Raw genomic sequence first — 66,357 nt, forward strand, 5'->3', positions numbered from 1 at the left:
CACGTGGACCAAGTACCGCAAATACTGCTACAGGACCACCAACAGTGTCTATGGAAGCTCCTCTTTCACTCAGGTACGTCTGTCCAGCACCGTTTGCATTTGCATTAGAGTCTGTTACAGCTGATGAGGGAGATAAATGTTCAAGGATGCTAGACAAATGCCATGTCTTGAACAGTTCTTGGAGAACAACAACAATAGCAAATAATAATACTAAAAAATGAGCTAATTCTTTGGGGGGGATGTGGGGTTTCCACTCACAGAGGGGGAAGTCCCTAGTGGTCTCTGTCCTGGAGAAAGAGCGTGAGGAGCCAAAAGGGAACCAGGTGGCCATCTCAGCTGCCAATGCGAAACCCTCTGCCACTCCCCCTCGAGCAGGGTGCCAGGACACCACGGTGCCCCCTGTCGAGCGGAGCAAACTGACCGCTTGGGCCTCCCCACCCGCCACCTCCGCATCCCAGACCTCCTTGTCCTCTTCCTCCGGCCCCCCCACCGGCCTCTCATCGGCTTTGTCTCCCTCAGCCTCCACGCTCACCACCACCCCCACCCCCCCGCCTCCTGCCCAGCAGTCCCACAGCTGTGCTGCCCCCGCCACAGCCTGCCCTACTAGCAGCCACATCAAAGAGGCATGGAGGTCAGACACCGCTCCGGCAAAGGAGGCTGCACCAGTTGCCAAGGAGACTGCGAAGGCCACGGACAAGCTGCCACAGATTGGCAGTGGAGAAGGTAAAGCACGGCCTTATACAGGTTAGAAATCATGGCCATCACCCTGCACTCAGCCAGTAATATTCCGCAGCCCCCTCCTTCATAGCTCTGTATTGAGTTGGCAATGCTTAAAAAGGTCAGTCCTTCCTCTCCCTAACCCATCAATAGCAAGTGATGACCCATTAAAACCCTTGTGTCCTTTACTACTTGGCCAAATTGTCAGAAGAACCATTTGGCAGATATATGGCTACCCCAAGCCTCTGTGGCAATCATTTAGACCTTAGTCCCATCATTGCCTAATAGCAACCGGACACATAAAGACTCAAAGCAATAATGACACCAAGGGTATTCTGAGCAACCATCCCACCCTATGGACCAAACCCGCAGGGCTGTGTTTCGTACTATGCCTATGGTACAGATCAGCCATCAACAAGATCAGAGGAAATTTGTAAGCAAGACTGTTAGTGTGTATCCCTGGGTAATGTGGTCTGTAAACATATTAGCTGTGGAAATGAAACAGTTTGAGGAGGAAGTAGCGGAGATGGAGATTGCAAGTCCGCGTCACTCCGCTGATACAGTTGACCCCCTCCCCCGAGGGGTCTCCAGTGAGTGACTTTTCACTCCGGATACGAGGCTCTGCGCCCAGTCTCCCAGATAACACAAATACACAGCAGAGAGGCAAATGTTTTGGGATAATGGTTCTGCCTATCAAAGTGCTGAAGATGGCTCTGACTTGATATATTTGGTTTGATTACATTTGCTTAGCAGTGAAACGACAAAACAAATAAAAAAAAAATGAAATAAAATAAAAAAGCTGTTTGTTGGAGACTGAAGGCATTTGTGTGTTGTTTAGGTGGTGCGGCTCAGCTGCAGGAGCAAACAGAGAGGCCCAAGACCATCGCCTACGAGGACTTCCTGTCGGACATGTGCCACTCGGTCCGTCTGGAGAGTCTGCTTAATCAGCGCTTCGCTTCGCAGACCGCCACCATCCTCAAAGGTACCGCAGGCTCGCGCGCTCTCTCTCTCTCTCTCTCTCTCTCTAGTTACAATACCACACAGAGTCTGATGGTATTGCTAATTTAAGTTGAGCAAAAAAAAAAAATGCATATCAAGTCTCAAAATGATCCAAAACTATATATGGACATTTGGTTCCAAAATGTTGTCACTTGGTTTTTCAAGGTGTGCTTTGCAGTGCATTGCACCACTTTTTACATATATATGAAAACATGAAGTGGCTCAAGTCAACAAGCCACATGTACGGGAGGAAGTGAATTATTGCATGTAGACATGGTTGATTATTGCTATTCAAGATTTTTGAGGTTTGATTCATGCATCACAGACCAAAAGTACAGGTGAGGTCTTTGGACCTTGCCCAGATTTACAACCAGTGGGTTCAGGAAATGTGTTTGAATGACAGCTCTAGGGCTGCAAGCACTCATCCACTGTCATCCACCACCAGGGGTGCATCAGTTCGGCAGCCGTGGCCTACTGGTTAGCGCTTCGGACTTGTAACCAGAGGGTTGCCGGTTCAAACCCCGACCAGTAGGCACGGCTGAAGTGCCCTTGAGCAAGGTACCTAACCCCTCACTGCTCCCCGGGCGCCGCTGTTGTTGCAGGCAGCTCACTGTGCCGGGATTAGTGTGTCCTTCACCTCACTGTGTGCTCAGTGTTTTTCAGTAATTCACGGATTGGGATAAATGCAGAGACCAAATTTCCCTCACGGGATCAAGAGTATATATACTTATACTTATCAGTCCAGCTCACCTTTAGAAAACAGGTGATGATTGCCTGAGTGAGTGTGTGTGTGTGTGTGTGTGTGTTGTCTGTTCTGTAGGGAGTCAGCCAAACTACACCACCAGCTACAGGGAGAATTTCCACAACCTCCAGCAGGACAAGAAGCCCAAAGTCAAGCTCCCTAAACCTGAAACAAAACAACGGTAAAAACAACGGTCCCTTCCTGGCTTTTTGGAAGTCAAATAATAGCTCATTCAGCTACTGACATGTCCATTAGCTTTACCAAACCATAGACTGTACCAAACAGTACCAATTAGAGCACTAACCACTTTAACCTAGTGGATGAAACATGATTAACTTATTGGGATGTGATGTGCTCAATTTAATCTTCTACAATTTCCCCATGCAGCCTTACGATGCTGTTACTCAAGTGTGGTGCCTTCCTTCTCTCTTCCAGGCATCAGTACTTGGTGTCGGAGTATGCAGACAAGTTTGGCCTCCTACAGCGGGCATTTCCTCCAAGAATGTCCCTGAACATCGCTCCGGTCAAAGTGCCACGCCCACAGGTAGCCATCCAACGCACGGCCCCTCTGCCACAGAGGTTCCTGTGTTCTGAATACATGGCTAGTTTCCGCCACCCGGTAAGGTCAAAACAACATACCAATATACACATATAGAACCCTGTATAGACAAAAAATATACATTATGCACATTTCCTCAGGTGATAGGCAGTGCTAAATAAAAATCATTATACAAATGAAAAGATTTTGGTTAACTGTTGCTGCACCTGCAGTAGACTTTTGTGGGTGACAATTAAATGCAAAAAACAAATATCAGTACTGGATGTTAGGAAAACCATGATGAATTACAGCCTCCAAATGTGTGTAGCAAGGGCACCTGCAGGAATAAATGTTATGGTACGGGGAAAAGCTAATTAAATGTTTGTATTAAAAACTCCAGCAAAACTGGAGTGAAACACCCTCCTTGGTGTGAGATGATGTAAGGTGTCTGAAGTGGCAGTTGTGTGCTAGTCCAGCACAACTGACCTTTAACTGGACATCCATGTTTGGCCTCTATTTATCTTGGCCGTGAGCCACCAGGAGTCAGAAGAAATGTGCAAACTGCAAAACCAAACAAACGAACAAAAAAATAATCTAAAAAAAGGTCCGAGTTTTTAGGCTGCTATTAAAACTTGATAAATGTGCAGTTTAAGTACCTTGTCCAAATAAAGGGATTGCTGGATGCCTGTGGTCATGATCGATGTCTTTCCTCCTCAGAGCACCATGGCCAGGCCAAAGACATGCTGAATCTTGAGAATCTTCTACTAGATGCTGATGGATTTCTCTCACAACCATCGCCACCACCATAATCTTCACAACAAACAATACAATTATCATTATGTCAAGATTGTTAAAGTTTCAGTGATGTTATTTTGCATAAATAAAATAAAAGTTAGGCCTTTTGATCGGATATGCCTTTCAACTTCAACTGGTATCTTGTTTGTGTTAGAGTGAGAAAAATTAACTTTAACCAAGGCAGTGATAAACAATATTTTGTGAAAACACAGCCAGCAGTTTGATCCACTGATGAGGGCGTGACCAATACAGCAGGGCAAGCGATGGGTCAATTTCCGATCCTGATAACCACAACGCAGTTGTTCAAACGTAAACTCTCCAATCAACTCAACCAGCCAATGTTTAGTTGCTAATTAAGATTCTTGGTGCGCTGCCAGGGAGGGAAATTGCCTCTGGGAAGTTTCACATTAGGGGCCAATGTCCTGGAATAACAATAGGCCGGTATGTGTCAGTGGTATCTGGAGAAAACTATGGCAGCGGACGTTCGGGCCAGAAATGGCATCACAGTCTGAGCACTCGGAGTGGGAATGGTCTTGGAGGTCTAGCAATGCTGGTTTTGGACGGTCGACCCAGCACGGAGCAGGTTCTTCACTCCTGGTGGCCAATGAGACCTTTCCAGCTGCGCTCTTCCCAGCCCCGACGCATGAAATCATTCACCTGAGTGTGACATAACTGCAGCAGCCAAAATAAACAATGACTTCTCAACGTTAAAGGTGCTCTAAACGATGCAACGAGGCGAAAACATTTTTTGGCACTTACAGCAAACATCACCTCACCGTCCGCTAGCTGCCTGTGTCCTGAAGACAGTGTAAAAAAAAACAAAAAAAAAACACGATCTCTGTGGACAGCCCAGGCTCCAAAAACGGCAACAAAAACAACCTGGGCAAACCTAGCCCATAAAAACATAAACTGTTCCAGCAAATCACAGACGAGATGCACGTTTAGGAGAGTTTCAATTGCACGGGAGGGAGGGGGAGGAAGTAGCGAGCTAGCTCTGTTTTGTTTGAATGTCAACAGAAGTGACGTTACCCAGCATCGCTTAGAGCACCTTCAAGAGCATTAATATTGTAGAGGTCACCTCCACAGCACAGGGTACATTCACCTCACTAGTAATTTCCTCTGGTGCTGATCTTTAGAGGTTGCTTAAAGGTGTAGCCTCCACAAGAAAAGTACACATAATTACTACACACACACACACACACATTATCTACACAGCTCTCATTACAAATCAGGAAATACAATCAGGGCACTGAAAAATGTAACAAAATAATGACATGACAAAAACAGGACCAGTTGAATGTTGATAATGTCAATACCATCCATACAGTTCATTGTGGACTGTATTGTTTTATACCTAGAATTAGGTCATGGTCAATCAAAATTTGTATAGTTACACCACTGTGGAGGGCTTAAGAGTCAGAGATCTCCTATACCGTTGAAAAGTATTATTTCTTGTGGTTGTAATTATCTGACATGAAAGTACTGTATTCACCCTTAAGTCATTGCCTGGCTCTTGTGACAACTATGCTCCGATGATGATTTCACTAGATATTGAATGGTATTGAATCTTCAACAGACTTGAACAAGTGACCAAACAAAAAAAAGACGATACAAATCACCTGCGCTTTTCAACTTTTATTTGTCTTTTTTTCTTCATTTTTTGAAATGAATTTTCATACTTTTTTTGTCAGGATTTCAACTCAAATCAAAATGCGATTCCATGGGAATTTTCCCAAAGCCTTTCCTTATCAATCCGCCCACATCAAGAGGCCAACCAACGAAACACGTTCAAACAAACATCCAATCACCTGACGCCCTTCCCTTCCTCTCCCGCCCCCAACCGCCTGGCCAACAAACCAAACAGAGGACACGGCTACTTGAGACGGACATGACAACTTTCTCCTGAAAAAAAAGGACAAGAAAAGAAAAAAAAGGAAAAAAAAAAAAAAAAAAGAAACACTGCAGAACATGAAACCCTGATTGAGCAAATACTGCTATACCACAAAGACTAACATGATCTGTCTTTTTTTTGTAATGTTTTGTTTTTCATAACTCATAAAAGCGCGAGGAAAAGAATTGAGAGTGGGTGAAATAACATTGATCTACTCCAGAGTATTATGTAGATAGAGTGGCTCCAAAACAAACCAAAAACAAAAAAGAAAAAAAAAGAAAAAGCTCCGTTGGCCACTGTTCCCCTTTGTTTTTTTTTTTAACATATACTGAACGGATACTTTAAGGAAAAAAAAAAAAAAAAAAAAAAAGGCTTACAGACGAGGTTCCCACCCAGAGCCTCCCGATCCAAGGCTTCCCCCCATAGCATCATCATCTGCCCCCCCATCCCCATTTCTCAAAACAAGTATGTGTCTGTTTACATGTGTGTTTATCTGTGAGTGTGTGTGTGTATGGCCACGGTCACCGTGGTCACAAGAGTCTCTGTTTATGTCTGTGTGTGTGTGTGTGTGTGTGAGGGTGGGAGGGAGGCCCTCTAATATTTCACTCCCGGGACAAACTCCTTCGCCTCGGGGTTCAAGCTGCTCTTGCGCTGTGTGGATACAAAGGGAAAATCGAGAGAGAGAGAGAGAGAGAGAGAGAGAGAGAGAGAGAGAGAGAGAGAGAGAGAGAGAGAGAGAAAAATAGAAAAATGTTAGTCTAAGATCCAAGCATTCCTGCAGTATTTTGTAACCACTGGGATTAGTCAAGTAAATGAAGCCTGAGCCCAATATAGGTTCCATTATGAGAGTCCTGTGACATCTGTGGTGATGAGGACACAGTAGAGCACAGCTGCACTCTGGGGAATGCTGAAGGCATTTTGACATGGGGACCCCATACCAGAGCACGCTGCTTTGATATTCTCCACCACCACAAAATTGGCTGACCAATTTTAGGTGAAATTTAGGTGAAATGACCAGATGTATGGGACTTAAGGCCAACGCCCACTGGCGGGGGCTGATGCCCGTCAAGTGACGCCAAAGTTTAAAACTCCATTACTTTTGACGGAGCAAAGCCCACTGGCAGCAGCTGACGCCCGTTGATGCCACCGTTCATAAAATTCTCTTGAGCGTCAAATCCATAGACGGGAATGTCGTCGCCAGTGGACGTTGGCCTCTAGACCAGGCTCATCTGGATTTTACAAAACTAGTGTGGTGTTGGCTCTGCCCATCAATATAAAATCAGACAGCATATTACTTCACTATCCCTCCTTCAGAGAAATAATAATAGTATTTTATATAATAATTATATATAACAAACATATAAGATATATACTGTATTTTCCAGACTATAAGTCGCACCGGAGTATATGTCGCATCAGTCAAAAATTGTGTCATGAAGAGGAGAAAAACAAATATATATATATGTTGCAACTGAGTCGCAGGACCAGCCAAACTATGAAAAAAAAGTGCGACTTACAGTCCGGAAAATACAGTAATATAAAATAATAATGATCATAATCTTCCACATTTCAAAGTTTTCTATATATTCTGTGAGAGTGAGGCTCCTGGAGACAGCAGAGGTTTCCCATTGGGTTTGTTAAACGCTGCGTCCTCCTCCTCTCGTCCACACAGTGCCATGGAACCCTCAGAGGACTGGCGCTCACCACGATGTCCTCCTGGTTGCCGTCGTTGACCGACAGACCGTTGAGCTGCTGCTGGATCTGGCCCACCGACGGGAGGTCCCTCGCCGGGATGAACCAGTCCTGGTCCTCCTCGTCCAGCATCTCCTGGAAACAGCGCTCCAGGAACTCCTGCTCCAGCAGCTCCTCCTCCACCTGACCAGGGAGAGGGAGGTAGACGCGGGGACCGAGAGTGAGGGAGGTGGGACCAAGTGAGGACGAGGAGGAGGAAGTAACGGACATTGTAAGCAGTGTTCAAAGGAACCCCCCAATAATAATTAAGTTAATAATATCAAATATCACCAATGAAAATAATGAGTTTTCATATTAACAAAAAGCTAAACATACAAAGCAAACTCTGAAACAGAATTCATTAAATAACTGTAAGGTCTAGAAGCAGAAATCTGTGCCTGTAGTATGAATGTGTACATGCACACCAATATGAAGGAATGTTTCAGAGCATGAAGGTGTGTTTGTGTTTATCGTTTCCTCACCTGCCGATTGTACTCTTCCTCGTTCTCCATCCACATGTACTCGGCAAAGGGGTTGGACTCACCCTCTGAATGCCCATTGGCCACCGGCTCTTTGCCCTCCTTCCCTGGAGCCCCACCCCCCGGCGTCTTGGCGACCTCTGGCCCACTCATCTCAGCTGGCTCTGCGAGAGACCAATGGAGAAAATGGACTCAGCGAAAAAACATAACAAGGCCAGCACATATCCACAGATATACTTCCCTATCCACACACACGCACACACACACCTGCCAGTCAAATTCTTCATGTTAGTTGGGTAGGTTGTTATTTTAGCCAATCAAATAAATGACCAGAGGGCCGCAATCATTTCTTGCAGTGACATGTCCCCATCACCATGCAACATGTCTTTCTGAAAATACCTGACAGGCTTACAAAACCAAGCTTGCAACCCATACAGACCCAGCCAGAAGTCTCAAACAGGACTACGCCTAACTCTGCTTGAAAGAAAAACAGACTCTGTGTCTGTTAGATGTGTGTACACAAGTGATTAAGACTAGCGAGGTTCAAATTCCTCCTAAACACCACAGGGGAACCATGACCTCCATTCAGGGTGGAAACAAAAACTTCTCGCTCCGTGAACAAGCTGCACCGTCCTCCACAGATACTACAAGAACATCCACATGTGTGCTCGCACACACACACACACACGCACACACACACAGAGTCTCTTTCTCCCTCTCACACACACAAAGTGTCAATGGAATCAGTGTGACAGCAGACCTCAGAGAGCAAATCAGGGCTGCCAGCACAGGCACACCCTGAGAGGAGGCCACACATTGGTCCGTGGTGAGGCTGTGCTGACTGGCGCACTGAACTCCCCGAGTCTCGAGGCATTCCTGCTCACCTCTATGGAAGATTTCCACTCTCCACCGTTGCACAGAGTTGCTCTCCCTTCCTTCCTATGCCAACGTCTAAAGTCTCACAGACACAAACGCACGGCTCTCTTAAATGTTCAGTTGTGCGTCTAATGGCTGTTACATGTTGTCATTTGAGGCAGAGCCCTTCATACTTCTATGTGCCAAGAGGGCAAATGCTTGCGCTCTTAACTTGGCGGGCCAGAGACTGGTCGGCAGAAAATTAGGCCAGTGTTGTAGTTAGTGTATTGCAAAAAGCAGTAAACAGAGGTCAGTCCAATGCAACTTTGGTCATTTTAAGCAGCATTTCAAGCAATCAAACTACTGAAAAGTCTGGATATCAACAGATCTCAACATAGCTGAAAGCAATGGGGGAAAGCTTAAAGTTATACCATAGTTTTTGTAGGACAATTTTGGCCCTCATCTTCACTACTATGGCGTTTTCGAGCTGCTGAAGCAGAACTATTTTAAAATGTCATCGTCCCCGTAGTCATTTGAAATCTTAATGTGGACAGCAAATCCACAAACATCTGAAAACGATGACAAAGACAGTCATGTTCCCTTTCTGATCGGACCAGCCAGATGTTTCTTTAACTTTCCACGACTCACTTTGACTTCTGCTACTAGCCTGTCAGTGGTGAATGCAACACTACAGACCGAAATACAAGCATTACTAGCCTTCCCGTCTTTGGTAGCATCTGTAGTGCAATTAAAAGTCTGCATTTGACCATGGTGACAATTGCGCGAATGGTCTTGTGATTTGTGCAAATTTAGGTGGCCCCATTACTGTCTAGGTGTCCCATGCAAACAAGATTCACAAGCCCCATTAGAACTCTTCCTGCTCATATGGAGGCCAGTGTAAAGTGCTCCGGATTGGTACTGTACTGTGACCTATCTGTTGTCTGCTTGGCAGTGTCCCTGTCTGGTTCTTGTCGTCTCCGTTGCTTGAAGGCGCTGGCAGGGAGCACATTTCTTTTGGCAAATGCTGGATATCACTAATCCTCTGCAGCCCAACCCCTCCCTCCCTTCCTTCCTCACTTGTTCACTCCCTCCATCGGAACAGGTAATCCAGACAAAGAGGAGCAGACATTGCATACTAACTATGGACATGCATCAAACCAGATACACCGCAGTCAGATTGCTCAATGCGAGTCACTGTGTGAGTGTGAGTGTGTGAGGCTTCCAATTTCAGTTCACCAGAGACTAGGTCTGGCTTAAGTGTGACATTTAGGCCACGTCCACATGTACCAAAACAATCAGAGTGTAATTGTAGGTAATGTCATGTATGAAAACTAGTATTGCTAAGCAATAAGAGTTCCATTATCAGCATCATAGTTGGCCCCACAAAGCTTCCGTTTTAACATTCCATATGTTATCTTAATGCAGAGGAAGTAGATTGGGAACCAAATAGAATGTTCAAGCATTGTTTTTGTTTTTATTGTTGAAAGGGTCTATATAGTTAAGCTGATAATGAAAACAATTGTGCATTTTATCACTAAAGCATGAAAGTTTCACCATATAATCTTCACCCCCTAAGGTTTAATTTCAGACGTGGAACCACTTCAGATCTGACCTCTGGGGCTAGATATTTGCTGTATAATATACACATCTTTGAGGAGTAAAATATTTTTACAAATCATTCCAGAATTCTACTGTGAAGATCTAGAACTTACATTAACTGCCATTCAAACTGGTTCCTTGAGTTCATTATGACAGTATCAAATGGAACCTTTAACTGGCAACATTCTAATCACATACAAATATGATTTATTTTTTCACCTTTAGGCCTATAGATAGATAGATGCATAGTGGAATGGTAGATAGTAAATAATATGATAAAGAGCAATTTAATAAGGACCCCTTTAAAAAAAACACAAGTATTTGTCTCAACAATGTTTTCCTTTTTTAATGTCATGTATCTATTGGCTGTGTCCAGGCTAACAGTCTCCTGAGCAAGAGCAAAGATCAGTGCACTTGAAGGCAGCCTTCTTGCACCTGCAACGCATAGTACACCCTTTTGCAGCCACAATGAATCGGTTCATAACAGCCATGGGAGGCCTCTGGAAGAGTGGTCTAGAATGGCTGCCATCCTATTGCAGTTGACTGATTCACGACTATTGTTCAAATAACTTAGAAATCAGTGTTATTGTCCCATAAACTAGTGGCACAGTTGATACAAAGCAGTTAGGGATTATGGGTAAATGCTACTTTCCTGTTTATAATGTTTCTTTTTCCTCATTACTGTTTATTGTGGCTTTTTTGGATTTGTATGAGGTAGAACTACTGATAAGCAAAATTACTGTGTAAGAGTTTCAGAGAATTGTCAGGATTACCTACCCTGGAAATCCAGAGTTCTCACAAGAGCATAATTTGAATTCTCTCTGCAAGAGACTCCGGCAATGAGTAATGATGCACGTTACTTTTACCCCTTGCATCTTGTGTAACCAATCACATCGGTGTATCTGATATAGGCGGGCCAGAGGCGAGCTAAACAAATGACGGCAGCGCTGCAACGAAGTAAACCAGTAAACATTGGTCATAGTGTTATCCAATTGCGTCGAAGTCCGGAATTAGTCAGTAAACATTGGTTGTAGTGTTCCAAGTAGTAATCCAATTGCGTGCAGTGAGATTTTCAAATGCATGCTTGGTGCCGCCCCTCGAGTTGGGCCAGTTTCTAGATTATCAGGGTCTGGATTTTCCAGTCTAAGGATTACCATTAAGGAGAAGACCATTATTAAAATATATAGAATATTTTAGAGAGTAGACATATCTCCTTTCCGGGTTCAATGCAAAATTGATTACTTTCTCAATTAGTTTTGACCTGCCCACTTGGAGGTGTCACAAAGTTGGGCACTCAATGCTTACTTGCATTATGTGTCTGTGTACTTCCTCCTGGGATTGATTTTATCTTCACCTTATATGGTTGTGGTTCTTGGACTTTATATGTTTACTATGCATATAATGGATATGAAAGCTGTAGCAACTGGATTGATAGTTGTAAAAAGAAAGTTTATATTCATGATGTCAACACTGCACAACTAAGTTTATATACATCTGTTCCTGACTTCTGATGATGTTGTGTCGACCAGACATAAACGCTAGGTCAAATTCAAGACTCTTTTCCTCAGTGGTTCCTTGTTAGTGGAATGAGTTGCCCAGGGCTCTCTGTTCCTGAGATAGTTTTGGGTCTTTCAAGAGGGGTCTAAAGGCATATCTGTTCAACATTAGTTTATTAAGTCTTTCTTATGCATTATGGTTTGGCCCGCTTAATATGTTGCTCAAGTGCAGCCTTTGTGGGTGGGATGTTCTCTAAAGCTCTAGATTTCTTTGCAAACAGGTTTTCTGGCCTCATTCACCTCCATGATGTCACTTGTCCTATACATTAGCACTATAAAGCGCTCCAGCAGTTCACTCTGAGCATTCTTCAATTGCATGAGCTCATTGAAAGCTTCTGTGGAAGATTTCCATGTCTCCCATACAGTTTGATGTCATTGGTATCAAGGACCAGCAGATCTTGGCTCTCTTCAAGAAATGGGTTACCCATCTCCTCAATCACTGTTATGAGGGACCTAACATGCTTCCTGTGCTGCTCAATGCTGGTGGTGCTGATGGTTTTCAGGTTGTGGCGACCTTCCATTTTCAAATTCAATAATTATTCTGGCAATTTCACGGCCGGGCCAAGCCACCATCCAGCGTCGCAGTGCCCTGGGATTCTCTGTTAGTCTAACTGGTCCACCAGATCCTTTGATGAGTGCATTGTTCTGTTCATGACACTGGTCTATTACAATGGCTGAGGACTTGTTGCATGTCTTATGCACAACGAACCTCCCAGCATGGAATTCTTTCAGGATTGCTGGGTGTTTCTTTGAAATGTTTGTAGCCATGGTGGTCTGTGTTGAGCTTGGTGTTTGACGTTTGCTCCATCGAAGATCATAGACATCAATGCAAAAAGTGATGGTGGGAGAGAATAATTCTGACTACTGGGATGGAATGAGTCGTCAAAGTGAAACATAGAATCAAAAATCTCTTTGTGCACCACTTGTGCTGCTCTCACCAAATGCATAGCATCACTGTCATGATCATAGTCACTTCATGAGAGCATCTCTGATATCCTCTTGAATGTTAGAAGTGTTTCTCTCACCTGTGCATGAGCCCTTAAGTCTGGTTATACTGTACATCTTGCCTAGATCTATATGTCTGTTATAACTTTATAAATTAGGCGAATTTCCAATATTAATGAAGGAACAGTGCTTAATACATTAATAAAATGTGCAATAGCACTGCCTCATGTGCTATTACTACTATGTCTTACTATAGGTCTTTTTATATGTATTATTATTTGCCATTCTAACTTACAAATAGTTTTTTTATATAGTTAATGATCAGAAAAATAACTTCATTTAATTTGCCAAACTATAGGTCTAAAGGTGACAAAATAAATCACATTTGTATGTGATTAGAATGTTGCCAGTTAAAGGTTCCATTTGAAACTGTCATAATGAACTCAAGCAACCAGTTTGAATGGCAGTTAATGTAAGTTCTAGATCTTCACAGTAGAATTCTGGAATGACTTGTACAAATATTTTACTCCTAAAAGATGTGCATATTATACAGCAAATATCTAGCCCCAGAGGTCAGATCTGAAGTGGCTCCAAGTCTGAAAATAAACTTCAAGGTGTGTAGAGACACTGAACAAAATTTCATGCTTTAGTCATAAAATGCACAATACTTCTCATTATATGAGCTTAACCGCTCCACTAATAATGAGTGTCAAGTTGAGGGAAGCTGAGGTGTGGCGATGACATCATCGATACGCAAGTATGCGGCTTCGGCGTCCAAACAAACAAGCAAGGGCGGCGTTTTCGAAATTTTTTTACCCTGGGACCAGGTTTCAAAAAAGTGCGTCTTCAGGCTGTGCGTTTACAGTATTCGTTTGGACGATCGGACAAAATGATGCAAAACATTTGTGTTTGAACCAAAAAGCGTCTCCGTGAGGATGGCCCCTTAAGAGAGGGTGTGTTTACATCTGCATGTCTGTGTGTGTGTGTGTGTGTGTGTGTGTGTGTGTGTCTGCAAGACGTGATGGGCAAGAGATCACTGGAGCCATTGAATGAACACATCCATCAGCACTGACTGTGTTGCTGATGCACGTTTCCTCATTTGCCTTACACACACATCAATCCTTCCTTTATGCACACATCTCTGTGACAGCCTATTGGTGGATCTAACACATAGGCTAAACCCCCCCCCCCCCCCCACCCACCCAGTAGTCCTCATACAAAAAAGAATCTCAGCTCACTCTCTTCACAGACTCACCCAATCTTTCCTCATTGTCTCCTGCCAGACACACACACAGAAAGGTGACCGCTGCCTCTCTTCCACTGCTCTCACCCCTCCCCTCCACACCCCTCCCCTCCCTCTCTTATGACATAGGAGAGTGAGCTGGAACTCTTGTTGCATAAGCAGAGGAGGAGGAGGGAGGGGGGTTGGATTATAAAAAGCAGCGCGCTTGGCTACGTTCACACAGGGCGACGGGCCCGAGCCACTTTACACAACACCCTCATCCAGAGTCCCTCCCCTACCCACCCCGCCCCGGGACGAGGCCTGAGCCGCACGTCATCACAGCTGTGGCGACGGCACTACATCTGGGTCAAGCTGATCCCGTTTACCCTCTCATTCCCACCCCTGCAACACTGTTTTCACAAGGAGCAGGGCAGACATTGATTAAGGAAATGCAAAACAAAGAGAAAACAGAACCCCTTAAATAAAAATGGGCCTGTTAAATTGACCGTGGGCCAAGATATTTTCCACATTAAAAAAGTAAACACCATTAAGATGTACATGTACACACAGAGATTGTGCTTCTCTGTTTCCAGGGCCCCCTCATTTTACAGTGAGAGTTTTCCACATATGAAGCCAATAGCTCACACGGCAACTCCTTGACCCAACCTTGGCCAAAGGGCCATTCCAAGCCCACCTCAGGACACAGACGGACGGACACACACACAGACACACATACCTACCTGAGCAGATCTGGGATCAGTGCGAATATTGCTCTGAGGCTTTGAGTATGTGCTAAAAAAAGGCTGCCAAGCCATTTGCTGGACTGCGCCCCTATTAACCCAATGAGTGTAAGCGTGCGTGTAACGACACAGTAACCATCGTTCTTGTCTGGTGAGACACATAGACCCCTGCACCAGCAGCCTCTCTGACATTCTGCTGACAGAGGATCAATTATTAACACAAGATGAGGCGCGCGCACACACACACACAAAAAGAGGACACTCTGCTCCAGAACAGTCACTTTCCAGTTTCCAGGAGGCTCTACTACTTAGGTGAGAATTTACCAGATCACTCCCATAAATGTTCTTTCCATCCCAAGAAAGAGCAAGATACCCCATACCATAGGCCTACAATTCAACGTCTTAGAGAAATATAACCGTAAGTTCAATATGCAGGCCTAGGCCTAACAAGCCCGACAGAAGCCACACAACAACCTTTTATAAGTAATAGCTAGATGTTTAGCTCAAGTCTTCTGGGCAAGACTGTAAGCTTATGCTTCACTGCTCAAGATCAACAATTTGCACTAAAAACAACAATTTATAACCTTATGAGTGAATTCTAATATTGGCTCATAGGAAGCTAATCAACACAGGTTCGTTTCAGTGCAGAGACATCATCTGCTAGAGCTGTGACAGGAGAAACACACAACCCGACCGACACCACCAAACAAACATCTCCTTAACTCACACCCACTGCTGACCAGGCCATGTCAGATGCCAGAGGGAGGGAGGGATTAAAAGCAACAGAGGAGCTAAACGCAGTGCCGGAACAAGGCCTTCCCCGCATCTCTAATCCAACCCGTATTTATTAGCAGCTTAAAAAAGCAGGTTAAGACCAGTGGGGTCACAGCAATCCAACCTGGGAGTCTGTTTAGGTGTTCGGGAGCAGTTGCAACTCCTGCTCCCCAGAGGAGCTAGACAGTGCTGTGGTACCCACAGCCAAGGTTATATGCTGAGAAAGAATGGAAGCAGAAGGTGCGCTAAAATGTATCCCTGCCCTGTGGTAAGGGTCTATGGGCAAAGAAGCTTACCATGGGACTGCATTTAAATGGCAAATTTCACAATGTGAACAGTCCGCTAGGTATGGAGCTAAATTTGTCTCAATAATATTTGTATATGCGCAGAGGGGGATCCACAAATATTTCTTGATTTGCATGTAACACGTAACTTTGGAAATAGAAGAATGTGTGTGCTGGTGATCCACAAATGCAGAATCACATTTCACAAATGAAATTTTCGGTTTTACAAATGCACATCTATATTTGTAAAAATCAATATACGAGTTACAAATATGATTTTTTTATTTGTAGATATCAAAACACACATGCAAATCAAGAAATATTTGTGGATCCCCTTCTGCGCATATACAAATATTATTGAGACAAATTTAGCTCCATAACTAGGAGAATGCCTCTAGACTTGCTCACCTGGTATAACGGCTACTCAACACCTAAGGGCCTGTAGGCTGAGATAAGGTTCAAGTGACAAAAGAAGAATGTAAGTGAAGGTTCTCTCACACAGAGAGAGAGCGAGAGAGAAAGAAGGAGAGAAAGAAAGTAAGAAAGGGACACACACACAAGGCTTCCAGATAATGGTGTAGTGCTGGGCGGTATACCGGTTCACACCGTATACCGGTGTATATTTTCGTTATGATATGAATTTTTAATATACCGCCATACCGGTGTATTTGATTACACAACGTTTGGAACACTGCGCCGCGCGACAGTGTTTCAGACGGGACTTTTTTCACACGCATGCATGGTGCGACTGCGAGGCATAGTGAGGGTAAACACAAAACACCTTCAGTTTTTCCCCTGAAGTATGACCCTTAAGGCTTAATTTCTCTTTAGGTAAGGGGTTTATTTAAGGGTGTTCCACAAAATGCCTTAAATTGTTTCTTTAGTTAAGGAAAAACGTTAAGGGATACTGCATTGAAAGGGATTTACCGTCACGAAAATTCTATTGAGATTGTTCAACAGCTGTAACTAGCTGGCTAGTAGGTGATGTCGTTACTTAGCAACCCACCGAACACAGTGAAGTTTAATGATCTTATCATTCATCTCACCTTAAGAATATTCGCTGAAATTATCCAGGTCGCAAGTAAAGCATGTTATAGACATGAACTGAGCAATACTAGCTGGCTAGTTAGAAATGATCCTGACTGTCATCAGTGCACCAAAACTTTTTTGTTAATGTTTTGCCAAGCGAACCGAACCGAAGCTTGGCAGGCTAACAAGACATCCACATGAAACGTTAGCCTACCACTAACGTCATGCAAACCACACAATAACAATAAGGCATGTTTCTGATAGGCCTATTTGACAGAGTAAGCATATTAGCAGAGGGGTCATTCCACGTCAATTCAACCAGGGCCCACGCACTTAGGTCTCAAAAAATTCTGAAAAAATTACCAGGTGTACCTATGTTACCCAGGAGACACACTGTAAAATTACTCTTATGTAAGATCAATACTTTCCAAGATACAGCCAGTTTTACAGGGGGAGGGGGGTGTCGATTTTGTTCAGCCTCTTTTTTTTGTCAAAGTTCACAAGCCCACAGCGCAAGAACTAAACCATGTAGGAGGCTCAAATTTTGCATGCTGGTACATAAATAGGAATAGTATGTAGCAAAATCGTCAAATTTGCTCTGGATAATCCTGCATGGTCATAGCTGTCCCTCAAAGTTGATACAAATTGTATTGGAGTTTTTAGCTGGGCTCTGTTTAAGCCTTCAGAAGACATATTTGTACTCAACATAGGGTCTTGATTTATTTTCTTTACTGAGATAAGTAGAAACACTCTCACAAAAAGAAATCCCTTCAGGGTCTGAACAGCAGACCTCACAAGTCTGAAAAATCATTTTGGTTATAATTTTCAGAGCACCTAAACACCTTGTGGGAATATACACAGATGTTTTAAATGTTTTTCTTTATTCTCCATGATCCCTTCTTTTTGAAAACACCAATTTGACTTGTCTTATGCAAATCTTTCTTTTTCACTTTCCACCCTGAACATGGGCAAAATGCACCATTGACATCAATATGTTTTGTATAGTGCTACCACAGGTTACTCTATACAACCACAGGTGGCAGTGTGGTGACTCTATATAAAACATATTGATGTCAATGGGGCATTTTGCCCATGTTACCTAAGTGCGTGGGCCCTGGTTGAACTGACGTGGAATGACCCAGAGAGGTTTTATTTTAAATTGTATAATTTTCAAAAAAGTATAATTATTGCAAGTTGCACTACTTTTTGTATTGGTTTTATACAAGAGGTTTGTGAAATTTGCACAGTAAAAGTTCTGTATTTTGACTGCAATTGTCTTTGCATTCTGATTAGATTCTTCATTAGAATCATGAGTGGCTCTTTGTAAACAGCATCATTTTCTGGGGCCATGCAAAACTGCATTACCACTAGTGAGAAGTTATTCTACATGACAGTAAAATAGATCATCCTTAGTCAATGTACTGCAGCAATTCCTCTCTCAACCTGTAGAAAATGCTGTGAACATCTGATTATGCATGAAAAAAAAATACCGTCATATACCGTGAAACCGTAAGAATTTTGAAAAATACCGTGATATACATTTTTGGTCATACCGCCCAGCACTATAATGGTGTCCTTCATTTGTACTCGAAAGTCGTTTTCCCAGTTGTTTTTACTAGTTACAAACAGGAAGTTGCAGATGAAATATCCACTGAAGTCGTAATTCCCACTTGTCAACTCGTTTGAACCCCAAGTTTGAATTTACATAAGAATGCATCCAGCCATATTAAATGTGGACTGCTTATGAGCAATTTTATCCTATTGTGTCTCATAGTATCCCATCTCTATCTGTTGCAATGCTGCTACGATGTATGTGCAAAATACTGTGCAATGCTTCGCTTCAAACTGGTATTGCTGTATACGGTAATAATCGCTAACAACAGACAATTGCTAACAAATTGCAGCATCTTGTTCTTACGACCTGTTAACAACTGGAGCGCATTCAACTCAGCTTTTACTAGGATGTGAAGTGATGTCATACACAGTCACCAGATACAACTTATGAGACAAACGGAACGCAGCATAGCTACACTTTCAAGACTCCACACAGGTAATCCACAAATGGCAATAAAAAGGGGTCTAAAAACGTATTTGTTCAGCTTACACTTAATTAATTAAGTGATTTTATGAGTTATGGTTTGTGTATTTATGGTATTGTTTATATTCATTATTGACCGACTGTTGATAATGACATTATTGCTATTATTGCTATTTTCCTTAATGTAGTCTTACCAACTTTTTGTTTGTGAACAGTTTACTGTTCAATTTTAACTATAGTATTATTTTATTTTGTAAATAGCTTTGGACAAATGACAACCATAACACTCTCCTCTTGAGGCAAGTCAATCAAAAGTAGTGACATTTGGATGCCCAAAGGTTAGCAACACTATATGCAGTTCAAACAACTTAAATTACATTCAACTGAGTTATACATTTGATTCATAATACAGTTTATTTGCTGCTGCAGTTGTTAACCATTTCTTCATCTTCAAATGTAACCCACCTGACCACTTTATAAACTCAACCTTCACAAAGCCAGCAAACTAATCATCCCACACTTCCATTCAATGAACACTGAATCCTTCACATTCAACAAACTAAATCAAAACTTTATAAACTTCTACGGAAATCTGCCCCACAAAGAGTCTGAGTTAATATCACAAAGAAAACAGAACAAACCCCCTGAGCAAAACCACCGACACCACCTCCATTGATTTTCCCATTTACTTGAAAGCTCATTTGAACAGTCAAAGGTGGCAATTATTTAGATAACAGCTAACTTCACCTGGCCATTGGTGTTCTTGATATAGTGAAGGTGTGTCATTTGACAGCAACAGACATGATCGTCACCAACTCTGGACTGGAATGACAAATTGGAGTGATAACAAAGAAAGACAACAAACCGAAAACAGAAGGCAGGAAAGGGGAGAAGAGGACACCTCCCCTCCTCCTACTCTCTCTGCCTGTGACATAAAAACCTGCAGGTCAAGCGGACAAATGTTCAGTCGGCCAAGTGGGCTGTTGGCATGCAACCCGAAGGCTAGGGGAGCTTGCCAGCAACTGTGTTGGCAACTAGCAAGGGTAGGAGAGGAGGTGGGACAGGAAAAGGGAAGGAACACATGCGAGAGTGTGAGCGAGATAGAGAGACAGACAGACACAGGGGCTGTGGAAACCAAAGAGTCTGATAAACAGCTCCTATTTCCAACTCTACTGATCATTGCCAACCAGGTGTGAGATGCCAAGGAATATGATGCCAGTTTATCTTAGTTGTACCTCATGTATCAGGGAGCTTGACAACTGAGATACAGGATGTAAATACAAATGCATTTCTTGGCACACAGATTTGACCATATGACCCCTAATCAACAGCCTAAAAAGGTAACGCACCCCCGCAACAATGCCGCAATCTACTGGTTTGAATCTCAGGTCAAACTGACAAACCACAAATTGACAAATACGCAAGTGGACCAAGGCGAAAACAGCTGTTATGCTGGCCTAAAAAACTTTGATAACACGAGAACAGAAGAGAACACTGGTTTTCAATGTCGCCGCTAGACAAGTGACACTTGTGAGGCGAAACAAAACACAAAACACAAAACACGTGTTGCGATGTCTAAACGAGTGTTCAGAGTTAGATGAATAACCGACCAGCCAGCGGATGCCTACCAGATACAGTGTATTAATAAGCTTAGCTTCCATACAAAAGAACGCCTAGGTTACATAATTGCATCGCTGTGTGGCGAACAGAGATAACAAAAATACTAAATAAAATAAAAACTTTAATGGCGTGTTTACAATCAGTAACAATGTGACAGCGCTGCAAGATTACATAGGGAACAAACGTTATGTAACGTTATGCGACGCCTAACTAGTTACTGATTCCAGCTAGCACAACGATACGGACGTGCACCTTGAAATAACCATCCAGGACACTGGAGCTGAGGTTCACTAACGGTTGTTGTGCCACATACCTAGGCTAATAACATCAATCCGTCACTGAACTAGTATACGTCAACACTGGCTTTAATTCACCCACAAGTCCAAAGAGCACCGTCATTAGTGTGATAAACTAAACAAACAAAACCATAGTAGGATGCTACACATAAGAGCTAACAGTTGGCCACTCGTGCTGACGTACCCCCAAACTAACGTTAACAAAATTGCGTGGACGTTATCTAACTTTGCATATTTATCACAAATGCAACAAAACATTTCAATACTTCACATGGAAACACAGAAATCTAACATTTGACCAACCTAACTTTGTCACTGTAACATTAACTTTTTTCCGAGCAACAAAAGACATAAGTGGTAGAACTTGTAACGTTAACGTTAAAACGACGTATGCTGTCGTTGACATAGCTTGGATGGCTATCTAATGTTAGCGTGCTAGATTCAGGCAAAACTCCATATCCCGCAACTGTGTTAGCTGCTACTATTCGGAAAAACATGTTTTCAGATGTTAGCATCTATAATATCGTATCCATCAATAACCTCATTTCACATGGGACTTTATATTTCAGCAACAAATTAGTTAGTTAGCTAGACAGTCTACTTTTAGATCTGACAAAGCCTTTTCCATCAAGGTTAACTGTTCGCTGCAACAGGCCGCGCTACACTTAAGATAAGGGACACGACTAGCTAGCTAGCTATAGCATGTTAGCTGGCATTCAACTGCCTCCTTTTTTGTCTAGAGCTAACGTTAACTAAGTGCCTTTCAGAAGACAGCGTAAGTCTATGAAGGACCACTGTAACAGTTAGTCATTTATTCACTACTCCACTACTTGTTCAGGAAGATGCCATAATTTATGAAAATAGTAACTAGGTAAATGTCTGACCTAATATTAGTGACAACGCACGACATAACAATGGCTAACTAACGTTAGCTAACATTAACATGCTTCTATCCGACAACAAAGTAAAATGCTTCAACTGGCAAATTAATTGAAGGCTGACAATCGAATAAATTTACTTGATCTGACCAATTAGATTACTAACGCCTGGATACCTTGCCTAACGATATTTTTTTGGTGGACAAAGAATAGCTAACATTAACGTTACTGCACGATTGAATAACGCTCGCTACATCTAACGTGAGGTCCAGGCTTGCAAAACAAACATGGAATATGAGGAGATATTATAGCTAACAAATACATCTCGATTGCAGAATGGCAGTGCTGACAACCGACGATTGAAATAGCTTAATATCATTACCTGGCATGTTTTATCTTGTGAGGTTCCTCAAAATTACTACGAAGCTTATTCCAAACAACGTGTGGCACGATAATTCCTTCACTTGCAGCAGGGCAGCTACCGCTAGCTAGCGTTGGCTAAATGCATTATGGACACGATGGTCATGTGGTCCCAGCTTAAACAAACATTCAACGTTGCCACCTCCTCCTTCGAATACCCCCTCACAACACGCACACATGCGTGGCTTCCTCGAAGAGAATGGCACATTTCTTCCACATAAACTCAAACTCTAAAGACAATTGATAATATAACAGACACATAACTAAGCAAATATAATTGCAAAGAGTGAAAAGGCAAGAGTGGCTCAAACTTAGACGATGTGTGTTAAAGACTAGAAGGAATCACCCCCATCGACTTGCACAAAACAACGCTGCTGTCCTTTGTCGTGGACAAGCAACTTCAGATTTTAACCTCACCAAGAAAATCCCTAGTAGCCCATATGTGCCATTCCCCCCATAATGTTGTCAACATTTGCATGATCTGGGGAACTAAAGGCAAATATAAAAAGTTTATATTTTGCAAAACGCTTCGGTTTAAAGAAAATATGCACATGAAATAGGCCTATGCTATGCGTAACATTTGCACCCAAAGGAAATGGGATATGCGAGTCGAAACAGCATGACATAACCTTTTGTAAAACGTTATTATAGACTTAGACTATCTGTCATGAAGCTGTAAATGGGCTACTCACCAAGTTCAAGGTATAAACAGCGATTTCAACCAGAGGCAGTAGCCTTGAAAATGACCAAAAGCAGCAATTCTGGTCAGTCAGATGACCAAGAAGAAAAGGATGAATAAAAGAAAAGAAATATGTTACAATTGATGCAAATGTACCCCTTTTCTTTACAGTTTTGTCCAAACAGCTGCGCATTTGTAAAAAAAAATGTGCCACAACGGCAAGCAGGAAACAGTCACGTGACCACAATTGTGCAAGTATACACACTGATTGGTAGTTTTACGTTTCAATCAACATGGATATTGACATCATTTTATTACAACCACAATACAACACCATTCACAGAGATTTTTTTATGATATCATAAAGTATCCTATTTAATTTAGAAATTATGTAGGCTATTGGTCATTATGCGTAAAGCAAACGATCGAATTCACTTTGTTCAAGGTCTCAAAAATCGTAGACAGAAACATTACATTTTTGTGCGCCCTACTAACCTATAGTAGGCCTATAGGCTAATTTTCGAAACTGAATCTCCTCGTGCGTTTTTCAGCTGTCTCGGTTGCTAACAGCTGTTTCACATAACGTTAGTTTACGCCTAGACCTAGGCTACTTCGCCAGCTAGTAGGCTGCCTCTAAACGATCCTCTTTCCTTAACTTGAACATAGACATTTTTTGAATTTAAACTAAATGAATGACGATGTTGACAGAATAACTGCAAATGCTGCGCCCTGATACAAGAAGCTAGGCCTATTTGATAGCCCACTATCGACTTGCAAAAACCTCTGTAACTGTATAACTCGCAGTAGCTGCACTGAATTCTGTGTCCATCAAGTGGCGCCCAAGTCAAATGTTCTAACCTTCCGTAACATATGCTGCAAGTATGAGGCTAATTAGCACGTCACATGATTGGCCCAAGTGTGCCGTTTTATATAGGCTAAATATAAACAAATCTGCACTTTTGTGATATTATTGTAGATTTTCCTGACAGTTCTATAAAGCCCGAGAGAGAGGAAAGCAAGGCTGCAATCACAGTCAAAGACTGTTTTCTCACACTGCTCATTCATACTGCCAACCAGATAGGCTACTGTAATTCAGGCCATCATTACTAGGCTACTCGAGAGTGTGACAGGAGGTCACTCCTGCAATGCACATGTGTGTTGTTTAGCCTAGGTTGTGTGTGTGTGTGTGTTATGCATGCGTTGAACTGTCAGCTCGACACGTGTGTCACTGAGATTTTTCACAGACATGACCGCTCAAATGCAAGATCGATCACTTTAAACGCAACGCCAGAGGACTAACAATACCACGGTCTCCGCGCTCCCAAAGGCAGTGGAAAGTCTGGAGGACTTCTGGATGTAATCCTGCTAATGCCAACACAGGACAGGCAGATTTATACTCCCCTAGCTGCCGAGTGAGTCACACTGAAAACAGTATGCCACGACCTGTATGACTGCTGGGTGAATGTGAGTAATGGCACTTTCCTCCTTTACCTCCAGACAACGCAGGCAAAGGGAGAAGGGGGCCTCTCAGTAATATAGCCCCATATAGAGGCCATTTATTATAGTCGCTGCGGGGAGTCTTGCCCCTTTACTCATTCCCTCGTTACGTGTTCTCTCATACAAACTACCTCCACCATCGCTGACCACCCCACTCCCTCACACATGCAACGCTCACAGGCTATGAGCATAAGTAAAGTGGATGGCCCCTAAAACCTGAGCAACTACTCAGGCTACAAACAATTCTGTTGTATTTCATATTTTAAATATGGATTGGTAAGGAGGGAGGAAGGGGGCGGGGTATTCTTTGTAACCTCTCTAGTGTGTCTGCGCAGTACTACTGGCAATTTCCCACCATGTAACCTGTAGCCACTCAAGGCACAAACTACGCTGGGGTCATGGAGGGCCTGAGGGCATAGTCATGGTGGGTGGGGGGAGAACTATGTTGATCATGCATCTAAATGAAAAATGTAAGGTCTGTGTGTGTCTACGTGTGTGTGTGTGTGTGTGTGTGTGTGTGTGTGTGCAAGGGTGGGAGCCCATTGCCTGAGGTGGGGACCGGAGGCACAGGAAAGGCAGGGGCGGAAGACACACACACTTACACACACACACACACACATACGCTTGCATGTATAGACATACACACATAATTTAAAAACACCCAGTCTTTCCACACACCCACAATCTCAGCCATACATTCACAGACAGGAAGGAACATATTAGAAGTCACGTACGCAATTTTGTACTCACACATTCACACCCTCACACAAACACACATGCACACACTCACTCTCTCTCTCACGCATGCACACACACTCACACACATACACGCATGATGTATAATGATGAAGATGTTGCAAAGTTTTGCCTGAAAGTTTGCAGTGAAGATGTAACTGGGTTTGGTGTTTCTGAAACATTTGGTGTTGATTTCTTATGTGTTTACATTTAAAAAAGTATTTTAATATAGCTTTTGGTGTGTCCTTGACAGGTAGACATAAAGGCCTTTTTGGTCTGGACACAGAAGAACAGATCATCCTGTCACCTGACTGGTTGACTTCCTGTCTGAGTGGACAGGAAGAAGACACTGTCCATGCAGACCTGTCACAACTCTGTCAAGACCCATACCCAAAAATGACAAGAAAAGACAAGAAAAAGAACAGAGAGACAAAGACAAAGAGAGAGTCAAAGACCGACATGGAGTCACTAACCGTAAATATAATTTTTGCTAAATGAAATAATTTTTATTAGAGGTGACTACAACAACAACAACCACAACAACGACAATATGAAAGAATGGGACAGAGAGAGAAGAGGAAGGTGGAGGTGGGGAGGTGAGTTAGACCTGTAATTCACTCTGGGAGTTCAACAGCACCTCTAATGGATTCCAGACATTGCCAGGTTAAATTGGTTTAGAAATACTACGGGCTGGGAGAAACAAATTCACAGAGGGCCTCTGTTTTCACCCCCTTCTTTCTCTATCTCTGTTTCTTTGTGTGTTTTGGAAGGGGGGCATTGCTACAGATTTTTTTTCTCTGAAAGGTAGTAATAACCTCCAGGACTCACCAGTGTGTGTGTGTGTGTGTGTGTGAGATAGAGAGAGGGAGAGAGAGAGAGAAGTTTATGTGTGAGTTAGAGGTTAATGTGTGCTTTCAATCAAAGTCAGCAGGAGAAATCAGAGCTTGGGGTCCTAAAGAACTCCTGTCTGCCATCCACACTCACACACTCAATCACCGACACACAGACCAGCTCACACACACACTCCGGACCAAAAGCCACAGAGCCCATGTGTACATGCATATGATAAAAACTGTTGGTCATAAGAAGTTTTGAGTTCCTCCACCATTAAAACAGAGATTAGCCTAAACAGTAGTAAAAATAATTTAAGAGAGCACTATATAGGCACTGAAAGTGGGTTTTTATTGCATCTAGTTAACGTTTGTCTTTGAGATCTGTTTAATAAAAAAAAAATGAAATCTTGTACACAGCAAACAGCTCCCAGTAACTTTTTTCAATTTGCCTGTGTTTTTGAGGTCCGGACAGTCCCAAGTCGTCCCAATAACTTTTTGTTTCCGTTTCTCTCTTGTTCATGTTAGAAGTCTGTGAAAGCCCTGAAAGGAAGCTCTTTAAACAAGGAACTTTCTACCAGCAGATGCTCAAAGGCAAGGAAGGATGGCACAGATAGGGAGTGGAGGACAGTCAAACGGAGACGGAGGAAGAGATGAATCAGAGGAAGAGAAAAGAGGAAAAAAGAAAAGATTTCAAACAGGAGGAGGCGGAGAGATGGAAGAAGAAGAAACGATAAGATGCAGGGGGTGGAGAGCAGGGGAAGGAAAAAGGAGGAAAGGAGGGGGTTCACGATGACTTAATCAGAGTGCTGCCACTTCACATTCTCCCCACCCTCTTTGACACACACACACACACACACACACACACACACATACACACACACACACAGAACATGTTCCCTATGAAGTCAGCTTCCCCTCCCACCCCCTATGCTGTAACAGCTCTCCTGATCGAGTTGCCTTTGTGGATGTGTGTGTGTGTGAGTGTGTGTGTATACCTATCACGTCTTTCCTCCCTGACATTCCAGAGCAATGGAGCGACTGGGAGCTTCACACTGCCTGCACAGGACGGAGCACTTGTGAGACCAACACACACTGATTCATGCAACACCGACTTGCCACCGACTTTTAGGAATCTACTGGAAACACTGGGGGTCTTTTTTTTTCCCTTTTTCAATTCTTTGTCAGCCAAACCCCCCCCCCCCCCCCAACTCCACTCCACCCCCCCCCCACATCTCTCTGAATCGGTGACGATTTCTTTTGTGAGCACCACTGCTCAGAGTTCCAGCTGGGAAGTTCATCATCTGTCTGCGCTGTGCGTCTGACTGCAGAGGCATCCTCTTGAGTTCGCCTCTCTCTCTCTCTCTCCGCCGGACTTATAACTCCCGGATTAACTTTGTTCGAGAAACACCAGAGCATTGTTCAAGGAGCAAACGGGTAAGTTGATACCACTTGTCTGAACAGGAGCATTAAACTCAATACGAGAGTGAAGAGTCAGTTGATGGACTTGATGGATGTTGTTAAAGGCATACTGTAGTGTGCTGTCACTGTGCTGGGGAAAAAAATGTACAAGGTGTGTATGATGTTGCCATGGTGATGTGAGTGCAGGTGTTGTGTGCTTCTTGAGTTGTTTGAAGTGAAACAAGGTCTTTCTCGAGTCGTCTTTATGCAACCCAAATTCTGGACATGAGGACAGGGGAAAGCCAGGACCCCGACTCCATTCTGACTAAGTTTCATCTTTACTCCTGTGGGAATAAGGGTTGCCAGAGGAACATGATATCCTTTGTATCGCTGGAACTGCCACTCAACTTCTGTGTACTGCTGTGCGATGACAGAAATGTTCCTCCGAACATACAGTTCAATGTCTTTTGTGAGTGCATGTATAATCTCATGTAAATTTGGGTGTGGCTGTGGCATGCACATCTTACTGTAGGTTTTGAAGAGTGGCGTATCATTGTTCTACTTGATTATGAGTTAAAAGCCAGACTGAGATATGGAGTGATTTTAATTAATTCATTTTGGTTGTGAGCTGACTGAACAAGTATCTCAATTCAGCAATTCAGGTTGGCTGGTCTTCAGGCAGTGTCTCTCCGCAGCAAACTCCATGTACAGCTCCACATTTCCAATTGGGCAACCATGGACACTATTAGACTCTTAAGCCTAATGTTTATGAGTCAAACAAAGGCAACCCTTTTTGTGTGGTGCCTCTCACACACAAAGCAGGCTCATAACTGGGGCAAATAGAGTATATAGAAAAGATATTGGAATGAACGCACTTCCACAAATGGGGGAAAGTATAGGGGTATATTTCAGATGAGCTTGAGGGGGGGGGGTTGCTTGCAAGCAGCCAGCTGCATATGGGGTAGAGTGGAGGAGAACGTCGGTGGGGTTGGGGGTGTGGGCCGGGGGCTTTAGCGGAGACAGGAAATGGAGCCCTGGAAAGCTCTCTCTCTCAGGGAACAGGACACGTGTCGGTCAGTGAAAGCAGCCCCCCACCCAACTGCCTTTTTGCGTGCTGGGGAGTGAAGTTTGAGCATTGTGATGGTTTGTTCATCCAAAACCACCCCACACTCCCAACACTGCCGTTTCTGACTCACTGACCACAACTATGTATTTACACCATTCCACCCATCCATCAGTAAACTCACCACTTTACCAGAATCTCCACTTTGGTCACCCACTTTCTAGATTATCTGTCCTGAATTCCTTTTAGTGACACTTGTCTGTCTAGTCTCATTGTGGTATACTATATGCAGCCTACAACAGGTCAGAGATCAGTCTGTCTAAAAGTCACATAGTAACTCACCAGAGAGGTATTCAGGGACACAGACGAGTGGATTATTTTGGTTTTTGGCACACTGACGGGAAATGAGAGACAAGCTAGTGTCACCAAACAGGGGTGCCGCCCTACACAGACCAAAGCCATGCCAAACTTTGCCTCTTCTGATAACGTGTGGCCATGATTCATATGGTCCAAGTCTGTGTCCACTCCATTTGTACTGTTACTGCAGAAGAAGACACCAGCTTAATTTGGAATGATTTGTACTTACCCACTATAACACTCATTATCTCAACTTGTACATACAGCACAATGATCATTCAGGGCTTAAAAGAAGAAAACTGTGTTATCCCACATCTGATACAGCTCAGTAACTGGCTGCAGAAAATACTTATTAACCCAATTAATCCCTGAAAAGAAAGAGTGGAGAGTCAACACACTCAGAGTTTAGAGCAATTGCGAGTTGGAATGTACCAGACTCTACCTCTTAGACAAGGACTGATATACCATGGCAATTAGGCTTGGGGTAAGAGAAGACCTGAGACCACCAAGTGGTCAAAGACTCCTCGGTCAATCACCTTCCTCAAGTCAGGTCAGTGGGATGTCTCTGTCCCAGTTCGGAAAACCTGTGCCGGACTTGTGGATGGTGCAAACTGACTTAGAATGGTGTAGAAGGGTTAGAAGAGGGGTTCCTGTTTTGAACTTTTTTCAAATTCAAAAAGTATTAAAAGCAGATTCATAAAAACCTGGACACTGTAAAAGAAAATAGCCTATAGGTGGCATCGAAAAATGCTGTCTGTCAAAATCACCACCAACTTTCATATCGGAGACATGGGTTCTGTCCATAAAAATTCCAATTCATACTATGTCATTTCAATTATAAATCATTTATAAGGTCCTCTTTTGATTACAAAAGTTGTGTGTTTGTGTGTGTTTTCTTTTGGCGAGGGTGTGTATTGCACCCCTGAAGAAGCACGGGACAGTCCCACGTGAGAAAGGGGTAGAGGCTAAGGGGTGTGCCCCCTCTTCCTTCAGCACTGTATGCGCCAGTGTGCGGTGATGTCATCCTATTGTGTGCAAGGGTCACTGCAGGCAAGAAGGCGCTGATTGCAAACTCTTGGAGTACTGGATAGTGGAAAACACTGGGCCACTTTTCCTGTGGTGATGAACACAACATACAATCACCATGCAACGATGCCGTGAGTGTCGCTTTTCTACACAGAAGGTCTACAGTTGTGCACCCGCTGCTGCAGATAGTGGATGTGTTGATTTACCACACAGCTGAGCTTGTGTTGATGATAAATGTTATCCATATGCATTCTTGACCTTGAGAACTAACATAAAGATGTCCTTTTGGTGAATTTATAGAACAAAATCGCTGTGTAACAGAAACTTGTGGGAGGTAAAATTGTGATGACCAAGAAAGAATATTTCATTCTCCAACATGGGTTATTTTTATTCTTTTAAGGCAGAAAAAGGTATACAGGCCAGTCTCTGTTAAGATGGTGTCATGTGGGTTCGTCCTCTTCAATAGAGGGAGTATGGCTATTTCAACTCAGTCACCAAGGGTTAATCACATTTTCAATGGGCACCAAACATGGCTTGAGTGAAAGTGAATGTCCCACTGTGTGTGTGTGTGTGTGGTTGGGTTTGTGTGTGTGTGGGTGTGTGTGTGTCTGTGTGTGGGTGTGTTTGTACAGTGGCTTGGTTGTGGTTGTGATGGTGCAATGTAAATGGTTTGGAAAAGTTTGTATCTCTCTCAATCTGCCACACACACACACACACACACACACACACACACACACACACACATACTGTATTTGCCCCCCGCAGTCTTTCCTCCATCTCCGCACCCCCCTCGACTTCTTTGAGCTGATCCAGGCACTGTGGGGCGTAGCTTGTGGAATGCCTTGCTCCTTTGTGTCACTGGCAACGCTGAACCCAAGCCAGCTTCAGGGCTCCATGCCAATCCGGTCTGGGAATCAGAACCAGCTTCTGCAAAGCATCACAGGGGTCCAGCAGGCTTCCCTCCCGCCTCTCACTCTCTCCCACTTTCTCTCCTCTCTCACTCACTTAGTCACTCACTCACTCTTTCTCTTTCTCTTTTTTCTTTTCTTCTTGTTTTCACTCTTTTATCCCCGAGGGGAAGGCCAGTTGAGCCAGGCTGCTTATTCCACTGATCCCTGGTTTTTAGTCGCGTGGCTCCACAGCCAATACAGTGAGAGGTGGAGTGATTGAGAGAGGTGTGGAGAAAGATGGAGTTTTAGGGGAAAGAAAGCGCAAAAGAGTATAAAAATGAGGGTTGAAAGTGTGTGGGGCTTTTGGCGAGACTGCATGACAAATGTGTTTTTCCCCTCTCTCTCTCTTTTTTTTATCATGGAATGGGAAACAGAAACTTCAACCCAAATGTAGTAATATAGAAACACACAAACACACACACATAAAGAAAGGACAGCACATTTAAACCACATGTGGCTCTGTTTTGTTTCATGTCTGTCCTTTGCATTCTCATTTTATTTCAATCTCCTCCAGCTCATAGTGTCTTTGTTACAGCTGGCATTTCAGAGGACAACCACAGTAAAAATCAGCCCTAAACTGTGTAGGCTTTCCAAAACACACAAACAAGGCTTCAGTCATGATGTTTACACTTTCATCATGCCTGTGAGGTCTTTAAACGGCAAGACTTGATGAGATACACCAAATGGAACCTGGATTCCAGGCCAGAGAAGAGTAGAATGTCAGGTAACACTTGTGGCCCCCGAATCCGTTTAATTTGGCTTGGAAGTTCGGGAACACTTCTCCGAGCCAACCTCATACTTCCATTTTATTTTTCCATCCAGTCCCTGGTGAGAAGGTGGATTAACAACGGGTGTGCGTTGATTATCTTAAGATTTCTTTCCTGGTGGTGTGTATATGTGTGTTTGCACATGCGGTCGGGTATCTCATTCCGTAGGGCTCTTCTGGAGTGTTGTTGCAGCTGTTGGGTGGCGGGAAACTGCCCTAAGAAATGTTTGCGGAGAGCGAGATAGAACGAGTGATAATCAAACACATCCATCTTTAGTTGTCATAAACACCCAGACAGATTGTTCTTGGGTTCTGGGAATTATGGGATTGGCTACGGGGTTGAGTTTGATGAGGCCTGGCCAAAAGGTGCTGGTTCTGCTCGGGTGATTTGATTGGGTCAGTATAGTGCTTTGGATCAGTGCAGTCAGCACAGACATGAATGATTAACTCTCCTGGGATTAATCCGGTAGAGCAAGGTCTATTTTAAAGGGTTTGACTCTGAAGACGACGCTGTGTGTTGAAACATTAGTCACTTGCAGCGCCATTAAAGTATAAAAAGGTTATTTAAGTGGCCCAGGTTCTGCTGCTGTATTTTAAAGGTGTCAGCCTTGATTATAATTCATAACACTTTTCATTAAATGATGTGAAATTCAAAATGTGAAAAAAGGTACTCTTGCAATCCATGGTATGCATTCCCTTTGGTGTTCGTGCACAGTTCTGATTCTGTATATTGGAAAAAACAGCTCAGAATTAAGGACTTGGCCTTTAAAGACCAAAAACACATCACACTCTCCTGTGCTGTTTGATGCTGTGCGTGTTGAATGAACATGCCTACAGACTGTGAATGTACAGTAAATGTAACTGTCATCTGTTCTGTACGATGCCCTTTGATGTTAATGCTGATGTACCTTTGCGTGCTCTCCTTTAGGCTGCCAAGGCCCTGTCACCTGTCACCATGGCAGCCGTCCTGCAGCCCAGCAACAACAACACCCTACAGGTGCCAGGTGAGAACGGAACATTCCAACACTTAAGATAAGAGGTCCAGATCACTGTATAGAGTTAAGAGAAGAGATGGTTGTATATTAAATCAGGCTGCACCGAAGAACAAAAACAACTGTATATTTTTACATGCTGGCCAGAGATGCAGTATGATGTTATGAAGCTTGAGTTGTCTCTCCCTGGAATACCAGATGGTTACTGGTGTTTGTGGGGTTAATGATGTGAATGTAGTATGGCTGGACCACTGGACAGGGGTGTGAACATGTTGGTCTTATACTCTTTCCCTCCCCTTGGGAATATGAGCATGTTCTGATAACATTCCCATCATTCCTGAGAGGACACCCCACCTTCTCCATGGAAACTCAGTGTATGTGTGTGTGCGTGTGTGCATGTGTTTTGATTTGCGTGTTCCTGTACATTCCACATTGTCTGATACAAAAGAGGGCATGGTCATTTTAACCCATGGAACTTTAGCCAAAGTCAAAAGCTCCGCTGCAGGAATTCTCAAAGGCTGGAGTTTTTGGAACACCCTCCAATGGAAGCTGCCGTTCCAAGAGGATGGCAGCTATCAGAGGGCAGGGTGTTACCGTGGTGACAGGCTTTTTTTTGCACTGTGCGATATGCAATGACAGGTCCCACACACGCTTATCAGATTAAGAGTCTGTGACTGTCACCCGTGTCTAGTTCGATATGCATATGATCCCTCCCAGTCTGCTGGAATGTATCAGTTTAAAGCTCTAGCAAAAAGGAAACCTCTGTCAGTGAAAGGCTTCCATAAAATCTCCAAGGAGCAGCGAGTGAGGGTGAAATTACAGGAAGTAGCTCCTAAAAATGAGAACAAGCAAATTTGCAGAGTGAGTAAACAAAACAAGTACGGCCAGCACGGAAACTCATTCATGTTGCTCATTTTGATCTCCGTAACCAGGATAGGAGGGGTGACTGTTGCCAGAAAACAGGACCAGTGAGGTATTTGAAACATGACCTTCAAGGGTCGATGATAAGCTGGACCCTTAAGGCCCTGAATGTCAAAGCTGTCATGGCTTTACTTTTACTGAAGCTTACAGGATAGAGACCCTCATGACACAGTCTACAGCAGCCTGACATATGCCCTTCTACCTCTGGAAAAAAGCTCTTGGAATGTTCTAGATAGGCTCTTTGGGGTTGGCCTTCTAAAAATGTTTATGGATCATCTCACTGACAGGAGGCTTATGCGTTTTGTGCAGATAAAAGGTCAAGAATGCTCAATAAACTACCACTCAACCCTCTCTCCCTCTCTCTCTCTCTTTCGGTCTTTCTATTTCTCTCTCTCTCAGGTGAGAACAGATCTGTTTCGTCTACTCCATCAGGATCCCCCTCGCCTTCCAGAAATGACTGTAGTATTGCCCCTCTCACGCCATCACCCTCTCCAGTAAGGGCCCACACACACATACACAAACACACACACACACAAACATATACACACACGACACAACAGATACATATACATACATTACATGCATACACATACACACACACACACACACATACACACACACACACACACACACACACACACACACTCAAGCTCAGACTGGCTACTCCTATGCCACACCATATACTATTACATTGTTATCGGTACCAAATTACCAATACGTGCACCGTCAAACAGCAGCATTTGTAATAGCCAGCGATTCACACATGTATAATTATGCTCCTTTACTTAGAATTTAACATAGGCTCTTAGGCACGGCCATGTCTGCTCCCAATCCCATTTAGTTCACACACACTGCAATCTGTGGCCAAGACTGGGGATGCTTTTAGACCACAGATTACTAAGAAAGAGTGGATCAGGGAAAAACTCCCACAAACTGGCTCTCAGCTAGATTTATGAATGTTTTTTTCCACCAAATTCTCCATCTCTGTTAAGCTTTTGTTTTTTTTTTGCATTTTCTCAAGGACATTTCACAAACACCATGCTCTCCACATGTTTTTAATTATCCACCCATTACAGACACACCATTAGCTGGACCTACACCTGTAATCTGGGAGAAAACACCAAGGGAAAACAACTTGGAAAAAGACTAATGATACAAGAGGTTAAAAGGCGTAGTGTATATATAGCAAACCCACTTGGGTCTGCTCTCTCACCCAGTGTCTCAAACTGGCATGGGAATCCACATGAAAGTGGGATGCAGAGACATATTTTCCTGATGACGAATCCATAAACTTTTGGAGAGAAATGAGCAAAAGCTTTGACCTGCTGTCAGTTCATGTCCGTACCAGGGCACTGCCTAGTGCAGTGTACCAGTGCACACAACCACACCCACACACACAGATCCGGGGTCAGTGATAACCTTTACGTACCTGTCTTTTCCTTCCCTCCCCCCACCCACCACCTCCTCCTCTCCTCCCTGTCCCTCCCTTTCTCTCCCTATCTCTCCTTCTCCATCTCCTAACCCTGCCCGCCCTTTCACTCACATCTCATCTCACTCGCTGTCTGTCTGCCTCCCCGTCCCATTCATTATGTATTCCTGTCTGCCGCTTGGTATTTCTCTCTCTCTCTGTCTCTCTGTCTGTCTGTCTGTCTGTCTGTCATCTGTCTCTCTCTCTCTCTGTCTCTGTCTCTCTCTCAGAGGGCAGAGTTAAGGCCCCACGTGGCTCGTCCCTTCTCCGTGGTGGTGGCCATTGACTTTGGCACCACCTCCAGTGGCTATGCCTTCAGCTTCGCCGATGACCCAGAGTCCATCCACATGATGAGGTAATCACCTGGTGTCATGGACACACAAACACAACACAACAACAGCTTTCATACATAGGAATGTCTAGCCCATTTAGAGTGTAGCCATTTGGTCCATGACTAGTTGATTGCTGCATGGCTGCAGCACTGACTAGTGATTTTAATATTCGACTTAGTTGATGACACTTCTAGTATACCCAAAGACACTCAAACTTACACACCATTGTACAAACACACATGCAAAAACAAACACTTACCTCATTTTGCAGCAACTGACTACAATGTTTGTACCGTATTTGTATTTGTATTTGTATTTGTATTTGTATTTACATTTAACAAATGTTAGATGAGAGCTCCTTTACGCAGAGTGTTATCAGGCCTGGAATGAGAAGATAAACATATGATCATGGTGGACCGCACTCACCTCACTATGTACCGGTACCCCTTTCCTGCCTTAGACGCTGGGAAGGTGGGGACCCAGGCGTGGCCAATCAGAAGAGCCCCACCTGCCTGCTGGTGACGCCCGAGCTGCGCTTCCACAGCTTCGGCTTTGCGGCACGCGACAGCTACCACGACCTGGACCCCGAGGAGGCCCGCCACTGGCTCTACTTCGACAAGTTCAAGATGAAGATCCACAGCACCAGTGTAAGCACTCAGGGTCCAGGAAAGGAGGAGGGGGAAAATGGCAGACTTCAAATACACCTGAAGTCATTTACTTTAAGTATGTGAGAGGCTCTGTAATGATACTGTAATAGTATACTAGAAAGATGTGCTGTTTTGACATTCCTTGAGCATTAACTGGTCCACTGTCGCCAGTGAGTAAGTAAGACACTTAAAGTAGACTTTTAGTCGTATACTTTTGTGCAATATTGCTTGAGAATGAGCTGGTCCTCTTGAGCATGTTTTTACTAGCAAGATTTTACTAGAAATAAAAAAAGCTATTTATAAGTACTCCACCTATTCTTTAGGTAGCACATCAGCAGTTCATCATCATGGACTTCATTTTTTCTTTCAATAGATGTTTTGTTAGCCTAGAAATCTAGACATACCCTAGCGGCAGCAAATGTAACGTGGGTCTGGCTCGTCAGGCTAATGTTTTGTACTACATTACAAAACACTGTATAACATTATAGAAAGGGGTGGTGATCTTTAGATCACAATTTATAAATGAGCTGAATGCAAATGTTCTCAGATAAGAGACAACAGTGTGAGATATAAAAAAACAGCAGCCTCTTTGAGCTATGAAAACAGCCAGCGATGACAGATGAGCAGTTTTGCATTGGCCATGGCGTGTGGGGAGCTCTGCAGGCCTGCTCTGCATTCTAATGGGTGTGGAAGGTTTTGCAGCGGTTCTGCTCGTTTTCCCACAGGACCTCACCATGGAGACGGAGCTGGAGGCAGTGAGTGGTCGGAGGATGAGGGCCATCGAGGTGTTTGCCCACGCGCTGAGGTTCTTCAGGGAGCATGCCCTCAAGGTGCCTACCCACCCACACAATACCATGCACGTGCACACACACACACACGTGACAGATATCCACCAACCACCATACACATTGTGTGAGGGTTTGCACATGTATATTGCATATGCAATATGTCATATATATGTGCAAACCCTCACACGATGTTTATGGTGGTTGGTGGATATCTGTCTTTCTATAAAGAGAGTTTTAGAAAGATTGAAGAAAACCTGGTCAAAAAAAGTGACAGAGACACAGAGCAGATATTCAAACAAACCCAGAAATGGAGAGAAGGAAGGAACAGAAACAGACTGAGAGAAGAAGAAAAAGAACTAGTACAAGAACAGAACCACGGGCATCTGTCCAAAGAACCCAAGCGTTCCCTTCCGCTCTATCGCAAGAATCGGCCGAAGTGCTCCGAACATGGAGAACGACTGACACAAGAGGGCAGAACGCCAAACCCAGAGATCCCCTGAGCACTGAACCCTCCCCCCCCCCCACCTCTCTGTTCCTCTGCTCCTCCTCCTCCTCCTCCTCCTCCCTGATTTCCTGTAGCCCCTAGGGCTTGGGGGTAAACACCGACAGAAAAGGGTGCTTCACTTCCACACAAACGTCCGGACCAAAACCCTGAGAGGTCGCAGGGGTCAGCCTAGGCCTGTGATAATGGGATCCAGACATGAGCAGAGATGCACTTCAATAGTACATGCAGTTTCATAGTAGAGGGAGAGTAGGCTGGAGATATATATCTGTGACAAATACGATAACCGTAATCATAGAAACGACAAAAAAGGTATGAGTATGAGCGATGAATCTGAAAAATGAAAATGAAGAATGATCTGCCAGAGTGGGTGTAAAAACATCGTATCCCAATATATTTAAAGGTACAAAAGAGGAAGACTGTTTGTGTGTGTGTGAGGGGATACATTTGAATGCTGTCTGTGACTGTGTTTTCACATGTGTGTGTGTGTGTGTATCATGCAGGAGGTAAAGGAGGTGTGGTCAGCAGCGCTGGAGGAGGACGAGGTGCGGTGGGTGATCACCGTGCCGGCCGTGTGGAGGCAGCCTGCCAAGCAGTTCATGCGAGAGGCGGCCTACCTGGTAATCACAACCTCCGCCCACCTCTGCCGTCCACAACACTCACACCACATTTAGACATGGACAGTGAACACACTCTCTGAAACCAAGTCCAGAGAGTGCAGTCTTCATAGGACAATACCCTAACATTTGTGATAGTACTTGAAAAACATCAAACCGTCAGGTTTCAGGAACTCTCCTGCATCAGCTCTGCATTAGAAACATTTTATGGCAGTTCAACAGCAAATATTTATAGAACAATATTTGCAACATTAATTATATAAACAATTAACACTAATATACAGTAAGCTATGTTCTGCTATTCACTATCCAGCATGGCAGCACATAGGCTTGAGCTTGAGATATGACCTATACTACTGTGACCTACTCTGTGACTCAGGCCAGTTGACTGCTGCTAAATAACCCACAGCACACTCCATAAAATACTCACTCAATAAAGCCTGGGATCGTAAAACCAGCATTCACTCCACTACTCGCAAACACGCCCATATACACTCTCACACATCAACACACACTCACACATCAACACACACTCACACATCAACACATAATCACACAAACACATATATACATATACACATGCTCCAATGCGTGTGCTTGCGTGCACACACGCATGCACGCGCACACATGCACACGGACACACACGGACACACATGGACAGACACACACACACACACCATATACACATGCCCCAATGCGTGTGCCTGCGCTCATGCACACATATGCACACACGCACAGACGGACACACACAAACACACACACACACACACTACCAGGACTACTTCAGGAAGTGTGCGTGCATGGAAAGGAATGCTGGAGCCCTAATCACCACTCACATCAATGGGAACATGGAGCAAAGTGTTTGTGACGCCACAGATACATGACATCCATTATGAGTGTGTGTGTGTGTGTGTGAGTGTCTGAGAGAGAGATATGTGGGTGGAGGTGAGTCTCTGAGTATGTGAGTGTATGGACATGGAATTCAGGGTGGTTTCTGCAGTGTCCTGTATTTCCGGTCTGCTGACTATTGATGACATCATGGATGAAGTGACTTTATCAAAATATAAAGCAGTTTTTCTCCTCTTTTCACACCTGTATCGGCAAATACCCGGCAAAAGAAAACCATGCACTTTGATTGCCACTTTTAATTTAAAACTGTACATATTAAATAGTCAGAAATCACAAACACACACACACACACACACTGACTGGCTTAGACATGGATGTGTGTGTGTGTGTGTGTGTGTGGGGGGGGGGGGGGGGTAGAGGGAGGCGGAATTTCCTTACAGCGATGTCATCAGAGTCTGAACAATGTAAGAGACCGGCACACAAACACAGGAAGCCACTCCTGGACCAGTGAACGACACAGAAAGAGAGAGAGAGAAAGAGAGAGAGAGAGAGAGAGAGAGAGAGAGGTAGGGTGGAGGCAGGGAGAAAAAACAAGGTGACCTCCCCCCTCCCCTCCCCCCGGATGCCCCTGGTCCAGCTTGGATGGACAGTGCCCCGCCCTGTCTGTGTTTGTTGATTGGTGGTTATTTTATCCTGTCCGCGTTCAGGATCGAGCCATGCTGCTTCCTGTTTGACCAGTATGCCGTGCTTTCACCGCTCCCCTTCCTTCCCAGCATGCCGTGCTTTCACCTCTCTCTCACCTTCCCATCATGCCGTGCTTTCACCTCTCTCCCACCTTCCCATCATGCCTCAGCAGGCCTCACCATCCCCTTGGAGAGATCACGGCATGACAGAACAACCAATCAGCAGCACTCGCATACTAATTCAACACTATAATTAATCCTCATAATTCACATGGGCCCTATCTGCAGTTATCACAGCTTGGTGTATCAAGTGTGCTGCCACCAAAACAGCAATAGAAAAAGTTCCATCTGATTTCTCTTTTTCGTTTGTTTGTTTATGCTTTATTAGAATGGTTGTTGAGATCTGGTGTTGCTAAAACACAATGAACAAACAACACATTCATTTGCCATGTCATAGTGATAAGCGGTGATAAAAAAACACTCCTAAGTTCCTCTTTCTTTTGGCCAATTGTTCTCAAGTGAGCCCAAATTGGAAAGTAATATTGCCAAAGGATGGAACTTAGAAATGCAGTGAAACAGTGAAATTCATAATCATAGAATATAAATATAAAACATGATAATAGGCACACACACACATACATTTACATTTCCCCTCTTTCTCTCTGGCTGCTCCTTACTTTCTTCCACTTGTTTTCTCTCTCTTTCTTTCTCTCTCAATTTAATTTGTTTTATTAAATGAAAATGTTTTGGTGAAATCAGAATCAGATACGCTGTCACACACACTTACTCTCTCTGTGTCTCTCTCTCCCCCATAGGCTGGCCTGGTGTCTTCAGACTCCCCTGAGCAGCTTCTCATCGCCCTGGAGCCCGAGGCTGCCTCCATCTACTGCCGCAAGCTCCGCCTCCACCAGATGATTGACCTCAGCCAGCGACCAACGGCCAACGGCATGGACCTGGACGGGTCCCGCCTCTTTGACTCGAGCTTTCGCCAAGGTACCAGAACGCTGTTTCCCTGCCTCTCTCCCTTTCTTTCTCTCCTTCAACAATCCCCTTTTGCCTTAAAGCCGGAGCCCAGAAAAACCACAATGTTTCTCCGGTTTCGAAATTACCATGGGATGGGGAGCGGACCCCTTGTCCTTGGGAAGGCAGTGCTTTCATCTCTCTAGGGGGGCCTGTGGCTTTTGATGCAAAGTGTGTTTGTGTGTGTGTGTGTGTGTGTGTGTGCGTGCGTGTGCAGATGGGCATTATGCAGAGTTCAGATAACGCTATGGGGCTATCAGAGAGATGTGAAGAATAGAAACCATGTGTTTATGTAAAGAGAGAGAGAGAGAGAGAGAGAGAGAGAGAGAGAGAGAGAGAGAGAGAGAGAGAGAGAGGCGGGAGAGAGAGAAAGAGATGGGGGTCTTGTCACTCTCCCATAAGGAATGGGGTGACCCTGAGAGGGTTTGGCCTAAATACGCCCTAAATGTGTCTGACCTCATCTGTCAGTCATTATTCTTTCTCTATGTGTCCGTCGTTCTTTCTCTCTGTCCGTCTCTGAATGGGTGGAAGAGCTGCACCAAAAACTGAGCCAGCCCAGAGCTCTCCACGCTGTTAGTCTGCATGTCATGCATATAACACGCACACACATACACAAAGAAATGCATACAGTCACGCACGCACGCACACACACACACACACACACACACGCGCACACACACACAGGCCTGTAATTGAAACAAGGTGCTCTGAGACCATGATCTCACCCCCCTCTCGCCCTGTTAATCCTCAAGTTTCTCTCTCTCTCTCTCTTTCTCTCGAGTGTGCAGCATATAAGGACCTGAGCCCCGCCGAGTGAGAAAATGCGGTTTTGAATGAACGACACTTCAACTCCCGTCAGTCCTCTCGTTTCTCATAAAACATGTCCGTCACGGTCGTGGCTCCAGACTTCTTACCCCAAAAATTCAGACTTTGCCTTGCTCTCCTTTCCCTTTGTCCATTCTCAGTCTCTTTCTCTCTCTCTCTCATCATTTCTAATAAGCAGGCCTGTAGAGGAGAGGGGTCATATGGAGATCTATGCACTGCCACATCATGCTGCACACCAACAGAGTGCCAAGAATGTTAGAGTGTTCTGTCTCTTTTCCACAGCCTCTCATCATCTCCTCTTTTCTCTGTTTCTCACACCCACACACGGCACATGCACACACACACACACACGACACGCGCACACACACACACACACACACACACACACACACACACACACACACACACACACACACACACACACACACACACACACACACACACAGTATCCCTTTCTCTTCTGTCTTTTCAGCATTTCCCATTGTTTCTATATTTAGGCCTTCCTCTCCCTTATATCAACTCACTATTCCTGAACTTCTGCCTGCTCCGATCGTCAGTAGTGAAGTCACACGGACAAAAAAAAAAAAAAAACATTCCAAATTCTCAATTTTTTCGATCTTGCTTTCTCTCTGTTTTTCTTCTGTCTTTTCTTTCCTTCTACCCTAGATTTCTGTGGCCTAAATGGTTTCCAGACCCCGGGACCTTGCAGAGTAGTGCAGGGGAGCGTGGCTGAATGTTTGGCACGCAGCAGTGAGAGTGGAGTCAGGTCGACCCCCCTCTCTAGATGCTGTTCAGATGCTGCACCCCCCCCCAAAAAAAAATCTCCACAGTGGCCAATGGCACCAATCCCTCTCAGCTTTACCTACTAACTGTACGCCAGGCCAGACCAGACCAGCCAGGCACTCTTCCAAAAAAGTGCAATCAATCAGTAATGGCCGCCTGCCTTGTCTCAACAGAGCGTCCATGACAGGGTCTACTTAGAACGCTGAGAATCAATCAACGTCTTGCCAAACAAAGGGTTCTTCGTCTGGAATATGCACAAAGTGCCCCTGCTAGCGCAGAAATAGCCGGTGGAGAAAGAGGAGGGATTTCATAGGATGCTAGCAATGCTAACATCATCAGTTCTTTTACCCAGAGAGAGGCTAATGATCTGTGAACTTGTTTGCTGATGAATAAATACACCAGAATCAACTGTGATGGATCCGTGTTTGTAATAAGTTGAAGAGAAGGAGAGGAAGGTTGTTTTGGAGCAGCTTGGCAGTGTCAGTACTAGTTTCTGACACTTTTCAAGAGTGTAAACATTCAGATTCCTGGTTTGTTTATCAGCCACTACTCTAACAGCCGAGGAACTAAAACACTCAGAACCCTCAGAAAACAGCCTCTTAGAACTCCACAGCCGCAGAGACGCAACCATATCCAAGTTCCTGCTAGGTCACTGTGTGCGGCAACTGTAATGAGCCTTGTGAATGTGATGATGATGATGATGATGAAGTTGGTTTGTTTTTATTGTCTCTCTGACCTCGGCTAATTTCTCAACTCTGTTGGGCTTTTGCTTTACGGGAGTGGTGCTTAACCTCCGCTAAAGGGGGGCATGTCCAGAGTACTCCCAATGTTGTGTTAGCTTATTTACGGGTGATTCATCTCCTCTTTCGTGTTGTAGTCGTTGTAAATTAGGCCCATGTGCTGGACGCTTTATGATGGTTCACTCCTTGCTTTTACTGGCTTGACCACAGCATTTGCAGCTCCTCCAACCTCTGACTCCATGGGAGTGAAGAGGAACTGACCCCAGACCTGTGTGTGTGTGTGTGTGTGTGTGTGTGTGTGTGTGTGTGTGTGTGTGTGTGTGTGTGTGTGTGTGTGTGTGTGTGTGTGTGTGTGTGTGTGTGTGTGTTTCAGCGAGGGAGCAGCTGAGGAGGTCCAGACACAGCCGCACCTTTCTGGTGGAGAGTGGGACAGGGGAGCTGTGGTCGGAGATGCAGACAGGTGAGTGGGTCGCCACAGAGATTGGCGAGTTGCCATGGAGATGGACAGATACACAGCCTAACTGAATTTACATGTTTTTAAGAAGGACATGTAGTAAGTGTTTTTTTGACACTCGTACAAGAAACACAAAGGAAGCCTGCCAAGAGTTGAATCCCAGCAAGCCTGCCCATTTTAAAATGGCCCATGGGAACACACACACACACACACACACGTCTAACATAAAGCCAGCACCATTTCCTGTAGCTATATGAAATCTGAACATCATCCAACAATGGCACTGCAAATAAAGGTCCCTCTGTTCTCCACTCCCTACAGTCATCTCTCTCTCTCTCTCTTCATTTCTAATTGGAGAGATCCCTCGTTATCCAGCAGCTTATGCTTTTATGTGATTTTAATTCCAGTGTACATTTTCAGGTCAGTCTTTATGGGCAGTCACACCACCTTTCATTTATGTTTTTACTGGCTGCAAAACTTAGCATGCAGGGCCACAAATGTGTTTGTGTGAGTATGTGTGTGTGGATGGGTGTGAGAGTGCCTTTGTGTGTGTGTGTGTGTGTGTGTGTGTGTGTATGTTTTTATAAATCCTACGGCGTTAGCTTCACCCGCTCGGCAAGCTCCAGGGTCAAAATAATCAGTCCTTCGAATCCAGATGTTTCCTGCCATCACAGAAATAAAGCAAGGGAGAACAAGGGAACAGGCGAACAGGGGTGAGAGAGAGAGAGAGAAAGAAAGAAAGAAAGAAAGAAAGAAAGAAAGAAAGAAAGAAAGGAAGAAGGAAAGAAAGAAAGAGTGAAATCAGGAGAAAAAGAAATGAAGAGTAAAATAGGGAGATAGTGAGAGAAACCAAACACAGCACGTCTTGTTGTTTGTTTTCCATCCTCCGGCCAGTTCCAAACCCCAGCAGCCCCCTCCTCCTCCTCCTCCTGCCGATGCCAGCTCATTAACGGCCCTCTGCAATCCAACATGGCAAGATGATCCATCGGAAACAGCAGTGCCTATAGATCTCCACCGCCGGTTCAGCCCCCAGCCCATGCCTCTCCATCCCACTGCCCAGACAAATACACACACACACACACACACACACACACACACACAAACACATACACACACACACACAGACTGTGACAGGCCAGGTCTCCACTCCAAATAAACCAACACCGCCTTCCCTTTTCTCTTTATTTCATCCCACAGCTTTCTCAGTTTTCTACCACTTCATTCACCCCCCCACTCACACACACACACACTCACACACACACACACACACACACACACACACACACACACTCTTACATCCATTTTTCACTGGGTGTGGCCCTCGTGGCCGGTGGACATAAACACGAGGCCGTGGCCCTGTGTCTGGGGTCTTATCTGGCCAGTTATCATAAACTGGCCCGGGGGCTGTTTACACAGGCCTGACCGCACAAGTGAATGGCCATGGGAGGGGGTTGGCGGTTAGCACTTCCGCAATACACACGATGGATTTTACTCTCCTCTCACTTACTGCAAGATATGCTAATGGAAGTTTCTCTCTGTCTATCTCTCTCTGTGTGTGGCTGGTTGCAGGTGACCGCTACATAGTGGCAGACTGCGGAGGGGGAACAGTGGACTTGACCGTCCACCAGATTGAGCAGCCGCAGGGGACGCTGAAAGAGCTGTACAAAGCCTCAGGTGACTGTCTGACTCAGCAGCCGAGAGACTCTCCTCCACCTGTGTGTGTGTGTGTGTGTGTGTGTATGTGTCTCAGCAGCCAAGAGACTCCCCTCCACCTGTGTTTGTGTGTGTGTGTGTGTGTGTGTGTGTGTGTGTGTGTTGACCTCCCACCGGCGCCCTCTGTTGTATCCAACGTCATCAGCCATTGGTGTGGTGCACTTGTATTGCTGACGTTCACAAGGGCATAATATTTTCACCTCATCTATGGCCTCAAGCGATGGAATGACGTTTGCAAGGATAATGTAGATTGCCTGAGTCCAATTAAGGTTGAGCAGCAGTGTTAAAAGGAGCAGGTTTAAAAGGAGCAGTTGTTGCAGCTCCACAATATGCCTCTAGCGCTCTGCTCTAAAATCTGTGCTCTTAACCCCAATAATAATTTGTGAAGCAAACACAGAGAGAAACATATTATAACAATGAGACCCACCACTCTGGCATTGAACATCAAGGGCAAAACTTGATATTCATAAATATTTCATAAATGTCTACGGTGTGACACCATCTTACCTTTGGACAACATATGCCCAATGAAAAGCTAAACGCTATACTGGTCTTGATTCCCCCTGCTGTAAGGCGGTCCGTATGGTGCTGTGGGGGTGGACCTGGCCTTTGAGGCCCTGCTCTGCCAGATCTTTGGGGCTGACTTCATCGAGAGCTTCAAAGCCAAGCGTCCTGCCGCCTGGGTGGACCTGATGATCGCCTTCGAGGCTCGCAAGCGCACCGCTGCCCCAGGCCGGGCCAACGGCCTCAACATCTCCCTGCCCTTCTCCTTCATTGACTTCTACAAGAGGCACCGAGGACAGAGCGTGGAGACCGCCCTGCGCAAGAGCAAGTAGGCACCTAAAACGTGTTCTAGCTGGAATACTCATTAACACACAGGACAAGACGTTGAACTGGGCTAAGACTAAGGGGAGCATAATACAAAACCCAGATGTGTCTATCAAATGTGTTTTTTATATATAAATCGACAAAATTACTTCCCCTAGTCTAATCACAGATCAAGCAGGCAGGCCATTGGCTGAAAAAGAGTAAGAGCAGGGGTAAGGCTTAGGCCGGATATCTTGGCCATTTCATTCCAACATGGCCATTTCTAATAAGGTTCATTACACCCTTTTGGGGGACACACCTAATTTAGTTTAGCTGTCCCTCCAGAATCATTTGGATAATCATTCAACATTCAACAAGTATTCATACGGTTTGAGTATTTAATTGTGGGCACAGTTGACTGAACTCATGCTGTTTGATAAGTGTTCTTCCAGAATTATCCAGAAATGAGAAAGGTTGAGACCTGAAGGTGTGGAACATGATTTTCTATTTGTGGATTTTGAACTGGCTGACGACAGTACATGGTGGATATTCTCACCTCGTGGGTTATCTGTCAGTTGGTAATTGTCGTAACCTGACATCTGGAGCAGCTCGCGGCAAAGATTTGTTTCCTCTGTGTCGCATTTTGGACTCGTTAGCTTTATTTGTGAAAGGATGAAATGCATTAATACATAAAATCATGTCATGATGAGAGACCTGCGGTAGTCATCAATGACTTTTCTCTAGAAATGCCTGTTTTAATGGATAAGTAACTTGCAGTTTACTTGCATGGTAGCTTCTTGGATGTTACACTGCATAATAATCAAAATGGGTACATGTCCTCTGTAGACTTCGGAAAACTAACAACATTTTGCATAATGCTAAAACATATTTTACTAATACTCAGTCCCTCGGTAACTAAAGGGTTGAGATCATGTGAATAAAGTGTTTTACTGCAGTATTTTAATTTGAGTGTAGAAACATGGCCACCACACAAAATCCTAACACCATACCCCAAAAGCACACTTACTAACACAGCACCTATGAGTGGTGAGAAAATCAGTGTATGAGATTGCATTCCTTAGGACCTGCAGCAGTGGTGTAGTCTAGTTAGCTGTAGTGGATATACTGTGAAGAAGTAGTTAGTTGTATTGGGAATACATGTGATCAACCCCAAATGTTAATACATATCCTTGCCTACTTAAAGTGAGTTATACTGAGATAGTGATGCTTTTTAAGTGGGTATACTGCATAGTCCTGCATATTACGTAGACTACACCACTGACCTACAGAGTGAATAGATCTCTTGGGAGGAATCTGTCAAGTGTGAGGTCTGAATGAGGTCCCAAATCAGTTAGTGCTTTACACGCTCTCCTCTGTGAGGTCAAAGGGCCTAGCCAGGCTCTTGCTGCAATAAGGAGTAAGTGGAATAAGGGGTTATGCCATCCAGTATCCAACATTGTCTGTAATTGCTCTTGAAAAGATACATTCTCTATCCTATTGTACGTCTGACTCAAAGAAAGACTTGGGGATTTCAGTCTTGAAATGAGTCGATATTGTAAGTTGATATCCTAAGCCACTAGCTTGCTCGAGGGTGTGCAAATCTGAAATCTGGTTCTCTCTGTTCTAGCATGAACATTGTGAAATGGTCATGTCAGGGAATGCTGAGGCTCACTCCAGAAGCCATGAACGAGCTCTTCCAACCCACCATCAATAACATCATCAAACACATTGGTAAGGCTCCTCATTAACACACACTACTGTGATTTATCTTCTGAGAGAAGTGCCTTGAAAGGAATGTTCTGTAAGCTTATAGCATCTCTTGCTAATCTCGAACACAACTTTTGTAAAAGTTCCAATTCATAGGTGTCTTTCTAGTAGTTATTCCCCCTGAATCCTGCCTTAAGGAAAGAACCTCTCTCTAAGCCTTGAGTCCAACCTGCCAGAGCTCCATGACCTTCCTGACCCTCTCCTTCTCCACCCTTTCCCACAGAGGAGCTTATGCAGAAACAGGAAGTCCAGGGCGTGCGCTTCCTCTTTCTGGTGGGCGGCTTCGCCGAGTCACCCATGCTGCAGCGGGCGGCTCAGAATGCCCTGGGCCGGAACTGTCGCATCATCATCCCGCAGGACGTGGGCCTGACAATCCTGAAGGGCGCCGTGCTCTTCGGCCTGGACCCCACGGTGGTGCGCGTCCGCCGCTGCCCGCTCACCTACGGCGTCGGGGTCCTCAACCGCTTCGTGGAGGGCAGACACCCACGGGAGAAGCTGCTGGTCAAGGACGGCCGCGACTGGTGCACGGACATCCTGGACAGGTTTGTGGCTGTGGACCAGTCGGTGGCGCTCGGGGAGGTGGTGCGTCGGAGCTACACGCCGGCCAGGGTCGGCCAGCGCAAGATCATCATCAACATCTACTGTAGCATCAGCGACGACGTCACCTACATCAGCGACCCAGGGGTCAGGAAGTGTGGGGCCATCACCCTGGATCTGCCCGATCCCGAGCCCCAGGCGGGCGCTGCTGCCGCCGGGAACAACGGGATCGCCACATCCGAGCGGAGGGAGATCCGCACCACCATGCAGTTCGGGGACACGGAGATCAAGGTGATGGCCATCGACATGGCGACGAACCGCACCGTTCGGGCCAATATTGACTTCCTGTCTAACTGAATGCCACACTGATGGATGTTCTACTACAGGTCTATCAGATTGTGAAGGCAGGCTTGAATAAGAAGCAAATGGAAGAGACTGAATGAGCAGTGCTTGTTAGCAGACATCAAGGACATAACTGTGGTTGCTTTTCTTTTTGGGAAATGGAATGACCAAAGGCATGTCTAATTGAAATTAGCGGGCAGATATTGGACTATTAAGGACTGCTAAAAGGCACCAAAAGATTATACTGTTAAAATACAAGAGCAAGAGCAAAGTGTTCACTGTTCTTGACTGAAGTCCTTGCAGTGCACCCAGTGTGTTGCTGGAGATGTTACCAAAGTGGAAGTTTGTTACTCAGTGTTGTGATAGTGCCCCCTTGTGGTATAAAGAAAACCCTACAAAACAAAGGTAAAATATGCTGGAATTTCACTTGGAAAATAAGCTTGGACATTGTTACTTTGATTTAGTTCACACACTGTACATACCTATTTATATGACTTCTTATAATTATTATCCTAAAACTGCACGCTGGGATCTATCCACGAGGTTCATTGAAGTATTTTTTATAATTAAACTCATGTATTCTTGTATCCTGCACTTATTTCAGATTTCTTTTTATGTACCTTTTTTTGTATCAAATATCATATAAAGTTTGACCACTAACTTTTATTCAAGTCTTTATCATTTGTCACTTTTAAAACCTGTTACCTCCTGTAGTCACAGCCTACAGGAAACCTACTGAACTGATTCACGATTTTCTAAATGTATTTAAGCACAAGATAAGACTTAGGTCTCAACAGGCAGTTTTCTGTTAATATTTCCTAAGATGTACATAATGATTCCTACCAGTCGAGTAATGCTGCTTTGTCACTATTAGTGTTTTAAGTATGGAAGAAACTACAATAAATATATTCTGCCCTGTGACAGCAGCCTAAACACAGGCCTCCGGTATTGAAACTCGGAGGTAAGAAATGAAGCAGAGAAATGATTCAGACAGACCTGAGTGAACTGTGGGAGTATTCATTTTAATGGTCCAATAAATAGCTCCACAGAGTGACCCAACAAAACGGCAAATCTACTGCGGCTCGACATCAGTGCGTATCAGGAGGGCAGGGCTTCCACTCAGCTAACCTTGAGACACACTCGGACAATACTGAGAGAGAACACCCGCCTGTTTTTATTATGACTCTTACAAACAGACCATCTCTGGCTCAGGCTGAAACACCCGACATAAACGATGACTAACCGTAAATAAAATTGAAAAACAAAAATGGGTGTTCTGTAACAAAGATAATTATTACAAAGAGCGATGGGAGTGCAGAGACAAGCCAATCAGCTACAACCAACAACGATCTTTTTCACCAGCCTTTCACTACCGCGTGTTTAAGTGTCCACAGGTCTGACCTTCCAAGGTGACCTGCCCCAGCTGACAGGGGATGGAAGAGAGAGAGAGTGGGTGGGTATGGGGGGGGGCAGGGAGGGGTCGTTTAGTGCGCATGAGGGCGCCCGCGGCCTCGTCCTCGGCCGCCGCCCGGTGGTCCGTCCATGCTGGAGCGGGGGTTCTTGATGGTCTCGTCCACGGACAGGATGAGGCACGCGGCCTCCGACGCGGCGGTGAGCGCGTTGATGCGCACGATGGCCGGCTCCCACACGCACGCCTGGAAGTTGTCGGCGATGTCCTCGTTGTTGATGTCGACGCCGTACCACATACCGCCCTGGCGGATGAAGGAAAGGGTGAGGTGGTGAGCTCAAGTCATCGGAACAGAGGTAACAGCAGAGAACACGGCAGAGTAATCCGTTCAATTTTTTAATAGCAGATAGCTGTTTGGAAATAATATGGACTACCATAACCTAACTGCAGCTTTAAGTGCGCCACATACTCGACGCACCCGACCAGTAGCGCGACAATGTGACGTCACAGAAGCGCCGTAACCATTTATACTCGCGCGTGGTGGTCGTGACACTAGTTGCAATATTCTCCTGAACAGAGGTGTCGCTGTTGTGAAAAGACTAACGTTAACTACTTACACAGCAGAAGAAGCTGCAGTAAGAAACACCAGTAGCTAGCCTCTGTGATGGTACTTCAGACTTTGGTTGCTACTATTCACAACTACCATCATCATTATCATGTAGTTTCCAAGGTGTGTGCACAGGTAGATAGATAGATAGATGGATATATAGATAGGTACTTTAGTCATCCCGAGGGAAATTTTAATAATTTAAACAGTTTAGTTAGCTGGCTAGCTAGCTAGCAGCTGGCTGAGTTTGTGTAATTTCCTGAAGTGGAAAGAGATTTTGTTCAGGCCTTAATAGATATCCTTTGTTTGAAAATAAATAGTTTCTATTCTTTCCTCTTAATTCCATGTGTTGCATGGAAACTTTGTTAACTTATCCAGCAAACTATTAAAAATTCACGACTGTAACAAAACACTGCCACTCGCTTGCCCTCGAACTAGTCCATCTTCCTTGCCTTGTCGCGCTCGTCTGAAAAAAAATGAGTGGTGCGCTACCGTGTGCTACACGGCCAAAACCCTGGCGCGCCAGAGAGATCTACGTCATTTTGACGTCACGTTGTCGCGCTACCGGTCGGGTGCGTCAGGTATGTAGAAGCCATTAGGTTTGACCAGGTGGAGTCTTCACAACTGAAATCCATCACCGTCAAAGGTTAGAGAGCATGAGGGAAAGACTGAGCAGCGTCAGCATGCCACGCCAGTCAGATTGTCCAAGTTGGACTCTCTGTAGCAGGGAACTTTGCCTTCCGAACTGTCGTTCCTAATGTTAAAGCGCTTGGCTAATCAACGAGATTGTTTTGCTGTGTAGGTTAGCTTGTTACATGCAAGGAGTAGATGTGTTTTTGGTTATAAATAGGGCTGTCAAAATAACTGATTAATTTCGATTAATTAATTTGAGAAAAAATAACTGATTAAAAAAATTAGTGCAGATTAATCGATTCCGTATGACCTTTGACCCCGAGCCATTCTAGTCAGTAAAAATTAGACTATAAAATGAAGGAGAGAGAAGAAAACGTGCTGCCTGGATCATTGATTGGAACATTTACTTTAAAAAAACAGCCTGATGGTGTTGATAAAAAATAAAGTGTTGAAAATAAAGTCCTCTGCAATGAAATGCCTTGTATGTGAAAAAAAAAACTTCTTCCCGAAGCACTTTTGAATTTATTTCCTCAGCATATTAGGTCATATATCATAGATTATTATGGCAATTATTTGAACAGTGAAAATAATAATAAAAGAGTTTTTGAACTTTAATGTCACTAATGCTGATTATTCAATGATTCATTTGAATTTAAATATTTAAAATACTTTCACAGCAAAAATTACATATGCGATTAATTTAGATTAATTAATCACAGAGTATGTAATTAATTAGATTATTTTTTTAATCGATTGACAGCCCTAGTTATAAAACAATTTAACAATTGAATTTGATAAAAGTGAGAAGCCTTTAGATCAGGGGTGTCCAAACTGCGGCCCGCCACGCACTTTAATCCGGCCCACCGAGAATTTATTAGTTTATCATAGATCCGGCCCGCCACACGCTTTAATCCGGCCTGCCGAAGCATTTAATTAGGTTATCATAGGCCGCTCACTATTTTTTTCCAGCGATAGACGACGTTGTGATCAACTTTAGGCTACTGCAAACTGCTTTACACTCTTCTTAGAGAGCGTTTACAATGTCAATACAGCTTGTTACATCGAAATACATAGTATCTCCATTGCAGCAGATCTAACTACGTTATGCTACTCATTTAATTGGGAACGCATTTGAGCATGCACGAGAGGGAGAGAGTGCGGCAGGTTCCAGCTGGCTTGTCATTGTTGATAATTGATATCTCCTTTTTATAAGAAACTTTTAAAAGGAAATTGCGATGGCAACAGTAGTTCCCACTACTGACCATTTATAAACTGTGAGGGGGCACAGCCATAGGCACAGCACTAGCCAAAGGCTAGTGGAGCTGGCAAAAGTCTTAAAATGACAGTGCACCATTTATAAATGAACTAAACAACATCAAATGAACAGTATTTCTTAAGAAATTTATTTTCTACAACAAAATTACTTTGTCATTTATACACATAATTTTTTTTTGTGTGGCCCGCCGGCCAATTTTCAAAACCCAATGTGGCCCTTGAGTTAAAAAGTTTGGACACCCCTGCTTTAGATCATACTCTTAGAAGAATGATTACATTAGGTTTATTTTCCTTATATGGAATGGAATTATTAGTAATGGGAAAATTGTTTTATTACTTTTTTCCTCTTTGTACTGTACACACTTTAAGCTTGCCGGTTAATGGTTAATGATCGATTAACGAGCGTCTATGAGCCATCAGTCTGTTGCTGAATCAATTGGTAGTGTCTCCAAATATGCCAATTATTGTACTTTGACAATAAAAGTGTCATGCATGGAGATGTATTACTGCATATTTATCTATGTGTGGGCCAACATGCTTGAGAATAATGGGTGTTGTTACCTGTGCGTGCTTGGCCCTCAGCTTGTTGAGGATGTTAGTGGCGTCGAAGCCGGCGTTGTCGCACAGCTGCCGAGGGATGATCTCCAGAGCCTTGGCATAGGCACCGATCAGTAGCTGCTGCTTGCCAGGAATGGTTCTGGAATAATCCCTCAGGTACTTGGACAGCTCCATCTCAATGGCCCCTCCACCAGCGACGACAGAGTCATTCTGAAAAAAACATGAACATGTATTTTTTACAATCCAGACTTTCAGACAATAAAAGAGTTTAACCACTAGGGTGTGCCAGAGTTAAAGTAATGCCCAAATGTAACCATTACCATCTTTGGTATGGGTCTGCTTGTATTTCCTCACTGACTCAATAAAAGCCTAAAACATTCCATAAATATTTGCATCCAATAAGCAAATAGGCCTATAAAGAGGGCATGTTGTAGACTTAAGATACAACAGTCCGTTTAAATGTTGCAGCATTTTGCAATCATTACCCTTGTACTTGGTGGCTTGAACTTTTCAGATGTACAAAACGAAATTATACGCAATTACAAACTTGTTTCTAGACAATGTGGATCTTAAATTCTTAGAATAGCACAAAATAGGGAAAGTGATTAGACACTAGAAGAGAGATCCCCACATGGTTCAACCTACCTTGATTGCTCTGCGCACAATCATGATGGCATCGTGCAGTGAGCGTTCTGTCTCCTCCATGAACTGCTCCGCCCCGCCCCTCAGGATGATGGTGCACGTCTTTGCCTTCGGACAGCCCTTAAAGAAGTTGTACCTGAGGAGAGAACACATCCCCCCCAGACAAAGACGTCAATAAACACGTCAACCCTCCTCTGAGAAAAGACCAGTGGGATTTAGAGAACCCTTTTATCCAAAGCGACTTGGAGCATCTGGTATCAACCCAGCCACCACACGGACAAGATTCGGCTGGATTTGAGACAAGCCACAGCTTCATTTGAGACATGTCAGTGGGGTTCCTCACCTCTCTCCTCCCACCTGGACCTCCTCGAAGAGTTCGCACTGGCCCAGCACGTCATCGGTCATGGAGCCCACGCTCGTCTGGATGGAGCCCCCACAGGCCTGGAAGAATGGAAAACGTACGAGTTAACTTGCCATCCTCTGAACTCACAACTTATGGCCACCTTACAACAAACAACTTTGACAAGATTTGGGAAAAATTCTTGAAAGATTGGAGTCTTTTGAGTAAAGCTTGAATGGGGGGGGGGGGGGTGGCGGCATTAGTTAAAAGACTACAATCTTTCAAGAATCTTTCCCAAATCTTGTCAAAGTAGTTTGGTGTAAGGTGGCCATTAGCTGCCATGCACTGTGATGCACTCATAAAAAAAGCAAACAAACCATAAGGCTAATGTTTTCTAGGGACAACGTCTTTTATGACTAGCTTTCTGCTGGTCTTATCTAGGGACAAGGTCTTCCTTGTGACCAGGAATTCAGCACAGTGCCAGGGCATTCATGGGGAAGGTGTCAAGTCATAACGTCTCAGGTTGTCTGTGAAGTGAGCCTGTTCTAAATGTCAGCCTGTTGCCAAGGCCCAACGTCTTTGTCTTCTTCCTCTCTAATGCCAGTCTTCTCTTTGTTCCCCGGGCACCTTGAACTCAACAGTGGGGAAAGTAATCCTTTTTTGCAGCCCGCTCTCAGGCTGGAGTGGTTTGTAATTCATTTCGTTATATAATCTGTCTAGACAGTGACAGTGAGTCTGGGTAAAAACATACTTCACAAAAGTATGAATATATTCCAACAAAATTGAAAAATCCACTCAAATAAGTGGCTTTGGTTGACCTTGGCCAAGTTCATGTGCAACTTGAACACCAGAGACAGAAACATATTGACCAAAACATATTGATGTCAATGGGGCATTTTGCCCATGTTCAGGGTGGAAAATAAAAAAGAAAGATTTGCATAAGACAAGTCAAATTGGTGTTTTCAAAAAGAAGGGATCATGGAGAATAAAGAAAAACATATTTAAAAAATCTTTGTATATTCCCACAAGGTGTTTGGGTGCTCTGAAAATGAGAACCAAAATGATTTTTCAGACTTGTGAGGTCTGCTGTTCAGACCCTGAAGGGATTTATTTTCCGTTCGTTGCTTTTTGTGAGAGTGTTTCTACTTATCTCAGTAAGGAAAATAAATCAAGAGCCTATGTTGAGTACAAATATGTCTTCTGAAGGCTTAAACAGAGCCCAGCCAAAAACTCCAATAAAATTTGTATCAACTTTGAGGGACAGCTATGACCATGCAGGATTATCCAGACCAAACGTGACGATTTTGCTACATACTATTCCTATTTATGTACCAGCATGCAAAATTTGAGCCTCCAACATGGTTTAGTTCTTGCGCTGTGGGCTTGTGAACTTTGACAAAAAAAAAAGAGGCCGAACAAAATCGACACCCCCCTCCCCCTGTAAAACTGGCTGTATCTTGGAAAGTATTGATCTTACATAAGAGTAATTGTACAGTGTGTCTCCTGGGTAACATAGGTACACCTGGTAATTTTTTCAGAATTTTTTGAGACCTAAGTGCGTGGGCCCTGGTTGAATTGACATGGAATGACCCGGCTCCTACACACAGTTGCGTTCGGTCAATGCATGCCAATGGGTGTTCCTGGCGGCAGCTATCCAAATGACTTATAATCGTAATTTGATTGGCTGGTGCCTTCTGATATTGTCTGTCGGTGCAGCAAAAGTTGCTAACGCGAGCAAAACTTTGACGCGAGTGACTGGAGCAACGCGACGCAACGGACCCACAATTCAGTTCGGCAACGGATGACATAAGCCCATGTAAAGTGGCCAGGATGCGTCTCCAGCACAACACCGCACGCAATTGTGTGTAGGAGCCGTTAAAGGCAAATGTTTGCCAACATGGACAACATGAAGGCTACCACGGGTGGAGAGAGCCACCCTGTTCCCTCACCATCATCGTCCTCTTGAGATCCTCCTCCTGCACTCGGCCGGCGCAGAACAGGTCCCTGTCTGCGAAGAACTGCGTGGCCACGTCTCCGATGGGCAGCTTGGAGAGCACCACCTTGGCCCCGGACTTGTAGATCTTCTCCAGCTTGTCGTAGAGGATGTTCCACTCGGCATCCACGATGGCCTGGTAATCCTGGAGGTGTAAGATTAGAGCCATTAAGATCCTGACTCAATTACAAGCGCAGGTTATTGAAACACTAATTACTTAATCCAATCCCAATTACAGCGATACACTGAACAGCACAATGAGGAGACAATAAATATGCAGACTTCATGCTATAATCAATATAACAATGTACAAGTTATTCAGGCAGTATGGTAAATTTCAAAGGCCACTGATACTGGCTGTGGAAAGAGGTGTCAAATACGGACCTCTACAGACTTGACACGGACTTCTGCGTTGTCCTTCTCTGCTTTGAGCTCCAGCTCAACATTGAGCAGAGCGATCTTTGGGTTGTCATAGCGCTTGGGCTGCATCTCGAAACCTGCATAGGAGAAGGTCTTCTTGAAGGCAACACCTGCCACCAGCTGGGAGTCCTAGAGAAGTAACAAGTGGCTATTAGCACACACAGACACACAAGTAAAACCACATGAAAGCACACCTCACCATCAACGGACTGTAGGTTCAACCAATGTTATAGCAAGAGAATGTCAATCAACAATAATGTATGGTTTCCCAGCAAGCTTTCCATGCATGTCTTTATTTTGCACTCTTGAAAACAGACCAGCTATTGTCCATCATATTACATTGCTCCTCCCAGCATAATGCAAATGTACAACACAGAACCCACACATACATGATAATGAACTAATATTTAGTCCTTATTGGCTTGTCTAATGACATGTATGCTAATACTTATCCATAGTATCCTCTACCAATCAAAATGCCATGGCCATCACATGCGTTTTTTGCTCACCTCAAGAGCTCCACCCTGCACTTTCTTCATTCCAATCATCTTCAGGGGCAGCAGTTCATCCAGCGACATGACCGCGTCCACCACCATCTGGGAGAAAAAGCCCTTCTGTCCGGCAATTAGTTTTGAGTTCATCGCGGTCGAAGCACACTTCTCCAGAAGTTGCCTCTGCTCTCTGGAAGACAGTCAACAGATGATTCAAATAAATCTTCCAAAAAAAAATGTTTTGTTCTTAGTTGATACAACCATTAAATTTTTTGCCTTAGCATGCATAGCTATGCTAGCCTGGTGGGCAACAGTGCTTGAGTGAACACAATGCAAGTAGTCGGCCATGCTAAATCTTAGAAATCATTCAATTGCATGTACTCCGAAACCATTGTCTCTTTGGTCCAGTCTTTAAGATGAAACTAAAAGCACACATCGCACGTACTGCTTGTCGTCCTTCTTGATGGTGACGGCGATCTCCTTGATCTTCTTGACAGCGAGTTGGGTGGCGTTGCGGAAGGCCCTGATAATGGTCTGTGGGTGGAGGCCGTCCTCCACGTACGGCTTCAGCTGCTTCAGGAACTCTGCCGCCAACAGGGTCACGGAGGTTGTGCCATCACCAACCTGAAACACACAGACACATCAAATATGCATGTATGGACAAGCTACAATGGCTGACATGCAAGGAAAACTATAATCATTTTGTAATAATAATAATAATAACAACAACAATGATAATAATTAAGTTTGTTCTTAATTGCTCACAAGGTGTGGATTCATACTGCCTTTATAACAGCATTATAGAGATCTGGTCCAAAACCAACAAGCTACCTACCTAAAAAACTTTGAATGAATCACATAACTACATACTAAATGATAGTAGGAAGGACAGGTGTGTATCCATCCTTCACATGGCCATATTCCATCAAAATGAGTTGCTCATAAAAACCACACCTCAGGAAGTGGCCATTTTGCACTGTGTTGCTTTCAACACCACCACAACAAGAGACCTACCTCAGCATCCTGGGACCTGGCAATGTCAACAAGAGTCTTTGCAGCAGGATGGACCACTTCCAGAAGTTTCAAGATGGTAGCACCATCATTTGAAATGGTTGCTTTGCCTAAGGAAATACGTTTTAAAAAGTTAAAAGTTTAGCTATCTAAAAAGACACATTTAAACGTAAGTGCCCACCCCCCTCCCAATTCATTTTAATCAAGTATATATACACTTCTGCTGTATTCTTTGACCCCTCACCTCTGTTGTCCACCACCAGCTTGTCCATTCCACGGGGGCCCAGGGTGGTGCGGACTGCCTCTGAGATCACCTGGCAGGCCATGATGTTGCTGACCAGTTGGGGCACACCTTGGGAGGTGTCTGTCCCCTCCTTCAGAACGATAAGCTGTGGATTCTAGCAGGAAAAAAAAAAGGCGTCGGAGACCATTATGCATTTTCTCATACGGTAGGTCTGGGGGTTCACAAAGGCCTTGGAACTGGAATGTCAAGAGAATGATCGCCTTTGACAAAGGTTTGCATGTTAAGACCACAACTCTCTGTACAACAACAGCGACGTATTTTCACGTAGCACCTACCCAATGCATTGTCCAGTAATCAGCTGCAACTGCCTATGCATCCCTGCTCTAATCTGCGCATCTCTCGACAAAAACCAATTAATGCACTACCTGATAAACTAACGCTAACTTTGCCATCATCGTGAGGTGGCAACTGCGCACACACACACACACACGTCTGACTGGTAGCACTCAATGCTTTTGTTTAGTTCCTAAATAAGTCCAAAAACGTTTCAAGGAAATGGTACTGATGTGTTAGCTAGCCGGTAAATTAACTAACTGGCTTAGCTACTAGCGAACTAGCCGATTGATTAGTGGCTAATGTTAATGCATTTAACAGTGCCATAGCCTACTCAATTTCTACAATTCTTTCAAACATACGTTGATAAGCAAAGTACGTACAAACACGCTCACAATTATAAAGGGACGTTATCGAAAACTAAGATGCAAAATGTAGCTAGCAAGCTACAGCATCTGACACAGCACTAGTTGTCAAACCCAAGGAGGAGCCCGTTATAGGCGGAGACACGGGAGAATGGGCTAAAAAGCTAACAAGCTAGCATGCCAATAGCAGGGTAAAATACGGATCACAGATCTGTAGACAAGAAACATACACTATTTTTCAAGATGCCCGTCAAAATCCCTACATAGTGGCTGCCTCAGGTACACATAATATGCCAAAATCTCCGCAGATGATGAGGGATTAGTGTTGAAGTAGGCATGTTGTACTACTCACCATCATCTTGGCAGACAAGAGAAAAGGAAGGCGATGCCGGTCTAACAATCCCACAATGCACTTGGAACCCTCTAGAAAAGTCCTCGCCTGCTCAGTCTGATGTCTGTTATTCTCCTCTTGGACGCTTGGCGGCGTTGCTGCACCTTTAAATCATGCAATCTTACTGAAACTCGTCTGTCTTCATGATGGAAGTGTGAATATAATCCACTAGCCTACTTCATAGCATGTCGTTCTCCTGCAGTGGCACACAAAGCAGTAACATTTATCCCCTTATGTCTTTACATTTTTTTTATGTAGCCTACATTACTTTTTAAACTATTTAACTCGTGCCATATGCTTTTATTTACTATTCTTTGCTTTCATTTATGTAAAGTAGTCTACATTGAATTGCCCCTGTGTATGAAATGTACTATAGCCTTTAAAAAAAACGTTGCCTTGCCTTGTTTTAAGCAGAAGCCTGCCTACATACTTGCTGCACACTGCCCCCCCCCCCCCCCCCCCCCCCCCCTCTCTACATACACAGCACATTGTCTTCAGGATCTTCTCCAACACCCATCCTCTACATACTCTACACACTGCCCCCACCTACCCACACACACACACACACAGTCACTGCTCCACTCCCCTCCCGCCCACACACACATCTTCACTGTCATCACTCACATACATCATACATACAGTACTCTGCTTGCAATAGTAAGTCCCTTCACCATACTTGCAGTACACTGCCCCCCCTCCCCTACATACACAGCACATTATTGGAAGCTTCTCCAACACACATCCCCAACATACTTACAGCACACTGCCCCCCCCCCCCCCCAAATACACAGCACATTGTCTCATGAGGAAGCTTCTCCAACACACATATTGCACACTGCCCTCCCCCCTGTCATCCCCCCAACACACACACCAAGACCCCTGGCAGTTGGGTTAGCCCCTTGAGCCGTGGATCTGCCCAAGGTTTCTTCCTTGGTAAGGGAGTTTTTCCTTGCCCCTGTTGCTCTTGGGTGCTCCTTGTTGGTGCCCCCCCCCCCCCAATCCCAATCCTCCCCCACCTTTCTTATGCAGCCTTTGCCACTTTATCTACTAAATCCCGCTTCTACTGCACTTTTTACCCCCCCCCCCCCCCATAAATGCACAAATAGGCTGACACCAGACATAATTTCACTGCATTTCTTACTTCCAGTAACTATATGCATGTGACAATAAACTTCCTTGTATCCTTGTATTTAAACAAGCAGTAGCTTAGCCTATACATAACTCCACTTTCTGTAAGACACAGGAGATGAGGGAAAAGGTGGCGAAGGTATCAAGCACCAGTAGCCTACTATGCTGACCACCTCACAGAAAATGATCATTTCAGGAGAATCTATAACCTCAGGACAAAATAGCCTAGATAGGCAGTTTTCAATTAATAAGGTAGGGGATGAGTATTTTCAGAGTGTTTTCAGAGATGGGCTAACCATGGTATTGTTTAAAAATGTATTTCTGGCCCCAGCTGTGGCGCAACTGGCTGGGGCACCTGCACCGTACGCCGGCGACCCGGGTTCGATTCCCGCCCCGTGGTCTTTTCCGGATCCCATCCCTGCTCTCTCTCCCATTCACTTCCTGTCACTCTCCACTGTCCTATAATTAAAGGCATAAAAAGCCCAAAAAATAAATAAAAATGTATTTCTTTCTGGAATTTGTCCTTCTTTAACTCTCATATGTTTTTGCATAACAGGAACTTCCATTGATGTTATCATCGTGCCCTTGTGTGCTTTCTTACATCACAATTTAGTTTGTCAGTCTCCTTTTCTGAAACAAGCCCAGTCTCCTCCCCCCGCCCACTCCTCATGTCTTGCTCGTTCTTTTCTGATCAGCAATTTCTTTCTCCGTGAAATGAGCGTATTTTAATGGGGCATGCAATATTGCATCAGTCAGCAGTAAATCACAGTTTGTGATTAAGAAGATGTATTGAACAATGCATGATGTACAGCAACACAGATCACTTCTCCAAACAAGAATTCCTCTCACAATACTACCCTGAGAACTTGGGTAGACAGTGAATCAAGTTCAAACAGATGTTCTGCTGGCATATATTAAAGTATATGCCAGGGCAGTGGTTCAAGGCTATTTTCCGCCCATGTAACTAGAGGCTTAGGTTAGCGCGGTTGGTTTGGCGCTGGTACGATGGCAGGGGTGGTGCACGTCCCTCTCTCTGATGTGCCTGCGCCCTGTGGTTGTGGCTCCGAGCGCTGCGACTCCACACCGCTTTTAGACACATACAATTATCAAACATTTATACACGTACAAGACAGAGCCTCGCCCTCAAGGGTGCTTCTTACAGCGGTGATATTTCAGGAAACTGCCTTGTACAAACCACCCAGGTCACACAAGCACCCGTTTTGCCACAGTTTGTGAGAGCATGGTGCAGCTGTGCTGTTGACACTGGTCTAAAGCAAGAGCTACTGTATGTTTTGCACTCATAACAACACTCAGCATGGAAACAAGCAGGAGATAAAGACTTCCAGTAACTTCTCTCTCAGGATAAGACTTCGGATGCACTTTAATCTTCTACTCACTATTTTGAGTTCATACTGTGTAGTTCAACTACTAACCTGCATTGACTGAAATGTCAAGCAAAACCTTTACATGATAATTTAGTCTGGGCTACACCCTTTCCCCCCTGGTAGAGTCTGTGATTAAGCAGCCTCCCCTCCACCCCTCTCCAGACATGGCTTTCATGTGGAATCATTGCTATCATGTGCTCCAGGCTCGATGGTGTTCATATACATAATCACCTCCATTAGCAGTTAAGGGTGGAGAGGGTGATTATGGGGAGTGAGCAAGATGGAGGTATATTTCCTGTAAGGTCATAGGGCATCAGATAAGAGTTGTGTCAGCAGTGATCACATTTGTATTACAGTTGTATTACAGTTGTATTACAAAAGCCATGCTACGGCACCATGTATGTGGAACTTCACTGTGTATAGGGTAATGATATCTCTACTCTAAGCTATTACACATTGGAATCTAACATGCGAAACGCATGAAATGCGTGGAGAAGGGATTACTTAATATCTGAATAAAAAATGACTTTGATCTGATGTCCATTGCCCTGCTCTCTGCTGTACAATTGAAGCTGGTCTCTATTGAAAGTCTCTAAATGCTAACATAATCCCTGTATTTCAGCTTTTTCTGTCTGAACACTGTGCAGTGTGCACAATCTCTGCAGAGTACTACAAAGATATTATGCGGTGCTCTGTGAAGTCTGCTGAGCTATACTGTGCTGGTCCATAAGGGTCTTCAAAGGCTCCACAGCAGTTCAGCTCATAATTGAATGCTGCGGGGGGTCTACAGTGAGCATTCTCCACCAGCCTGACAACAGCATCATACAGGGAAGAGCCCAGCTGGAGTCTACTTGAGGGGTACAAAAAATATATAAATATAAAACATGGAAAACAACACTATGTCGGTGCACATGACAAGTAATTATTTGTAATCAACATCCATAAACATGTGTTTTGTAAGGCATCCCTTGTAAATCCTGCTCGAAGTTTAGTTTATGGAATGTGAGAAAATGATTTGTGTATGTACAGTATGCGTGTGTGTGTGTCTTGGTGTATGTGTGTTGCTTGGGAAAACAATGGAAAATTGGAAATGGAAAGTGCCAATGAGACATCAATGTTCATGTCTTCCTCTCTTGCTATGTAGGCCTACAAAGTATGTATGTGTCTACTGCATGTTTGTGCTGAGGGAGATGATAATAAATGAGTTTGTGGGATAGAACTCACTCAGTGTTTAATAGTGATTGTTACTTTAGTCTTGAGGTCATGGTTTCCAATTAATTAAACCATTAATCAACACCTAATCAATACTCCAATACTCTAAGGTGTTGATAGCTAATTACTAACCCTTGCCTTACAAAACTATGGGGTTTTGGTGTATACTTGCCACTGAGCGCTGCACATGCATGTGTGTGGCTGTGTCTGTTGAGATAACAGCAAGAGCAAAAGCCTGAGTGTTACGATGTGACTGAGAGTAAATAAATGCACTTTCAGTGAGTTGCACTTGCGTAACGCCATAGATCCTGGTGAGGTCTGCACGCTGTAGCTTTTTTGAACACACTAAGCGTGATGTAGCCTACTCAAATGTACCTTAAATTAGCCCTGAAAACACCAAAGCCACTCAATTTCTATTAAGAGGCTCTTAATTAATAAAACAGTCATTTAAAATTTGACCTTAAAAAGGCATTCTCTGTGTCTTGCGTGGAGTGGGTAGCTTGGAAACATCAAGAAGTTTTGCGAACGCTGATGTGACACCGCCTTGCATGCGCGCGACTTGGTCCTCTCGCTACCTCCCCACCCTCCGTTGCGAGTCGGTGCTGATGCGAGAGCATCGCCTCTTTATGAATTTATTCATTCCGCGGCGTCAGCCTCTCCAAGTCTCACAGTTACGGGTTACAGATCCATTGGTAGGCTCCTCGCCGGGTGTGTGCACATTGGCTACTGACGCTCGCTCTCAAGGATTTACTCATTTCTCTTTGAGACGTGTCGTCTTACAATTTACAATATTATCTATAACTGTCTCATACAGAACCTGTCGATATTCCTTTCCGCTGGAGACTGTTTGAGCGATAGGGGAAATTGTAGCGGAAGATGGATGCTTGCGCTCTAGGGTTCTACTTTTAATGTTGATTACGGTCTGCTACGTGTAAATCCTGCCACCAGATGAAAACACATTTGTTTGGACCTCCATCAAGTTCGTGGCGCCAGTAAGCGGTGGTTATCAATTTAAAGGTTCACCAGGTTAGCTTACAGGGCACGTAACAATATAGCCTGTGCTAAGAATCTAAATTCTCTTATTTAATCAAACTGGGCAAAACATTTTATTCAGTGGGAATGATATGCAATTGAGTTCTGTACCCGAACGGCCAGTCAGGTGCAGTCCTTGTCATCACGCGAGGCACATCTGAAGACCCCGGGGCAGGTTGCTGTTGATAACCTACGGACTGCACAGCATAACGTGGCTGATAAGGATTTTCTTGGAAGTGGGTGGTTTGACTGGAAGGCGCTGGAGCAGCCACAAGTGAGTATGGATATGGGGTCCGTTATAGCCTACACTGTATTGCAAGATTAGGGTCATGTTATAAACCAACTCAAGCGGATATGTTATAGGCTACGCTTTATGAGACTTTAGATAACGTATTTCCCCGAGTCTACTGAATGCAAGACACCCTAGGCTATGTTACGCGCTTTCACCATGTAGCCTTGATTAAAATCCACTTTTTTACTTAACCAGTCTAGTCCCCATGTGCACCAAAAGCGCGTCGACTGCGATATATAAATAGGATAGGTTGACAAATAAATATATAAATAGGCTAGATCAACAAATAAATTAGTCCCCAATAAATAGATAAGATCAAACATACTGACTTAGACTAAAGTAGATCAAATCGTTCACTTTGGTAACACTGTAACGTAACCTATTTAAGCTGTTAAGACCTATTTATCTGGTTCATAGGCTATATATTTAGGTTTTGTATTCACAAACGAGGCTATACAGTATATGACCCTAGCTAATTGGATGCATGAAGGCATAGACCTCAATCTGAATAATGTAAAAGAGAAACAACAACAAAAAAACAAGAGTCGAGCCATCTTCAGCAGCAGCGAGATGCAAATTAGCCCGCCGCATCTTCCTGAGGCTATTATTGGAAGGTAATCTGTTTATTTCTTTTCCAGAGTGCTGGCGGGATAACAGTGTTTCCCTGCCGGGCTTGTCTGACCCATCGTTACGTGTTGGCGCGAACCACACCACGCCCACGCCAACACCTGTCCATCCCCGGTTGAAACCAAGAGCACGCGTCCGCCTGCCATGCGCCTGCACCCCGGGTTGTGAGGGCAGCTCGTCTCCCCGTCGCAGGACACCGCAAATTGCCAAATGGTGTGTGGCGACCACCTGTGTTCCAGACTGCAGAAATAACGAGAAAGGTAGGACCACACTAATGAAAGCTATCCTATGACTCATAATAGCCTTCTTAGACCATAGGCTGCGGTATGGGAGTATTTCTATACATTGTAGTGTATAGCCTACAGTAAATAGCATGGCTGGTGTCTACAGTAGTGGAAGGGATCTTTTTTTTTTTGTAAATCAAAATCATGCTGCTTGTGTGGAAATCGTTTTGTTCATACATGCTCCATGCAAGGAAACAAAATAATTTCTTCTCAACAATGTTTTATGTATGATGATCTATTTCAAAAGCGGGTCACTGTTGTGAGGGAAATGGGACAGGGAAATGCTTAGATTTTTGTCGCCAGATACCCCCCTTTAGCACCAGCATGGATAACAGATGCTGTTTATTCATGTTTTTACATTCTGGGATGGGTTAGTCAATGACAAGAAAGCCACTCTCTCCCCCAACACTGAGACGCCAGATGCGAAATTCCCTCCTTCCACGGTCTTACCATTCCTCAAACACCTTCAATCAGACTTTGAAGTCTTCACTCGACCCAAATCCAAATGGGACACCAACTTTCATCTTTCTCCTCTCTTCTTCCTTCCCCTCTACCTTCTCTCCTCCTCTGTTCAACCCCCCTCACACACACACACACACACACACACACACACACACACACACACACACACTGTTACAGCACATCCCTTAAATTCATTTCTGGTCATCAGACCGCATGCAGCAGTACAATCTCATGTTATGTAATGCAATGCACTGATGGATCTTGTCACTATACTGCATGCGTGTGTATGAGTGAAAGAGAGAGAGAGAGAGAGAGAGAGAGAGAGATAGAGTATGTGTATTTATGCATGCGTGTTTGAATAGCATTAGGCTGCCCGCGTGTCAAGCCGATCCCCTTAATGATTGGATTACTGGTGGGGGGATTGAAAAAAAAAAGATGGAATCTACAGGCTTTTGAGACAAGGGCCCTGAGAAAATACCCATAATCCCCCTCTCAGGTTAGTGCCCCATCGGTCTGACTCTGACACTGACATAAAATGGTGGCAGGGTTTGTGCTTTGCTATGCTCGTGCGCCGTCGTTCAGCTTGCATTGGCTGGAGATGGGCTTGATTGGGCTTATCTGTCAAGACACGTTTCACTCAGGCAGGGAGCCGGCATTCCGACGCATCGCCGAGAACGAGGCCTGAGTCAGAGGGAAATAGTAAATACCGGCCAGGATATCCCACTCCTCCCCCCATCATCATCCGCACCTGACAACTGGATATGCTGCCATGGTAACAGACAGCCACGTGTGGATTTTGTCCTATTGGAAAGAATCTGTATCCCCCAATCCACACACACACACACACACACACACACACACACACACACACACACACACACACACACACACAGATTCTCGCACCGCTGAGTGAGGCTACTGTTCTGCAGTCAGTCACGGTGATGGTTCATCAGTGGTTGCCTGATACATTAAAACTGACTTAGGA

At 44.3% G+C, this 66,357-nt stretch overlaps 3 protein-coding genes across 4 annotated transcripts; 1 reads left to right on the plus strand and 2 right to left on the minus strand.

Annotated features, from left to right (window-relative positions):
- Positions 1–5,413: 5,413 nt before the first annotated feature.
- Positions 5,414–23,029, minus strand: LOC143127622 (polyadenylate-binding protein-interacting protein 2B-like). Of its 2 annotated transcripts, none has more exons than XM_076289221.1 (4): positions 22,841–23,029; positions 7,896–8,056; positions 7,387–7,557; positions 5,414–6,333 (listed from the first exon to the last, which is right to left on the minus strand). In XM_076289221.1, exons 2-4 carry the CDS (start codon positions 8,043–8,045, stop codon positions 6,277–6,279), a joined length of 378 nt encoding a protein of 125 aa, XP_076145336.1. In that variant the 5' UTR covers positions 8,046–8,056; positions 22,841–23,029; the 3' UTR covers positions 5,414–6,276. The 2 variants fall into 2 exon arrangements, with proteins under 2 accessions (XP_076145336.1, XP_076145335.1); XM_076289220.1 differs by lacking the exon at positions 22,841–23,029 and adding an exon at positions 22,111–22,245.
- Positions 23,030–27,105: 4,076 nt separating this feature from the next.
- hspa12b (heat shock protein 12B) lies at positions 27,106–48,905 on the plus strand. Its single transcript, XM_076289222.1, has 13 exons — positions 27,106–27,326; positions 32,381–32,456; positions 33,765–33,859; positions 35,064–35,188; positions 35,626–35,812; positions 36,538–36,642; positions 37,606–37,722; positions 40,067–40,244; positions 42,993–43,079; positions 44,643–44,747; positions 45,360–45,618; positions 47,221–47,324; positions 47,584–48,905. The coding sequence occupies exons 2-13, from the start codon at positions 32,408–32,410 to the stop codon at positions 48,252–48,254; spliced, it is 2,082 nt and encodes a 693-aa protein (XP_076145337.1). The 5' UTR covers positions 27,106–27,326; positions 32,381–32,407; the 3' UTR covers positions 48,255–48,905.
- Positions 48,906–49,242: 337 nt separating this feature from the next.
- cct7 (chaperonin containing TCP1, subunit 7 (eta)) lies at positions 49,243–58,993 on the minus strand. The gene is made up of 11 exons (XM_076289223.1): positions 58,912–58,993; positions 57,862–58,015; positions 57,621–57,727; positions 57,052–57,230; positions 56,625–56,796; positions 56,080–56,244; positions 55,652–55,840; positions 53,706–53,803; positions 53,366–53,498; positions 52,724–52,930; positions 49,243–49,951 (listed from the first exon to the last, which is right to left on the minus strand). The coding sequence occupies exons 1-11, from the start codon at positions 58,915–58,917 to the stop codon at positions 49,724–49,726; spliced, it is 1,638 nt and encodes a 545-aa protein (XP_076145338.1). The 5' UTR covers positions 58,918–58,993; the 3' UTR covers positions 49,243–49,723.
- Between the last annotated feature and the right edge of the window lie 7,364 nt (positions 58,994–66,357).

The sequence above is a fragment of the Alosa pseudoharengus genome, unplaced genomic scaffold, assembly GCF_046254945.1.
Source record: "Alosa pseudoharengus isolate Yale_2024_CS ecotype anadromous, Long Island Sound unplaced genomic scaffold, YU_APseudo_1.1 YU_APseudo_1.1_scf_17, whole genome shotgun sequence".
Taxonomy (NCBI): Eukaryota; Metazoa; Chordata; class Actinopteri; order Clupeiformes; family Clupeidae; genus Alosa; species Alosa pseudoharengus.

Coding starts and splice junctions, on each gene's coding strand:
- LOC143127622 (XM_076289220.1), bottom strand. Junction 7,558..7,895: donor AGGAAGAGTACAATCGGCAG/GTGAGGAAACGA, acceptor CTCCCTGGTCAG/GTGGAGGAGGAGCTGCTGGA. Junction 6,334..7,386: donor GCAACCAGGAGGACATCGTG/GTGAGCGCCAGT, acceptor GTATCCACACAG/CGCAAGAGCAGCTTGAACCC.
- cct7 (XM_076289223.1), bottom strand. Junction 57,728..57,861: donor GCTGGTGGTGGACAACAGAG/GTGAGGGGTCAA, acceptor GTATTTCCTTAG/GCAAAGCAACCATTTCAAAT. Junction 56,245..56,624: donor TGCAGGGTGGAGCTCTTGAG/GTGAGCAAAAAA, acceptor TTACTTCTCTAG/GACTCCCAGCTGGTGGCAGG.
- hspa12b (XM_076289222.1), top strand. CDS start 32,408: ATGGCAGCCGTCCTGCAGCCCAGCAACAACAACACCCTACAGGTGCCA. Junction 32,457..33,764: donor CAACACCCTACAGGTGCCAG/GTGAGAACGGAA, acceptor TCTCTCTCTCAG/GTGAGAACAGATCTGTTTCG. Junction 37,723..40,066: donor TGCGAGAGGCGGCCTACCTG/GTAATCACAACC, acceptor TCTCCCCCATAG/GCTGGCCTGGTGTCTTCAGA.